General features: G+C 38.0%; 6 protein-coding genes across 10 annotated transcripts; all 6 read right to left on the minus strand.

Moving 5' to 3' along the window:
• Positions 1-3,621: 3,621 nt before the first annotated feature.
• On the minus strand, positions 3,622-25,699 carry LOC110501924 (homeobox protein Hox-D3a). 5 transcript variants are annotated; one of them, XM_021579801.2, is made up of 4 exons: positions 25,393-25,699; positions 9,576-9,638; positions 5,638-6,196; positions 3,622-5,447 (listed from the first exon to the last, which is right to left on the minus strand). In XM_021579801.2, exons 3-4 carry the CDS (start codon positions 6,092-6,094, stop codon positions 4,708-4,710), a joined length of 1,197 nt encoding a protein of 398 aa, XP_021435476.1. In that variant the 5' UTR covers positions 6,095-6,196; positions 9,576-9,638; positions 25,393-25,699; the 3' UTR covers positions 3,622-4,707. The 5 variants fall into 5 exon arrangements, with proteins under 5 accessions (XP_021435476.1, XP_021435474.1, XP_036815300.1 ...); XM_021579799.2 differs by lacking the exon at positions 25,393-25,699 and adding an exon at positions 21,919-22,063; XM_036959405.1 differs by lacking the exon at positions 25,393-25,699 and adding an exon at positions 14,021-14,213.
• Positions 14,679-19,344, minus strand: LOC110501925 (homeobox protein Hox-D4a-like). Its single transcript, XM_021579803.2, has 2 exons — positions 17,855-19,344; positions 14,679-17,437 (listed from the first exon to the last, which is right to left on the minus strand). Exons 1-2 carry the CDS (start codon positions 18,261-18,263, stop codon positions 17,136-17,138), a joined length of 711 nt encoding a protein of 236 aa, XP_021435478.1. The 5' UTR covers positions 18,264-19,344; the 3' UTR covers positions 14,679-17,135.
• A 3,655-nt stretch (positions 25,700-29,354) lies between the features above and the next one.
• Positions 29,355-31,430, minus strand: LOC110501927 (homeobox protein Hox-D9a). Its single transcript, XM_021579805.2, has 2 exons — positions 30,765-31,430; positions 29,355-30,438 (listed from the first exon to the last, which is right to left on the minus strand). Exons 1-2 carry the CDS (start codon positions 31,321-31,323, stop codon positions 30,173-30,175), a joined length of 825 nt encoding a protein of 274 aa, XP_021435480.2. The 5' UTR covers positions 31,324-31,430; the 3' UTR covers positions 29,355-30,172.
• Positions 31,431-33,804: 2,374 nt separating this feature from the next.
• On the minus strand, positions 33,805-36,513 carry LOC110501926 (homeobox protein Hox-D10a). Its single transcript, XM_021579804.2, has 2 exons — positions 35,641-36,513; positions 33,805-34,990 (listed from the first exon to the last, which is right to left on the minus strand). Exons 1-2 carry the CDS (start codon positions 36,377-36,379, stop codon positions 34,716-34,718), a joined length of 1,014 nt encoding a protein of 337 aa, XP_021435479.2. The 5' UTR covers positions 36,380-36,513; the 3' UTR covers positions 33,805-34,715.
• A 3,929-nt stretch (positions 36,514-40,442) lies between these two features.
• On the minus strand, positions 40,443-42,208 carry LOC110501928 (homeobox protein Hox-D11a-like). Its single transcript, XM_036959406.1, has 2 exons — positions 41,599-42,208; positions 40,443-40,956 (listed from the first exon to the last, which is right to left on the minus strand). Exons 1-2 carry the CDS (start codon positions 42,191-42,193, stop codon positions 40,724-40,726), a joined length of 828 nt encoding a protein of 275 aa, XP_036815301.1. The 5' UTR covers positions 42,194-42,208; the 3' UTR covers positions 40,443-40,723.
• Positions 42,209-45,899: 3,691 nt separating this feature from the next.
• On the minus strand, positions 45,900-49,022 carry LOC110501930 (homeobox protein Hox-D12a). Its single transcript, XM_021579806.2, has 2 exons — positions 48,328-49,022; positions 45,900-48,103 (listed from the first exon to the last, which is right to left on the minus strand). The coding sequence occupies exons 1-2, from the start codon at positions 48,893-48,895 to the stop codon at positions 47,865-47,867; spliced, it is 807 nt and encodes a 268-aa protein (XP_021435481.2). The 5' UTR covers positions 48,896-49,022; the 3' UTR covers positions 45,900-47,864.
• Positions 49,023-51,057: the final 2,035 nt, after the last annotated feature.

Here is a 51,057-nt window from a genome sequence, read left to right on the forward strand (position 1 = left end):
TCGTCTGAGATCCCCAAGGATTGGAAAGCTGCCGCAGTCATCCCCCTCTTCAAAGGGGGCGACACCCTGGACCCAAACTGTTACAGACCTATATCCATCCTGCCCTGCCTATCTAAGGTCTTCGAAAGCCAAGTCAACAAACAGGTCACTGACCATCTTGAATCCCACCGTACCTTCTCCGCTGTGCAATCTGGTTTCCGAGCCGGTCACGGGTGTACCTCAGCCACGCTCAAGGTACTAAACGATATCATAACCGCCATCGATAAAAGACAGTACTGTGCAGCCGTCTTCATAGACCTTGCCAAGGCTTTCGACTCTGTCAATCACCGTATTCTTATCGGCAGACTCAGTAGCCTCGGTTTTTCGGATGACTGCCTTGCCTGGTTCACCAATTACTTTGCAGACAGAGTTCAGTGTGTCAAATCGGAGGGCATGCTGTCCGGTCCCCTGGCAGTCTCTATGGGGGTGCCACAGGGTTCAATTCTCGGGCCGACTCTTTTCTCTGTATATATCAATGATGTTTCTCATGCTGCGGGCGATTCCCTGATCCACCTCTACGCAGACGACACCATTCTATATACTTCCGGCCCGTCCTTGGACACTGTGCTATCTAACCTCCAAACGAGCATTCAATGCCATACAGCACTCCTTCCGTGGCCTCCAACTGCTCTTAAACGCTAGTAAAACCAAATGCATGCTTTTCAACCGTTCGCTGCCTGCACCCGCACGCCTGACCAGCATCACCACCCTGGATGGTTCCGACCTTGAATATGTGGACATCTATAAGTACCTAGGTGTCTGGCTAGACTCTAAACTCTCCTTCCAGACCCATATCAAACATCTCCAATCGAAAATCAAATCAAGAGTCGGCTTTCTATTCCGCAACAAAGCCTCCTTCACTCACGCCGCCAAACTTACCCTAGTAAAACTGACTATACTACCGATCCTCGACTTCGGCGACGTCATCTACAAAATTGCTTCCAACACTCTACTCAGCAAACTGGATGCAGTTTATCACAGTGCCATCCGTTTTGTCACTAAAGCACCTTATACCACCCACCACTGCGACTTGTATGCTCTAGTCGGCTGGCCCTCGCTACATATTCGTCGCCAGACCCACTGGCTCCAGGTCATCTACAAGTCCATGCTAGGTAAAGCTCCGCCTTATCTCAGCTCACTGGTTACGATGGCAACACCCATCCGTAGCACGCGCTCCAGCAGGTGTATCTCACTGATCATCCCTAAAGCCAACACCTCATTTGGCCGCCTTTCGTTCCAGTTCTCTGCTGCCTGTGACTGGAACGAATTGCAAAAATCGCTGAAGTTGGAGACTTTTATCTCCCTCACCAACTTCAAACATCTGCTATCCGAGCAGCTAACCGATCGCTGCAGCTGTACATAGTCTATTGGTAAATAGCCCACCCATTTTCACCTACCTCATCCCCATACTGTTTTTATTTATTTATTTTTATTTTTCTGCTCTTTTGCACACCAATCTCTACCTGTACATAACCATCTGATCATTTATCACTCCAGTGTTAATCTGCATAATTGTAATTATTTGCCTACCTTCTCATGCCTTTTGCACACAATGTATATATAGACTCCCCTTTTTTTCTACTGTGTTATTGACTTGTTAATAGTTTACTCCATGTGTAACTCTGTGTTGTCTGTTCACACTGCTATGCCTTATCTTGGCCAGGTCGCAGTTGCAAATGAGAACTTGTTCTCAACTAGCCTACCTGGTTAAATAAAGGTGAAATAAAAAAAAAATAAAAAAAATATATAGGTGATACCACTCAGATAGTCACTATTCTGACAGCCTAGCACTCCAAGGCCTCCTGGATAGTATACCGTTTCTGTCATCCAATAATAGAGAAAAGTGCATCCTTGGGTGTCAAAACTGTTGTTGACCAAATAAATAGCAATGTGGGGAAAGCCATCCCAGGCCATATAAACATGTTAATGTGAAGGCACTTGGTCAATCAAGATTCACCTTTTGTTCGTGTCCCCATGTCACATTCAAAACGAACGTATTGCTGAAATAATCAGGTGTCCTATCCTTTATGCAAGGAACAAACATACAGGTCAGTTTAATAATTCATTACCTCTTGAATTTGCTTCCTTTGGATTGGATGGGTTGCTTCAGGGTTTTAACCATTATAATAGCTCCAGCGTTGTTTGCGAGCTGTACACACAGTCCATTATATCAAGGTATCAAAGTAATCATTATCTGGAGGGAAAAAATGTATAGATGAAAGATGAAAGGACAACCCCCCGAGGGTTAAAATGGCCGCCATCCACTGTGCGTCAAACAAGATGGTATTGCAGGGGGGACAGCCTTCAGTGCCTCTGATGTACACTATGAAATCAAAGCAAATAAAGGCAAATATATTTTATACTTTTTTGAAACGGGACAATTATTGGTAATCGTGTGCTATAAACAGCTTTCGCAAATTATTTTGGTTTAATTTCATTCAGACGTTTGAATCAGGCTTTATCTCTTTTCATAGCTGATGAACTGAATGCATTAAAACACATTTTCAGACACACTTACTTTCTCTCGACGCCTGTAATGGTACCTTCCTTCGATGGCTCAGATTCGTTGCCTCAGCACACTCTTGTCTCTCTCTCTCTCTCACGTGTGGGTATTCTTTAAGCCAGGGCTCAGTGTGCTCTTTAGACATCTACCAAAGTTTGGCCTCTCAGTTTGAAATGTGTTTCTAGAATTTGGAATGCAAATGCTTTGTTCACAAGGAGGGGAAATCAGTGCGGAGTCTAAAAGCAACGAGTTTTTGATTAATGAGCTTTGAAATGTCTCTCGGGAGGAAGAAAGGATATGCGGCACTCTGCTAGATGTGGCTATAGCTAAACACTACCTCTGCCTGCATCAACCTTTTGTCACTCACTAATGTTTCAAATAATATTGTAGAATATTAGGCCTATATGTATTTGTGCAATTTGCCCAAAATTATTTTTTTTAAATATTTTTTATGTAAAGGAACATAAACAGTTATAATAGGTTAACATATTTTGTTAAATGCAAATCCTCAGTTACGTTGAATGTGGGATCTGCTTCACAATATAATGTGGTGATAAATTAAATATAGTCTACATTTTTCTAACAGAAAATAATTCGAAAAATGTAATTAATTAGACCTCCCAGACAAAAATGTAGCTTTAGCCTACATTGTGAAGAAAATGCTCTGCCTGCTCAATTTGACTTCAGGACTAATAGTCATGGAACATTTGAATTTCTTCAGCACCAAGAGACTTCCTAGGTCTCTGGTTTCTCTTTCGATTAAATTTCAATCTCTACCTCATATGCATGCTTTGAAAAAGACATTATTTTCGATATGTGTCTTTGATCTGCTTGCCTTTAGGCAAAGTTTGTACTGTGCACGCTCTCAACTGGACATGCGTGAATAGAGAGAGACATGCCGTTTCTTTGTTTAGGCTGTAAGCCTTCTTTCTATTTGACATTACTTCAAAATGGCGACGAGGCAAATTCATACCTAGTCCCAACCTGCGGCTGAGTGCTTAACCATTTTCTCACTGTTTTCACATTTTTATACGTGTGTTAAATGTATGGAAAATAACGGTGCTTTTTAACCCACTGTGTAAATTTAAGCACTTTATTTACAAAATGTTAAACACTTTAAAATATAACAATTTCATATCATTAGCGTTTCATAAATGTATGCATGGACAGTCCAACTGATGAAATGACAATGACCTGATATGAAAATTGGCAATGACAACAAATGACATACTAGTGTGATACATTTCTGTCATATTCGGTATTTTGATAGGGCTACATGTAGCCTAACTTTGTTTTTCATAGAGACACGTAAAAAATTCCCCAATATTCCCAGATTTACACGTAGGAGTTCCTTCTACAACAACCTAAGACCACCAGCCTCTGAAGGCATAATTTAAAACAAGCATTCACCAAAAACCCGTGTACCTATTGAAGGGCCATGATGTCAAAGTCTGTCCAACGATGTTGCATAAATTCTAGATGTCCATATAAATAGTCATACATGTACATTATAAATAATGTGTAATACAAAAAACTTAAATAATACATACAGAAAATTAGATAAATGCAATACAATCTTGGAAAAATAAATAAGACGCTTCAAATATAGCAAACAGAGACCTTAGAGCTTTTTTTTTCATTTTTATAAAAACCCATCCCTATAAAGATGGGTAACTACTGTCAGATCTACAGGACTTACCTTCAAGTAATGTTAATGACGTTTTCCGTCCCCAATACTGCGCATTGCACTTCAGAAAACGAACGACAGACAAACGGTCTCTCCTGCGCATCCTCAACAGACAAACGGTCTCTCCTGCGCATCCTCAACAGACAAACGGTCTCTCCTGCGCATCCTCAACAGACAAACGGTCTCTCCTGCGCATCCTCAACAGACAAACGGTCTCTCCTGCGCATCCTCAACAGCCAAAGGTCTCTCCTGCGCATCCTCAACAGACAAACGGTCTCTCCTGCGCATCCTCAACAGTCAAGAAAAATGGCCCAGACATATTCTTAGAAAGAAAATATTACACAATAGCATTAATAGTAATATCGATAATAACACTGGTAATACATGGCTCACTTTTAGTGTAATCATATAAATGACTTGACTACTGAGATAATAAAAGAGCCTAACAGAATTTGGGCACAGACAAAATCCTCAAATTTTACAAATGCGTTAGTTTAGGCGCTTCCTGAATCCTTCCCTGAGACGCATGGTGAGAGCTGAGGTCTGTATATGTGGGATGGGGATCACAGGGTCCATGGTGGTGGTTGCCTGGAATCTGAGCGGCACAACTGTAGTCCACGCTGGCGGATGAGGGATGGGGTAAATGGCCGAGGTTGAACATGGGACCCGAGGCTGGCATGGAATCAACGAAATTTCCCCCAACGTACACCGGACTGCCTTGCAAATTAGCGTTGGCAAAGCCACCATTGCCTTGCATGCTGTGGTGCTCGTATTCGGAGCCCGGATACCTTTTCTGTTGCGGTATACAGCCACCTAATGGTGCCGTGTAAGCTGCCAAGCCGTACATGTTTTGCTGGGGTTTGGCGAATGAAGGGGGCGACGGTGCGTCATAGCTGAGACAGTTTACGTTGACAGAATATCCGATGTGATTTGGGCCACTTAATGGTGGGCTTCTGTCCGGGGAGTGTCCGATGGGAGAGTGCATTATCCCCTTAGCCTTCTGATCCTTTTTGTACTTCATCCTTCTGTTTTGAAACCAGATCTTTATTTGGCGCTCAGTGAGATTCAATAAATTAGCCATCTCCACTCTTCGGGGACGACACAGGTACCGGTTGAAATGGAACTCCTTCTCAAGTTCTACAAGTTGTGCACTGGTGTAAGCAGTTCGAACCCGTTTAGAGGCTGGACCAGGTGGGCTTTTTTCATCGCAGGACTCACCTGAAAATACATAGTAAACACCATAAGTCTCTTTGTGTATTATGAATGATTTATCATAGGCCGTCTCAGCTGCCTAAAATGATCAGTAGAATAATCCCCCTTTTACGCACGCATACGCACCACCATGTCCAGACAAATCGTGCTTTTTAACACACACACACACACACACACACACACACACACACTGTACCTTCTGCGGTTGAGCAATTGTTGTTGCTGCTGTTGCTTTTCAGTTTGGCGTTCGATCGCGTCTCCTTCATCCATGGGAATATTTGTTTGTTAGTGACTGGGGTGGCAGTATTAGAATCATTGTTTGAGGGAGATTTCTTCTTCTGGGATGAAGTGTTGCTGGAGTTAGGCGAAGAGGCCGACAATGGAGGCGCTTGCGGCTGTTCACGAATACTCGGCAGTTGGCTGTTTCCTTGGCTGCTACTGGATCTCGTGCAGTTTCCATTCATGGTATTGTCTTTGTGAGTTGGTGGCCGTACAGTTGGGGTTTGTATTGGACAAACTGGACCCTGATAATCACTCTCAAGGTTAGAAGTGGAGTATGGCTGGTGACTGGGGCCATAACTATATGACTCGGATTTGGGGTAAGAGTAGCTTCCAAAGACTCCAGAATTATCGTAGAAAGTAGCTTTCTGCATTGTGAGGATTCAAAACAAGAAGGCCAATGCAGCCCTATCCAATGGTATGGGCGTTCTTATATCACGTGATTGGAGTTTCCCACCGCCTCAGTATTCTTTCACCTAGGAAGAGAACAGTTGTTATGGTCATTATTTTTATTTATTTTTTTATTTCACCTTTATTTAACCAGGTAGGCTAGTTGAGAACAAGTTCTCATTTGCAACTGCGACCTGGCCAAGATAAAGCATAGCAGTATGAGCAGACAACACAGAGTTACACATGGAGTAAACAATTAACAAGTCAATAACACAGTAGAAAACAAAGGGGGAGTCTATATACAGTGTGTGCAAAAGGCATGAGGTAGGCGAATAATTACAATTTTGCAGATTAACACTGGAGTGATAACTGATCAGATGGTCATGTACAGGTAGAGATATTGGTGTGCAAAAGAGCAGAAAAATAAATAAATAAAAACAGTATGGGGATGAGGTAGGTGAAAATGGGTGGGCTATTTACCAATAATTATGCAGGCAATATGAATTGTACATGTGGTAAACCAATACACAATCATGATTGAGTATACACTATATTCATCAATAACCTATTGCTCATGTTCTTAATATTCCTGAAGTCTGGTATTTTCAGCATTTGTTTCAATATAACTCTGTGGAATATTACAAACAAATACACGTGCTCTTTTATGAAAATAAATACTACAAAAATGCAGTATCGTAATATTTATTTCTTCACTCTCCAAACTTTCCTTTCCTAAACTATCAAATCATCAATAGGCCCTCTCAACTTCTCACTTTCCATCCATTTGGCATGTTTGGCACAAACTAGTTAAAGTTTAACTTGTGCCAGGAGATCAAAAGATTTTCTTCTTGAATTACTTGAGACAAGGAGCTGAATCAGCATGGTGACTCACACAATATCCCTTTCTGTTCCTAATCACAATACCCCACAAACCACCATCAGCTCGTATTGTTTAACAGACTAACATGTTCCAGAACTCTTATTGTTTAACAGACTAACATGTTCCAGAACTCTTATTGTTTAACAGACTAACATGTTCCAGAACTCGTATTGTTTAACAGTCTAACATGTTCCAGAACTCTTATTGTTTAACAGACTAACATGTTCCAGAACTCTTATTGTTTAACAGACTAACATGTTCCAGAACTCGTATTGTTTAACAGACTAACATGTTCCAGAACTCTTATTGTTTAACAGACTAACATGTTCCAGAACTCTTATTGTTTAACAGACTAACATGTTCCAGAACTCTTATTGTTTAACAGACTAACATGTTCCAGAACTCTTATTGTTTAACAGACTAACATGTTCCAGAACTCTTATTGTTTAACAGACTAACATGTTCCAGAACTCTTATTGTTTAACAGACTAACATGTTCCAGAACTCTTATTGTTTAACAGACTAACATGTTCCAGAACTCTTATTGTTTAACAGACTAACATGTTCCAGAACTCTTATTGTTTAACAGACTAACATGTTCCAGAACTCTTATTGTTTAACAGACTAACATGTTCCAGAACTCTTATTGTTTAACAGACTAACATGTTCCAGAACTCTTATTGTTTAACAGACTAACATGTTCCAGAACTCTTATTGTTTAACAGACTAACATGTTCCAGAACTCTTATTGTTTAACAGACTAACATGTTCCAGAACTCTTATTGTTTAACAGACTAACATGTTCCAGAACTCTTATTGTTTAACAGACTAACATGTTCCAGAACTCTTATTGTTTAACAGACTAACATGTTCCAGAACTCTTATTGTTTAACAGACTAACATGTTCCAGAACTCTTATTGTTTAACAGACTAACATGTTCCAGAACTCTTATTGTTTAACAGACTAACATGTTCCAGAACTCTTATTGTTTAACAGACTAACATGTTCCAGAACTCTTATTGTTTAACAGACTAACATGTTCCAGAACTGCTCTCGATGTATAATTCATAATTTATTTCAAAATCACATTTATAAATCTCGTTCATATGTTGTGTTAATTCGTTGTTAACTTAAGTACAAAATGTCACACTAATATGATTTTTCTGTTTTTAATGCCACTTCAAAAGGTAACTTTATTCAAATAGCAATTATTAAACCATTAAATTATTTTAGAAAATATTATCACGATGTATGTGTACTAAAATAAGTGCCATCATCTCTCCCTGTTTTCTCACCAACATATCGGGGTGGTCGGAATGGGTGACTTCCCGAAATGCTAATGATGTGCGTGTATCCTATGACAAACGCTTCTATATTCAGGCAAACTGACATACTCTGTAATCAGTAAGCCTGTATTTATTTTATAGTTAGCAATCATCTACCAGAGCCTAGACTAGGATACCCACATATTGCATTCTGTCCAACATTTTCTAGCTACTTTTGGAAACAATTTCGCATTGTAGGCTTGAAATAAGTAACACACTGAATGGCCAAGGCATGAATGGAGACGAATTAATACAGTATGCAGACTGAAAGTCCGCGCCGTGCATATCAATGCACCTGTCATGGTGGACCGAAGCAAAAGGTTTAAGTGCAAATGTAATGGTCGTAAACGCCTTAGAGGGGACTGAAAAGGAAAACACTCACCAAGACTTGCCACCCACAGAAGTGTAAAACTGAAAGTGTGGGAGGAAGGCAAGCTAAAGAGTTCCATACTCCGTAAGTTCTGCAGCAATAATAGAGAGGCAGTTTGTATAAATCGAGCCCCTACAATCATTTTGCATTGCTGAAACTACGCACTCGCAAATGCTCGTTTTAAACCGCAGAAAAGGGAATCATTTGGTTTATAAAGTGGACCATCACCGTTGACGCAAAGGTGAACATATTCCTGTTTGAAATTCGCATTGAGGAGGTGATGGGGTGACCGGTATAATTCTGTTTTGATTTTAAATGTTAATTCTGAATGATGTGCCCACTGGGCACGCAGTCGTCAATTCAACGTCTATTTCACATTGGTTCAACGTAATTTAATTGACATGATGTGGAAATACGTTGATTCATCCTATGTGTGCCCAATGGGTAGCCTAGCTATCTTTACTAACCCACTACATAGTAGTGTAGGTGGATATGTTTCCTAATGAGGCTTATATGTTCTGCTTAAACAAAGCGATGATATTCTGTTGCATCTGATCTTACGCTACCTTCTGGCATGTCAACATGGTGAACCTTCTTCAATGGATAAAGGATTAAGAGCATGTCTTAAACGAGTCTCTGGTTGGCTAGGCGTTAGGCCTACAATTACAAGGGAAACTGAAAATGCGAATTGAGTTGAAAGTTTGCCATTCACAAATCTAGATGACCGGTTCGTCTTTACTTTATCTTTTTTTTTTTAAAGGACCTATTAAAAACAAATTTTGAGGGAAAAAAGGGATGTATAGGCCTATATGAGCGGACGTTATTGTTTGGTGCGTTCATTTGAAACCCTTATTATGTAATGGCAGTTCCTTAAATAAATGCTGCTCACCGTATTTTATGCAGATCAGTGTTGTGTTTTTCTTCACGTGCTCATCATTCCATCCACCATGACCTGAAAGAGAAAACAGTCCATGAGTTCTACTGCTTTAGTCCCACAATTCCCTCATTTCATTGGAAGAAAACAAATGGGATTACTGTAGGGTAATCATTTCATTGGAAGAAAACAAATGGGATTACTGCAGGGTAATCATTTCATATGAAGAAAACAAATGGGATTACTGCAGGGTAATCATTTCATATGAAGAAAACAAATGGGATTACTGCAGGGTAATCATTTCATATGAAGAAAACAAATGGGATTACTGCAGGGTAATCATTTCATATGAAGAAAACAAATGGGATTACTGCAGGGTAATCATTTCATATGAAGAAAACAAATGGGATTACTGCAGGGTAATCATTTCATACGAAGAAAACAAATTGGATTACTGCAGGGTAATCATTTCATATCACAAATGACTCCATGTATATAGATGTTCTGTTGAAATGATATTGTACTGATTTGCTTTTGTTTACAGTGAGATTTTTGATGATAACATAATCTGATATAGCACCATAATTCACTTCTACGTACAAGTATCTATTCTAATCGTTATAACAGGATATACGATTTTTTTTTTTAAATGGGACAATACACACGTATTCGAACACGTTATTATTTTTTTTTTACATTTAAATGCATTTAAACCGAACATTTAGTGCAGTGGTGGAGAGACAACAACTCTTACACTGAAGATTGTATAGAAAGATGAGCTGGCCAAAATATTTAGCAGGCATAGGCCTTTTGGCTGACCTTTGGCTCGTTCAGCAATAACTCATAGATTAATGAACAACGAGCAGAAGGGGTTGAAGAAAGTCACAATGAAATCCTTAAACCACAGAACTTTTCACCAGTGTTTTTAAAGCTGAAACACAAGTCTGACGACGGGATACATGGTCACATTTGTGGGAGATAAACGTCAGAATAAGAAACTAATCTGTAGGCTAGCCTACTTGATGTAAGTTTGAACTCTGCTTTTACTTATCTAGCCTAATGCTTTGAGGTTATTTTCTCTCGGCTAATAAGAGCTCATTTTCTCATTTGATTTATAGCCTAGCGTTTTTTAGGAATATTTAAAACTCCAAAATATTGCTGAAGTCGAAGTCGATATGTTTCGAGTAGATTTGAAAGTGTATTGTTAGGATATATTGTTACTACTCTGGCTAGACACGTTCCTCTTTTGATACAACAATGTTTCTCGCCAACGCATTGCTACGGTAAGTTTGGTATATACAATAGGCTGCTACAAGAATCGTCGTCGAAAATTGCACTTACATCTGCTCTCGTTTCATCCTTATAGTTTTGTGTCCATTGTGTGCTTTTGATATGAAGTTGACTTAAAAGTTCAATTCTTTAGAAATCGAAGGGACAAATTATATAACTTTTTGCGCATCGCTGGGCTGGGAAGCATGGGAGTAAATAATTCGTTAATTGTTCCTACTTAAACATTTTTATAAAGCTAAGGCCTATAGCTTTTAGGAGCTTGTTAATTTGGCTATTGTTTAAGACGAATTTTGGCATAAATCCTCCGAATTATTGGATGTGCTCGTCTTGTTATTCATTTGATTCATATCGCTAGATTGGCAGCTTCTTAAAGCTTCCATGAAGAAGAAAACATCGTCAAGAGACGCACATCCTAAACGAGGCTTAATTTACAAATATTTACTTGGAATACATTTGCTTTAATTCAGTAGAGTCAGAAAATAATCTGTTAAAATCACTCATATATTACTTGAAAATATATTACAGTCAATAACATGAAAGGGAACAATAGCCTGTTGTTTAGACCTAATCCTAATTCATATTAGGCCTACAATACATATATATATATTTTTTTTTGAATTATCCAATAACTTCACAAAGGAATCATGTAGCCTAAGCAAAAATGAGTGCAGAACATCAATTCAAATAGTTTTAAATAGCCTTTATTTGATCTAAATCAAAATGGGTTTATATATTTTTGGTCTTATTTAAAATTAAAATGATTGAATCCATTATTATTCGTTTTTATCTGGTACATTTGCAGGTTAACAAACCACACAAATCACGTCTAACATCACTGTGGTGATAAGACAAATACATGTGATTTATGATCTAACAATCTAGAAGTCAGAATGAAAACTTCCTCCGCTTCTTTTTCCTTCAGTTTTCCTGTAACTGCAAAATCAGCTGAAAACCGGATCTCAAAATACATCCATCCAAACTAGCCTTCGAAAGTGGTCTCTCAAAATTGTGAACCTGTCTTAAAATCGTATCTCAGGTCCATAAGACGAAAGGCTATCTGCGTAGTTGGCGACAAGATCCCCTCTGAATGGAATAAATCATATTTATTCTCTCGTGTTGTGTAAAGCCATGGTTAAAAGGTTGCATTTTGTCATGCAATTGCTTACCTGTGAATCAGTGGGTCATATGCTCGTGCTTCTTAGTCTCAATTCCTTTCCCTGCAGTCTCTAGAATTTATCCTTCACTCTTTGTCTGTAGATAATACTGTCCTAAACCTGATCTTGCGGTTTTTCAGACATTTCCATATACCAATGCAGACAGTATTCCCGAAAGAATGGAAAGACTCACATTCAACTACCAATAAAAAAAAAACGAAGAAGGTATCCTTATTCCACCCCAAAAAAAATCTCGGCCAATCAATCTCCTATTGAAAAATACAGGTTTTCAGACACAGTCACAGATTTGAAGCTAACATTGGGATGTTGTTGTTGTTGTTTATGTGTGTTTCGGAAACCGTTATGATGACAAATAAAGGAACTGTCTTAAAATACAAGCATATTTGTTCACGTGATCGAGCTACCAGATTGTTGTGACTGGGGGTGCTTCTCCAACCAAGCCTTTGCTTCCCAAACCCATTTTGAAATGGGGACGCGTTTACGTTTCCTCATCTGACCTGTGTCCATGTTGAAAATACTTCACTTGCTGTTTGATTTCATTTTTGTCGATCATTTTCTTCTTCTGCTTCTTTCCTTTGCAATAAATATTATTGTGATTATTTCGTCATCTTTAACATATAATATTAAGCTATACATTTTGATTAAATGTATTTGTGTACCTGATTACAAAGCCTCTAACCCGATAATACATGTCGTTTTGAGAATCCTATTCAAATGTGGTTGTGAACAGAATTTCGTATACACATTGAACATGTGGACTTGTCCATAGATTCATTATTGGTATACTTGTAACTATAACCATATTGCTCTCACAATTATTTTTTTTTAATAAACGTTAATTGTATATCTACAGTGTGATACTTGGTTAAGTAAGATGTGCATTTTTATAATGTTAGGAAATCCATGAACCAATATTGATGTATGAGAAAAGGCGTCTGAAATTGTATTGAAATAAACCAATTTGTAAACCCTTTGTCTCCTGTGTGTCCGCTGCGCTATCATGGTGTTCAATAGTATTTTCTTTTTCAGACACTGTTTTCGATGTAAATAGAAAAATACCTTTAAATAACTATTTGTGAGCTCAAAAATCTATTTGAAGATGGAGATTTTAAAAGCCACAAAAGACAGCGGGGGAGCTGGCCGAGAGGTAACTTGCACTGAGGAAAGGATAGAGGACTACTAGCGTCGCAGCATATGTTCATGGGTAATAAAATGGAAAGATTTACAGTGTGGCCCGGGCCTCCAACAGCTTCGCACCATTTCAGGAATTATCGAGAATGATTTACAACGAGGCAGATAACTGTCCACCTGCTCAAACACAGCTTCTACTCCTCTCAGAGATACATTTCGAATTATCCCCCCATCAACAATAAAAAACAATGTTAGCAATGTGGCGTCATCTCAGTTGAATCTAAAGAGAGATATTCTTTCAACAATGTTTCCGATTTGTGTTATTGCTATAACGCATGTAGCTGGAGTGTTATCCAAATAAAATAGTAAGATGTTGTATTAACATATTGCACTTGTACCACTTTTAAATGTTTTTCAACTTAGCACTCTGTTTACATTTTGTAACAGGCAATTTGGTGTAAACCAATGACTGAATTGCTCTCTTTAAGAGTATTATAAATCACAGAGGCTCTAACATACAGCCCTCAAGAACGAAATAGAAGATCCCAACAGTGCTGCTTTCATTATGCTCGTGCATTCATCAATACAACCATTTCACACAGAATGTGACTGAAAATATTTAAAATGTTGTTTCTACCTGCTATGAAACATAACAAGGATGCTAGTTGTCAAACATCGCCACTTTATAATATTGACCTGGTTCTCTTGGTATATTTCTTCCCAAAAAGCAAAGCATTGAAGAATGCAGTTCAGCCTGTCCAAGGCACACGCATCAAAGGGCGCTATTTATCATATATCTGACAGATATGGTCATTTACCATCTTGCAAAAAAAAAAGAAAAAAAGAAGAAGCTAAAATATTTACCTACCAAGCTTCCATTGGTTCAGATGCTGTGTTAAAGTGCTGGCTTCAGATGCGTTGAGTATCGGAGCGTTTGGATATTATTTTCTTGGGATCTTTTCAGTTTTCAAGTCTGATAGAGTCCTCGCGATTAATGACGACGCCGTGTTTCTAGGGGACGTGCTGCATGAATTATTTAGACAATCACGTGGTCAGAAATAGAGCGAGGAGCGGTATATTCTTCGAATTATATCTTCGAATGCAGACAGCACAGTTTAATACATTTTATTAAGGGGCTGTCTCGCTTGGCGAAGACAGTTTCTGCGAACAGCTGGAAATCAAATATGGCCGTTTGAAAGCCATTGTGATCGCAGCAATGGTGCATTCCATATTCGATGTAGTCATTGAAAATGGCACTGCCTATGGCTCTCATTTATTGCTTTCAGACATGTAGGTCAATGCCCACTGCACATGGTAGGGCAGGTACTGACATACGATTGCTTTCCCAAACTCTATTACATGATAGGCCTTTTATCATTATTCCCATGGTCATTTCAGTGAACTATGGAAAGACCATTTACATGTTTACAAGCCTCATAGGTCCACTGTGGAAAATTAACATGGGAATGTGAGATTCAGCAATCCATGATGGTAGTCTTAAAAATGCACACGTATAACAACATGGTTTGCATGTAGAACTGTTATTTATTATTGCATCATTTGGTACAGTTTTCTTTCATTTGCTATGACATGCGCACATTGCTTGTACACTGACATCTATGTAGTGGAAAACGGAAGATGAATAGGTATCAGTGTAAAGGCCTGATGAGAGTGACACGAAGCTTATAAAGGAGCGGGCGCAAATGTGAAGACACATGCACTCACACAAACACACGCACACACACAAACACACGCACACACACACACAAAGAAACAAAACACACACACAGAAACACACACAGAGAGAAGCAGACAGGCATTCAAGTTATACAGGTTTTAATCCAAGCATGGTCACAAATATAATCACACTGAGCCTACGATTTTGCTAACAGTTCCTTGACTGGTTTGGATAGGACCACATTCAAATTCCCGAAATCTATGGCACTGACTAACATTGGTGTGGTTAAGGGGACATTTGATGATTCTTGCTATAAAACTGAACTTAGTCACATTGTCATCCAACAATGCCACATATATATTTTTTTATCTCAAACAAGCACAATAAGGGTAAAAATAAATAGCTCAATCTGTGAGATGTGTCAACCTTTGTGTAAATCAAGCATTGATGGCTATGACAAACATTTTTGTAAAGCATGAACCTCAGAATACTTGATACAGAAATATATTGACAAATGTGAGTGCTCTGTGCCACCACAATGCATATCATGGAACAATCTCTATTTTCCCATTAAAAAGTTTCGCATGTATATACAGACAACAAAAAAAAGCCGATACACAAAAAAGGTCAGCCAGGATTGCATATTAACACAGCGTGACATGCAACCAACCAATCTGGCAGAATAAATATAGGCTTTACAACGTGGCATGTTTAACCAGGTTATATAAGCGTTCCATATTCTAATACTAAAAGTACAACATGTATCTAATGAAAAACTCCATGCGAATAGCGCCAGTGAGAGAAGTAGACTATAGGTCCAACGGGTTAAGGGTTCAGAGGTCACTCCTCGCGGCTGAAATGTGTCTAAGGCTATAGAAGCACTGTCCTCTGGGTGAACCTGCCTCTGGAGCTTTTGTCGAACTTCAGTTGAAATACCTTTTCAACTTCTCGTCGTGAAGACTCTTCAGAGGGAAGACGTCTTCGCAATGCAAGCCGTCTTCGCTTTTTGTCACGAGGACAATGATAGGAACAATAAGAATATCTGTCTTGAGACATGACATGAATGCCCGTGTGGCTAGGTTTGGTTTAAATCAATGCCAGAGTAAAAAAAAATGTAATACTGCATAAGAAAACGTGAGATAATTGCTAATAATCCATAACAGTTGTAAGCAGATTGCATACAATAAAACGTTCGTTGCTCAAATATGTTTGGAACTGTTGTGGGTTTTAATAAGGAAATGTACAAATATTTAATTAAATAAATAATCATAAAGAAATGTAAACACTCTATATTACAAATTGTCGTTGAATAAGAATAAGGGAAAACATCGGTTGTTACACGTATTTATGTCCCTCTACGTGCTTAACATTGAATATATACTATTAATAATGTTCTGTTCGATTTTGATCAAAATAGAAAATAGTGAAGCATCTAAATAAATATACATTCGATGCAAAGAACAAGACAAAGTCATGATAGAGTTTCAGATGCCATGTGTGAGACCCGCTTTAAATGTACACTGTTTACAAAGATGTCCAGAGAGATTTAGAACTGAATACGGGCCCTGGGAAGAGTCTGCACACTGGAATGTCTTGTTTCTCAATAGAATTTAACGCCATTTTAAAAGCTTTATTGTATACAAGTTTTAAAAAAAAAACGTTAAACAAAAAAATTCAACCAGTTAGCGCACATAAATACGAGTTCAATAGTTTCTTTAAGCTAGCCTATATTAAAGTAACAAATATTGTCACTTGTCTGAAAATAATGTATAGATCAACTGATGCAGCAATTACCTTTTCTTTTTTTTAGCAATCATATGAATCAAATATTATTTGTCTTAATAGTTCGATTTCATCACAACACAATTTCTAATTAAGGTGTGTACAAAAGCTTCACATCATTTTACGTATTTTTAATTTTTTTTAAAAATAAATATATACATGTTCATGCCTTACTCTGACTTTTGTGGTGCACGTGGGAAGAGTGACGTTATAGAATCAGCGAGAAGAGTATAATCAGAAAACATCTCTAACAAAATGTATTTCGATCTGCAATACCTCTTCGAAGCATGTTAATAAGCATGTAGTGATGAAACGCTTCTCAGTTCAGTTACAATGTTGGAAATTGACTCAATTCAATGAGCCAACACAACGAGGGTCCTTCTGACTGTAACTGACATTATATAACTATTGTACGTTAAATCACAATGACCAAAATGTCATGTTTTGAGACCATGCAAAGTCAATTGTATAATATAGTATGTGATATACAATTCATTGAACGGTCAAAGTTTTCACATCTTAGAAAGTTGTTTCATCAGTCTGGTTATCCTTCTGGATACTTGGTAACTGTTGGCCGGAAGCAGAAGCAGCTCTTCCCTTTGTGTTCGGTAGTTTGTGGTCTTTTTTCCATTTCATTCTTCTGTTTTGAAACCAGATTTTGATCTGACGCTCGGAGAGAACGAGTATATGGGCAATCTCTATGCGACGCCGCCTGGTCAGATACCTGTTAAAATGAAATTCTTTTTCCAGTTCCAAAACCTGCTGTCTTGTATAAGCTGTCCGAGACCGTTTGGGTTCAGGTCCTGTGTAATCCGGGTTTACTGTGAGAAACAAAATACCAATGTGAGCCAATTAAGTCCCAGTTAAATCAAAACATAAAGCCCTTCACGGGACGCTCCAAACTTCTAGCTAAAACAAAACAATGAACACTCGATCCAGAAATGAAATTGAACGAAACTATGACCAAACTTTGATCCAATTAGGTCTAATTTCAACCCCTTCATTCAAATATTGTCACAATAAAATGTACCATAGTCATAGGCCAGTGGACGTAAGGAGCTCTGAGACCGCCAGATAGCCAGCGGCCTATTTCCTGAGCAATAAACATTTACGGCTGGTGTAACTGACAGCCCCTTCAAAGCAGACCATAAATATTTCACGCAATGATTTTAGAGTGACTAAAATCCTGGACCTCAACTTGTCCCAAAGCGACGTTGAGAGGGAAAAGTGAATCTTACCCGTAGTTACGTGGACTTTCTTCATCCAGGGGTAAACTACTGCAGGCTGCTTGGCTTGTATCCCGTTTTGATTCTTTGTGTTTTGTTGCTGACCACAAGTCCGGGGTCCAGTCACTTGGACCGGGGTGCACGGTTCGGTCTGTGCGGTAAAAGTGCTAGGGTGACTGTCTCGCCCCTGCACATGACCCCGTAGCTCTACTGTAGGACCATGCACAGTGGTACAACTGAAGGGCTGCTCGGGGTAGTTTGACCGTGGATAGATTCCTGGATGCTGCAAATCTGGGTCCTGCGATGGACGGTAGTAGCCTCTTCCCTGCTCATGTAGATAGCTATTTTGCGTATATTCCTCACAAGGGGGAAATTGTGGGTCCACATACTTAGAGTTCAGCATATACGAACTCATGGCCATTAATTTATGAAGGTAGAAATTACAATGTTTTCTCGAGTTGTCTTTTTTCCACCACCATAAAGCCCTCCTATTTGCTGTCAACTGAATAAAGTTAGAGAACCATGTGACCAGATAGGGCCAATGGAGGTAAAGCTATTTCATTAACGGGTAGGGCCTACATATAAACACCAATAGCAGCAATTTCCACTAACTCCAAAACATCTAAATTATGTTGAATAAAACCAAATATTTAACCAATTTCAATGAAGGATTGACAATGTGAGCCCTGTATTGAAAAATAAGATGTTATATGTAACATTTTAAATAGTTAATGTCAATATCTAAATATCAATCATGATCATCTAACCGTCAATGGGAAACAATCTGAATGGAATAAATACAACGTCTGTGTATATACGGACATTTAGATGGTTTTGTGCAATACTATGGTTAACATGCTTCAACTTCTACAATACTAAATCAAACTAAAGCCAGTGAGTCTGACAGATAAACAAACAAAAGATACAAAACGTCTCCCGGGCTCAAAAAGAGGGGGGATAAAGCCTGGGGACAATTGATGGGGACTGTCTTTGTCAAGAAAGGGTCATCCAAAAGTTACAAGAATCTCATCATTTCATCTACCCTATCCCTTTCATAACTCCTGAAAGAGCCTCGTGGCAACGAACCGATGCCAAACAATCAATAATTAAATGATTGAAATGTAAATGTTAAAAAAGTAAGCCATGTTCGAAATTGTTTAGATTTCAGTCTGGTATGATAGCTTTTTTAATATGTTCACTATCAAAATGAGAAGGATTGTTTGGCTTTGGTGATAGGTGTACTGGCCAAAAAGCTACACCTGCAAAGGTTTCTTATATTATCAAATCAAATCAACCAATTAAATGACACGTGACACTGTAAGTGCATATTACTAAAAACATGTACTCGCACACAATGGTAATACAATATAATATATCATTTTAAATCACCCTAAAATGACACAATGCAGCAATTAAACGAAGAGCTTTCCATCCATCCAGATTTGTAAATTGTTATGAAGAATGATTCAAAACATCTGTAAAAGTAGATAAGTAATTCGACGTTTTTGCATCGACCATATACTCCCCTAGAATCGAATCTGTGACTGTTGTTTTATCACACAAATTCGGTTCTACAGGGTATATATAGACGACGGAATAGAGGGGTCCCATAATTTCTTTCAATTCAAAAAAGTCCAGCCATAAGATTCTCAAAAAGACCAATAAAGAGCCTATTCCTACGCCATACACTTACTATTGTACACAATGAAAGCGTATGAAGATTCTAAATAAGTTTGAATTATTTCCATCAAATCATAGCCCCTGAGGAATCAGATACTGGTCCTGACTAATCAGATATTAGTCCTGATTAATCAGATATTGTTATAGGCTAGTGCATCATGAAGCTGAACAATTCTGTTCCATTTTATTCTGAATCAAGTTCGCAGCCACCAAAGTATGTATTACTTTTAATACACGTTATGTATTGGTTAGAGGTACAGGTAAACAACATAGGTAATTCACAACTGATAGACTACCGATACCTGCCAGCCTGTGCTCGATACACCGTCCGACGTTTGAATATCGAGTGGACCCATAAGGCAAAAGGCTAAAGGCCACGAGGTTAAACTAAATCACTTACAAACCTATCAAAAAGCGTAATTATTTTTTCTTTGCCAACCGCTCAAAGAGTACAAAAGTTCACGAATCCCAAATGACCCTTCATTTGACCGCCTTGGTTACCTCATGGTCTAAATTCTTGGGAGTATGCCACTGTGGGAATGTCCTACAATGACATACATTTTCAATGATATATAAATGATTTAAATAAAATGAAAACATTCGTTTAAGAAAAAATGATTTGCCAAATGCCTTCTAAATTGGACTGAATACTCACATAGTCCTTAAATAGACAGAAGCCGAAGACGCATTCCTATACTCTCCTAATTATAGGCCGAGGTTTTGTTACTGGACAATTTCGGTAGTCTAATTTCTGTACTACAATTTTGGTACTTTAAGAATAACGGCTATAGGTCAAAGGCTATAGGCCTGACGTTTTACAACAAACTGGCCACTTTACAAGCCTAAATAACGTTAAGACGGTTAAAGTTTGAATCAAATATGAATCACACACACTTGTAATTGTGTCACAATTTTTTAAAATATTTGTTAGACAGCTTGACCTTCACCTTACCCTGAGACTTGTTCAGACGGGTCAAAGCCGAGATAGGCTAGGCTACTGAGGAACAAAAGAGTGACAATGTCAGTACTTGTCTTTAATCCTTCGTACGAACCAAGAATGAACCCACTTGCTATGTTTTCTGTATTATACAACTGTTAATAGGTAATAGTTCTGATTTCAAGTACCTATGTCATTAAAGCCAGATTGTGTGCCAAATAGTCATTGACAGCATGTATAATTTATGGATTTAAGAAACATGAAACATCTATATTACTTCTGAAATCAAATTCGTGGGGTATTTATTATAAATAATGAGACAATAATGCTTCCCTCTTAAACATGCAATCCTAGACTAGTGAAATTATTTCAGCAGTGCAATTCTCAACGTAATACAAATACAACCTCAATACGATATAGCCTGTCAGTTGTAGGCCTATAAATCGTTGTCAGTACATTTAACAGCGAAATACACTAACCGTCACAGTGGTAGAGAATTCCGAAAAAATTGACAAAGTTTTCTTTACAACTGGTTAAAAAAATAAAAAAATAAAAATAAAAGGCCTACTGTGGAGGCCTTTATAACACCATTCTGATTCGTGCATGTTGTCATTGCCCAATGTTGCGTCATGAAAATGTGTTTGTATATTGGATAACAAACTAAATAATCTACATTCCTTCCAATGTCATCACTTCACTTCATGACATAACATCACAATGTAAGCCTATACAAACACCCTGATATGGGTCAAATGAAGATATTACAAGGAACTATGATTCGATAATATTCTGTACTAGGGGGCGCGATAGAGCATGGCAATTAAAAAATATATATTGTCGGGGTATTAAGATTCAAAAGGCCTGATGTGTATTTAACGTAATTAATATATTGTTATAACAAGGCATATGTTCCAAAAACGTCATTTAACGAAATGCTAATAGCTGTAAACGCCATTGAGTCTGTGACAACAACAGGTTGATATTTTTCCCTCCCAACTCTAAACTCGCCAGCCAACAGCTTATAGACTTCAGATCCCCACAAGCCTGTTCGCCATTGTCATTCAAATAAGTGTGCGCATTGCAGGCAAATGAAAATGTAACAGGTTTTAATAATCCATCACGCAATATTAGCCTAGGCTATATGAAGCAAAAACGAATATACCTAGGCATGTAGGCTACCAGCCATTTTCCAAAACGCATTGTTTCTCGAACGAGTGATTTGAACGACTGTAAAAACGACTGTCATATCCGCAATAAATAAACAGCAAAGTAATTGACATATTCAAACACATTATGTTTTCCGTACATCCTGGCCCATGCAAAATACACATCCACTAACGTGGTTAAAGTTCTGTATTTCGAAGCAGGCAAACAAAACTACAGGCGACAGACATGTATACCTGATGACATCAGCATGCGCACTAGATTTAGTAGCCTATCAAATGATAAAACAGCTTACCGCAAAGTCCACCGCAATGCATCGAATAGGAAAACATATCCATGTTCAGACAAGGTTTAATACTTGCTTCCACCAATTCAAAGCTCTATTCCAAGCCATCGGCACGGCTTTACTAATACACAATGAGAAATATACTTTGGCTTGTCAACTCCCAGGCCATAAAACAAAGTTTAATGGCATCACGTGCTCCCCCACAGCCATTCACAGACACAGCACTGGTTCCATAAATAACCGTCAACAGTTGTACTTATTCAACAACGACGATTACTCTGATGCCATATAAAATATGCAACATAAAAACACCCCACAAAAAACGTGTTATTTCTAGTTCACCATGATATGAAATGCCGTGTGCTTCTTTTCCTACATATATGTATTTTTAGGTCATTATAAGACATAACAAAAGTCTGAGAAACTAATCTGTTACAGGTCAACATCTACAGATAGCTTTTTGCTCTTCTTGGCTTTTTGCCCATAAACACCTTTCCGATGACCCTCTGTGATGTATGACGCAGTAATCAGAAACACACGTGTTAACTTTCCACTGTGCATAAACTGGTTGAATCAACATGTCCACGTGATTTCAAAGAAATTAGTTGAACCAACGTGGAATATACTGCTCAAATTCTGCTCCCATATTAAGTTGTCTCTCTCTAGGTACTTATATCGCCAAAATATAACGATAGAGAGATGTATCAACAATGCTTCAATAAAACGTTATAGCCATCAAATGCATCACATGCATTGATGTAGACCCGAATCATGAATCCTCCCACTGGACACAGACGTCAGTCAGTTCAACGTCTAGTTTACATTTGGTTGAGTTGTCAACTAAAGTGAATCCACGTCAAATCAACCAAAAATGCCACCCTGACATTAGATGTAGGTAAGAAGTTGGGTAAAAAAAAATACAAAATTCCATGTTGATTCAATGTCATCACATTACATTTTGTTGTTGTTCAAATAACCCCCAAACAACGTTTTGCCTAGTGGGCTCAGTCTCTTTAAAAACGATACACGCTCTAAAAAAAATAGTTTGGTTATACTCCACCTACATCTTGATACTTCAGTTCAGAAACCACTTATTTTCAATGTCGAAAGCATAATACGGATCAGTTGGTCATATTGCGTATAGACCGATCATATATTCAAATTCAGTGACGTGTAAGGTAAACGATTCTGGAAAAGAATCATGGGACTGTTGGGCAACAGCGCCTCTTGCTGGAACATCCTAATCATTTCCCATTTTCAACGTGTTCAGTTTTTAACCCAATTCCTGAAACGCATAGCCAATTTGTTGCCGCTGGATTTTAGCATTCATTTGCATGTCATGATATTGTGTACATGTATAAATTGTAGGCTCTGTATGCAGTTCAATCTAGAAAGAATCCCTAGATGATCTAGGATTATTAAGAATTAATTCCTAATACAACAGATAGGCTATATGGATTAAAATGTTGCCATGGTTTTCAGTAATTGTATACTATAGGCCAAACTACCCGGACACTTAAAAATATAATTCGTATGACAGTTAACTGCTACAAATGAAAAAAAATCTAAACACTGTACTATGAACACAGACCAAACATAATAATTAAGTAACCCGTTTTCTTTGTCTGTTTATGTCTATATGAATGATCTATACGTTGATATACAGTGTAATATTTTATTTAACTTATGGGCGATATGGTAAGAACGAACGAAGGATGAAATAACAGCTCTATATCCATATGTTGGGACGTGAGTTGATTTCCAATCCAGAGCATAGTCTAGAAGTTAATCGAGTAATTTAAATGCTCAGGGTTTTCTCATCCTCATTCGCAGGCCCCACTTTTATAGGCTTCCCTCGTTCCAGGCTTTCTCTCTTTTGCCGCATTGCAGTAAGGCTGTAAATACATTCGCAGCTGCCTGTCAGGCAACAGTGAAATACTGTCTTTGTTCCGTTGCCCTCATCTCAGGCAGCTGAAAAAAGCTATGAAAACTGCTTCTCTGATGGGAAAGTACAACCTTTCTATTTCAGAAAGGTTCACATTAGACTATATGTTGCATTTTTCCCACACTCCTTTGTTTTGTAAAAAACAAAAACGTTTTTTTTTTCACACGACAAATTCACATTTTCTCAACATCTAAAGCTGAAAAGACTACATGTATATTGTTATTCTCTTCAGTTCACCCATGTACGACACTGTGTGGGTATATTAGGCTGCTAATATTAACCTATGTAAAGAAAAATAACTTTTATTAAATGCAATGATATATTCACACGTCCACAAAGTCCCTAATAGAAAGTGACATTAAACCCAAGACAATATCAGTAAAAACTCCGTCATGCTGTTGTTACCTCACACAACAGTGATGACATCGAATTCATGCCCCCAAAAGAGGACTAATGAACAGACTTCCCTTAGGAAATCTAACATCCTCAAATCTTCTGGCAGCCAGCTCCTCAAAACTCAGCTAGGCTGCTTGTTACTTCAGAGACGTTACGCAATCATATATATCATTATGTATATATATATATGATAATAATGATGATCATAGGCATACATAACAGGCAGAGAAACACAGATAGACACAGAGAGAGACACAGAGAGACAGACAGAGAGACACGGAGAGACACAGAGAGATACAGAGAGACAGAGAGATAAAGAGAGAGACACAGAGAGACACGGAAAGAGACACAGAGAGAGACACAGAGAGAGACACGGAGAGAGACACAGAGAGACACGGAGAGAGACACAGAGAGAGACACAGAGAGAGACACAGAGAGACACGGAGAGAGACACAGAGAGAGACACACAGAGAGACACAGAGAGAGACACAGAGAGACAAAGAGAGACACAGAGAGAGAGACACAGAGAGACAGAGAGAGAGAGACAAAGAGAGACACAGAGAGACAAAGAGAGACAGACTCAGACACACTGCCAGACACTGCTCATACCCACAAACATCGAAAGAACCCAACCCTGCACTTCAAAGAGAGTAAAAAAAAAAGTTACACTGAAGTCAAGATAAATATGTGTATTATATATTATACATTAATAATTTTGGTCGAACTACAATGAACACAACATCATTCTCACAGCAAATGACAATTCAAAGTATAGGTAAAATACCATTCACAGTTTGATGCGTTCAGATTTACATGTAATGTGAATGTAATCGTTGAGGTGTTGCCCCACAGTGCATACACACCAGCAGTGTTGCTCATGTTAAACATGTATGTTTTGGCTATAGTCTATACATGGAATCTCGACTGCGGTTCTGATTAGCCTACTGCCCTGGTGCAACGAGACAGGGAGTAGATACAGTCAAATAAACAAACATTGTATTATAATGTATATTAATTTTGTTTGTTTATTTCACTTTTGTATATTATCTACTTCACATGCTTTGGCAATGTTAACACGTGTTTCCCATGCCAATAAAGCCCCTTGAATTGAATTGAATTGTATAATAACATAAAATGCTTACCTAATGCAGGTGGGTAATCCATGCATTTTCTTGTGGTGACTCTGTATAAATAATACATGATGTTACAGTGAAACTATACAGATTATGAACAGCAGAGGCTCCTCTGTCGATGTGGAGTTCGGGTATGCACAGAGAAGAGAAAGCTAGCCCTGATACGTCAAGTAAATATGAAATAAAGTTATCGAGGACTCGGTATGTTTCTTTCATGCAATATTAAAAGGCTAATGTTGAGAGTGTAGGCTGAGCGCTTTGGTTGGGACGCTACAGTAGCAGAATGCAGTGAAAACATCGCTTGGGAAAATCAGGGAAAGGTCCATGAAGACGTTTGTCTCTTGCACATGACCAGTGGCATCCAATGACAGGCGATAGAGGCACATAAAAAGGTCTATTACCAAGTTGTAAATTCTCCTCTCACAAAAAAAAGAATTTCGACTGCAGCAATTCCCCCTGTTTTTTGCGCATAATGGCGGGGGCTATTCCCCCATTTCTTCAAAAAAATTGCCTGAACATCTCCTTTGGAAAGAGAAAGAACAGCCCCTGCATTTGTAATAAAGTTAGATTTTAACCGTAGACAAACCAAATCTGCTATTTTTTTGAATCAGAAGATATGTGCATACTTGAGAATATATAGTTTCCTATGCTAATAATGTTGCCTTTTGCCATGTTGAATAGCCTAACGAACGTGTTTCTAAACGTGTTGAGCAAACGTCGAGCCTGAACATTCCATACAGCTAATAATGAATTAAATGGGGTGTTGTAGAACACCAGGAAACGGAAACGAAGAGGGCAAAATAGTTTTTTTTTTTTGTGCAAAAACAAGAAGATAAAAAATAATCATGAAAAGATTTATTGCAAAAATATAGCGGCACTATGCAAAATTTTAACCAGAAATCAGAGACAATCCATGACAAGAAACATGTAGTCTTGCGTCGGTCAAAATATTACATTAAAAAAATGGAACCATATAGATATTTGAAACGAAACATGTTCAAAAGTTGCGACGAAGGTTAGGTTAATACCCATTCGAAAATGTTAATATTGAATTATTGACATGACTTACATTCAAATTCGATCAGTCCTAACACCGTTTTGAAAATGCAACAAATAACTACACATAATCAGCCTCAAAATAGAGAAATAGTTATGTAATGAAAATAAAATATGACTTGCTGTAATATTGGAATTGTTTGTAGTATTATTTATACATGTTTTGTTGTTGTATTGTTTGTACATTGTTGTGTTTAAAATGTGTGTGACTGTCCTTGTCTATCTTTGTTTCAGTGTTTTGTACGTGTTGTGAGTTTTTTGTGGACAACCGGAATGAGCGCTTAAAGCCTCTGAAAAAGCTAATGGAGATCCTAATACACAAACAAACAAGACAATTGTCATGTTGTGAGTAGGGTGCTCTGTCCGCTGTTCTAGTCCACACCGTTTGGACAGATTGTCATAGCCTACAGAAAATGCAACGTAAACGTATTTGTAAAGCAAAGCACACAACTCTGTAGTCCATGAAATCCAGGACTATGATTTATCAGACTATTGTGCAACATGTCATAAGATCAACAAAAAAATATATATATAATTTATGTATTTTGGCGTGCTCAATATTTTCTTGGGAAAACTAGGCTACGAAGAAATATGAAATTACATTACAGAAGTCTAATAGCCACATTGTAACAGACTCTCGTTCATGATAGTTACACGTTGCTTTGGGTCTGTAAAGACAGAAGACAGTGTCCACAAATAGGCGTTAGAATATTTTATCGTGTACATTTCAGCGTGATTCGTCTGGGGATTGTATTCTGGTGCATTCTATTGTAGTGTTTCAGTTACTGTGCCAGGACCTGTGCTTGGACCATATGACGTGGACACATCGAACATTCTCTCCTCGGTCATATGGCGTGGACATTCTCTCCTCGGTCATATGGCGTGGACATTCTCTCCTCGGTCATATGGCGTGGACATTCTCTCCCTGGTCATATGGCGTGGACATTCTCTCCCTGGTCATATGGCGTGGACATTCTCTCCCTGGTCATATGGCGTGGACATTCTCTCCCTGGTCAAATGGGTTGAAGGGAAATTATCTCTCCTCTAGCTGGCCTACCGACTGTTTCTTCTCCTCCTCTAGTTAAAGGATAGATCCGTGTTATGCAATGTTCAATTCCAGTATTGTCTATTATCATCATCCTCAAAGAATGTTGCAATTGTACATCATAAACTAATAGGGAGATTTTGAAAACTGCAGGCCTACGAATTGGGCCTGTACGTGATTCGAAACCAACCAACCTTGAGGTCTTATCCAGAGGAGAGTGTGGAAGAGCCGAAGAATTCATTTAGGCGCTCTGCTAATACCGGGTCGATTTATTGTCAGGGTATTGCAGCAGCTCGGTCTCTTGCGGTGTTGTAAAGTCCTGCTGTCTCTGTGAGTTATCGTATCTGTAAAATTTAGTAAAGTCCCTATGACACGTAATTCTACATGGATTCTGTTGATAACTTGCGCGCTGCGTTATACCATGATTATACAATTATTAGACTTGAGCAGAGTGCTGCTATAGACCCAGCAGACAGGCTTGTGTAATGGTTGAATTGTAAGCTACACGAAATGCCTTTTCTGTTTGTAGACCTAATGACAATAGAAAGGCTCGAAATAAGAACTAATTTCTGCCTAATGTTTAGGACTATTCCAACGGTTTAGTGGTGACTGGGGTATGTTTTGTCATCCAGCAGTCTTATGGTTGGCGTAATGTTCAGTAAACAGTCGACTGCTGAACATTGATCAACACACCTAGACACATTTGCCATTTATTTTGATGACGAAGATCATGAAAGGAACGCTGACAGATAAAAAAAACTAGCAACAGTATATACATAATAATATGAATAATAACCATCAGAATAATTATATTGATGATGATGATAATAATAATTATTATTATAGTAATAATAATAAATATTACACCCAATTGCTCTAATGTAAAAGCCTATTTTTAACTGTTTTCTGTTATCAACAGGTAATTACTTTGTTAGTCATTATATTTACGCGTAAAATACAAATCTACAGTCAACAATAGACTGAAGGATAATTTTTTAGCAGAATCTGAAATAGCTGCAATAGGTCAAAATATTCCATATATCGATAAAAGCGATGCACCAAAGCCCCTCGTCAATGTTTCCCAAAAATATTTTTCATGAATTCATTGAACATCGTCGCTAAAAAATCTTTATGGCCCCTCGCCCTCAACCCATCGTCATCGATAGAGATGCGGTCTTCTGTCGAACAACGTCGCCCTCTAGCGCTTCTGATTTACAACTAAATGATTTCCTAGTGACCTATAGAATAAGTTGTCTCTTCATTAGTAAATACTATCTAGTAGGATACTTTACCAATGCTTGGAGAATATACCATTACTATGTGTCAATTATCATAATTTATTTTTTTACCAAACTAACCAAAATTATCATACGCATACATTCAAATCCAGACGTTTTTTTTTTCGTTTTTAAAATGTTTCTTACACAGAATCGACATTACTTGACATATTTCAATGTATTTCAGAAACAGGGTTTAAATCCACCCTTGCAGTACCAATAGAATCACCACTGTAAACGGCCTTTTACACAGCAGTCAAAGTGAAGTTTTTGCCCTCTCAGTAGGACATGTAGATAGATGGTGAATAAACATGACTTTCTTTACATTAGGGGGGCTGATTTCCTCTCAGTCGCGAAGAAAAACAATTTATCGACCAGACACCCTGTAGAAAGTGTCTGCATTTGTGTTTGTCAGCAAAAGACTCAAACACCCAAGTAAGAGGGTTTGAAGGGAGAGAGGTACCCTGGCTCATAAAGTAATTTAGACCAGACGTCTAGCCATCTATATATCTTTATGGGACCACTGTTCTTCCTGCTTTAAAGCAATTATACGTACAGGTTGGACAATAAATTGGAGATCAGTGCAACACCTCTCCCAATCATAAATACTTTATTACCTCTTTAAACAATGCAACATTCTCCTATTCAAGTGAAATCCAACCACATTGTAAGCCAAATTCATATTATGAAAAAAATGTTTCTAAAATGTGAGTTCAGTATACCAAATGACACTTTACGTTGTTTAATTCTGATGACCTTAAAAAAAGAGAAAGAAACCTTCTCATTAGTCCTACTTTCCTAGTCACCAAATAGTTCTAATTTCAGTTTTGCAATAAGGCATTATTCGTCCTATCTCTCAATCCTGCAAACTACTGCATTAGTGCAAATAAATGAAATACAGCCTTAAATACAGCCTTAAATACAGCCTGAATTGGATTCGGAAAATGCAGGAATATGCTAAGATTAAGGCTACGCCCAATCATGTTTCATTTCAAAACTAACCTAAAAAAACACCATGAAACTAATATAAATACTAAAAAAGAGTATAATTTCATTTTAAATTCTAGTCCCAGCCTTACAAACATAATCAGTCAGCCTCTACCTTTTAAGTAAGTTATATCATTTCCAATTTGCGTGATGGATCTTTCACTGAATTAGGCCTACAATATTCACTGAAAATATTAGCACAAATATATCCTCTGAAAACATGACATTGTTCAAATACACCACGAAGAAAACGATACGCAAGCACATTCCCATGGGCTCATACTGGGCATAAATACTCGAGTTCTGGAGTAATTCGTTTAAGACTCAACATTAACTTTGATTTCCCCCCCCCCCCCCCAAAAAAAAAGCAAGAACGTTATATTCCAAGTATTCAGAACAATATGGTACATCAAAAGGCGAGGGATTACACATCCACTCTAGCATGGGCTATGTGATCCTTAGTGCCCCTCTCTCTGTTCATCTTTTTCATTTTCATTCTTCTGTTCTGGAACCAGATTTTGACCTGTCTTTCAGTTAAATTGAGATTTCGAGCCATTTCGTTTCGTCGATCTCGTGTCAAATACACGTTGTAAAGGAATTCTTTTTCCAGTTCTAGTGTCTGATATTTTGTATATGGACATCGCTTCTTCCTTGTTGAACGTGCATGAATCCAGTTTGCTGCAGGGTTGTCTGGAGAACAGAGGACAAAGTTGAAACTCACACGAGAAATAGCAGGAAAACGAAATAAACAAACCATGAATATGGTAAATACAAGCATCAGAATGAATAATTGTATATTTGTAAAAAAATAAAATAAAAAATAATAATAATACTGAATTTGTTGACGCAATTATTATCACACGCTTGTGTTAAATAACCACTACATCCGTAGGCAGTGTTTTGCGGTCCGTGGTACAAGATAGACACTTTTATAGGTTAGTAAAACCTCCAATTTTACACACCTAGCTCGTACAGTTCTTAAGGTTGTAAATCAGGGGGAGATTTCGTTTACTTACTTGGGTCAAGTTGTTTTTTCTCTTCTTTAGGCTCGCTGTGATTCGAAGTATCACTGCCAACGCTCTCTTTGGCCACATTTTTCGGGCATTCGGACAATCCACAAGCATAACCAGGGCCACGGACAACCACCTGAGTTTCTGTCTCAGAAGTGGCACTCTCAGTCCTTTTCAGTGGTAAACTTTCGGGCTTGGTTCCATTTGTTCCATAATGCCGGCTGTTATAGTGAAAGCCGGAGAAAGAAACGTTGTTAGAAATTGGGTCTATCCACGACCGAACATATCTGCTGTCTGCTGCGGAGAGGTGGGACTGGACGTAAGGATGGTAAATCCCTGATACTGCGGCGGTGGACTGCGTGTGGACCGAGGACCAAGACCCTGGGAAAACGGCTGATTTGGGTGCAAAACTGCAGGAGGAAAAATCTGCATTGTCCCCAACACCTGGTGGCATTGAGGTCGTACTGTGCGGAGACTGGACAAAGCGTGGCCTGTACACATCCTCTGCTTCATGCCCCATTATAGAGTCCACATAATAGTTACTTAGAGTGCTACTGGTCGACATGTTTGAATCCCTTCGTAGTCATATAAGAGGTTACACTGTTATGGAAACCTTTCCTCTGAACAATCACAGTATTTTTGCTGGCTTCATTCTTCAGGGATTGGTTACATGAATCACGTGATCATATTTACCAACGCAGTGAGTAAATCAGTCCGCTGTAATGGTATGGGCCTATGTTTAATTTGCCTTTTTATTTAAAGAATGCCATAGAAACCGAATGGTTACGGAGAAAGAATGTCAAACTTTAAGTAATGATGTGTTAGTGGACGTGTTGAATGTGCATACGGTTTAGGGTGGTGCAGGTCTATTTTGTTTTACGTATAGATTAGCCTAATACACACATTTATTTCACAGCCACCACTCAACATTGACGCCACACCATATTATGTGTGAAAACTCTCACAAGATATCGTCATAAAGTATATCATACACTCAATGCTTGTAAAACATTTTCATAGACTACTAGTTGTAAGTCCTCGTTAAATAAATGTTATAACATGCTATAAAATAAGGATCATTTTTGCACCGACTCTGTATTAAACTAGTCACTTTCACTAGTTTGGTTGGTCTTGTAAGTTTGAACCAGCTAGTGTTATTTGTATAGTGACTGTATTTATCTAGAGGAGAGACATAATTATTTTATGTGTATCAATAAAATATTTACGAGGTGCGTTTGATTATGCATCCGTGTGCCCACAATAAAACGGACTATTGGCGCAACAAAGTGTTTCTGTGCAGAGTGATGTCTAAAAGTCTGGATTTAAGAGGATCTTTTTAGGTTTACAGAACACATGACTTGTTGATTAGGCAACTTTTGTAAACTCTCATCAAGAGATGAATACAAACGTAAATAAAATCTGTCAACTGATTTATTTCAAATACATTATGCCACGATGGAACAAAAACAACGAGGAAGAAGAAAGAACAGAACTGATTATCACATAAATGTTCACATGAGGACAAAACAACATGGCGGCGACGTGCCAATGAATTTGTGCTTGAACATCATAAGGCCCAGACAGGCACTAGGGACCCGCTTCTTCAGCAGAACATTGCATTAGCTTGAGCTACGCAAAATATTATAAGCCTTGTTAGAAGACATTATAAAGGCTCACACGTGTTTATAACACGTCATAGAGCATTATAACTTAATGCTTTAACTAGTGTTGTAAAAAATAATGATGTGGCCAAGCAGGCCATTGATAAATAAAACCATGTAATCTGTTGTTGGGCTGTGTGTGTGTTTTTCAGCGTTCATTCGTCTGGACATGGGGGTGTGCAATTCGTGTGTAAAAGAGAGGCAGGAAAGAGGAAAATAGTGTGTACCGAATTCAAATAGTCTACCCGGATAGAGTTATAAACTTGGCTTGGACTTCTATACACAGGGGCAGCAGATACGTCTACTACTGGGCAAAGCGATCTGCCAGTATAAGCTTACAACACAAGCCATATCATGACATTTAACCACATCAACATAAATAACAACTTAATTTCTGATATTTTGAATCATGACAGAATGTTTGGCCAATATGTTATCAATTAAATGTATTTTAATGATTACGGTTTTAACCCGAAGTAAAACATTATTGTAGTCCTTATATATATGACAAGAGGTTGCTGTTTAGGTGATAGCCTATTGGATGTATCAATGTTGTGATAAGAAAAGCATTTTATATATTCTTCTATGCCTATTCCTTGCTCTTTTTATTTTGTATAATTTGTTGTATTTAACCTTTATTTAACTAGGCAAGTCAGTTAAGAACAAATTATTATTTACAATGACAGCCTACGCTATTAGAATATATGGTTATGTAACCTATTTTGGAAACCTAATGAACTCGTTTTTCTAAGAAGTTCCTATATCCGGACCCCAATGGCTGTTTTTGTAGGTTGTTGGGAACCTTCCCAGATCCGTGTAAATATAATAAAATGTTTAGGTACATGGCATGAATAGGATACGATGCTTGTTTTTGTGTGTTTGAATAGAAATATTCATGTGTATTTTGTATATTTTAATTGATGTATTAGTGTGTATTTTGAGTATTTAAATAAGTATCCTACGTGTCTGAACGCTCCAAGTAGCTCCTTCAACAAAGCCTGACATCAAAGTTGAGGGAATTAAACATGTAGTAGGACAGGGGTATTCAACTCCTACCCACGAAGCTTGGCTCGCTGGTTTTCTGTTCCACCTGATAATTCACTGCACACACCTGGTAACCCACGTCTAAATCAGTCCCTGATTAGAGATTAGAGGGGAACAATGAAAAAAAGTTGTGGCACTGGCTTCGAGATCCTGAGTTGAGGTTGTAGGCTATATATACGTACGTGTGTGTGTTTGTGTGTGTGTGTGTGTGTGTGTGTGTGTGTGTGTGTGTGTGTGTGTGTGTGTGTGTGTGTGTGTGTGTGTGTGTGTGTGTGTGTACACCACATATAGTCCTTAGAAACCAATTGGATAGCATATTCACAAAACAACTCAACTTCACAAGCTAACGTTTATTTTCAAATACAGGCATGTTTCTGAATGCTAATTGACAATAGGTCTAGCAATGAATTAATAATAAGAGCCATAATTAATTAATTGGTCAATAGATAGACTAGGCCTGATAGTCTTTGAATAGCTAAACCGCAATCATGTTGAGCATAGGCCAACGCTCAAATAGAGATGTTTGTGAATATTAGTTTTCTTAATTTGATTGGTTCACATAACAATGTGAAACTACGGCCAGTCATTAATAATTCTAGCGGAACTAAAATAACCTTATTGCGGGCTCCTACAAATAGTTCTCTGTTTTGTTACATTTATTTATACATCTGATATACATGAATGCATTATTGTAAGTGCTCTTGATAGGATAATTTGCTAAGTGCCTAAAATGTAATGGAAAATCTGTCTTCATGAAAAAGCCTATGTCTACTTGCAAGACGAAGCACTGAAATAAGAAATTACATTTGACTATACATTTATTGCAGGATACATGCCACAAACATGCGTAAGATTTACACTCATTAACATTGCTCACCACATTTATGCTATATAAACGTTTATATGATTACGATTCAGCTAAGAGTTAGAGCTTAATTCTAAACGAATGTATAACTTTTCATCCACTATCGATTTAATGTGTTTTCATGTCCGAAAAATGAGCTTCCAAACAAGTCAGAATCAATCAAACCAAAACGTTTAATAATGCATACATAGTACGTTTTAATAATTTAAGACGTTATTAATGTACCCTGTGAAAAAATATATTCAAAATACACAATGCGTCACCATGTAAACATGAAAATAAAATAGCAGTCAGTCGCAGTTTCGGTGAAAAAACCCCAAAAGTCCGATGCTCCCACACCACCGCTTAGAGGAAAAATACAATAAATCAAGCTTTCCGTAAGCAAACTCACGAAAAGGTGAGATTTGAAGTAAGTCCCCGAATTCGGTTTTCACTGTTCATTTTCTTAAGCTTCATCCTACGGTTTTGGAACCAGATCTTGACTTGCCTGTCGGTGAGGTTGACGCCTTTACTGATCTCTAGACGGCGCTCTCGGGTCAGGTACATGTTGAATAAAAACTCCTTTTCCAATTCAAGCGTCTGGTGCTTTGTGTAGGGGCATCTTTTCTTCCTGCCGCTTGTTGCAGTCATCCAATTGCTCGTTGGAGGGTCCGTTTTGCTGTCTGAAATGTAATCAAATCAACAAATGGTTTAACATGACAAAATATGAATATATCACTCAGATTTTTTAATTCATGAAAATATGTTTTCACTAGTCACACAGCTCTGGTCAGAATTATATAATGTATAAATTATATTGATATCGTGTTATATGAGTAATATTAGTTGGTAGTCGTGGGTCAAACGTGTTGAGAATAGTACAGGCATAAATAACAACACATTCTCTAAATTACACGACTAAGTTTTTTGACCAAATTAATATTTTAAACGAACTAAAATACACATTTGTGAGAGACGGTTTCTGTATCATCACAACACTGAGGATGAACATACAAAACAAACTACAGACATTATTTCTCCTAGGTGTTAATATACACATAAAATATATATATATGTATATATATATATTTCCCAAAAAATAAAAAAGAACGTTCTATTACTATCAACAAAGAAACAAATAAATTAAGAAAACCTAAATATAAAATACTAATTGATGCAGACATGTCTGGTCCGCGGTTGAACCGTTTCCTGTAAAAGCCTTTTACTGCAACCTGAGTAAGGCTCTCATTAAACATTACGACTTTAGGGCTGTTTGTGTTTTATATTGGGTTTTATGGTACCGCCATACGAGTCATCCTTTTACTGTACCTACCTTTAGATTCTCTTTGTGTCAACTCTGGGCTGGAGACTGAAGATTCAGTGGAGCAGTTCTCCTCCCGTTGCGCGGTGGATGTAGGATTCGGGATTTCCGCGGGGATGGGTGTCTTGCTGGTCTCCCGGTTATGCGGTATCTCGGCCGTTTTCTTTTCCAGTTCGACAAAAAAGGAAGACAACTGCGGTTTTGGAGTGACTCTGTTGAGCTGCACGAATGTGATGTTTGGACTTGTCTTCTCCTGGCCATAGTCCTGGTCTTTCCCAGTCGAGTAGGTTTGGTTTAATCTGAAATACCCTGGGACAGGGATCTCGGGGCAGTCAACTGAACACGATTCGGGGATTATATTAGCATATACAGGGACATCGGACGAGTTGACCTTTGCTCTCTTGTCGGAATACATGCAGAAATTCCTCTCCTCCTTAATGTTTTGTGAAAATGTGCAATTGGGCATTTGGTTGGATGGTTGCTCTATTCCGCAAGGTCTACTGGGATCTGTCCAGTTATCAATTTGAGGTATGTAAGGGTGGAAATTCATGCCCATATTTTGGTGGTTGACATCCCCTCGTTTACTGAGAGACGGCAAGAGTCCACAGGTTTGCATTCCGTAAATTCCCATTTCTGCACCGGACGGCATGTACATGTTGCTGCTGGAGTAAAAACGGTCAGTCCTGCAAGCGCCAATCAACGAATCAACTACAAAACTATTAGTAACAGGAGAGCTGTTGGGAAAGGACATTTTGGATAAGTTTTTAAAGGAGAGAGATGTCGTTTGTAGGCTGACATATCTAGAAAAACAACGTCCGCGTTGCTTAGGATGCCTCTCTGCCACACGACAACCTCACCAATGAAATGTGAAAATGGCCTTGAGACGCAGACTCTTTTCCCATCACATGGAAACATTGACTCATAACTAGGAAGCAGACGTGGTCAACAGCGACACCTAGAACACAGACTTGAAATTGATTCAAACTGACTGACGAAGGACATCTTAAACATTTAGCCTGTCTTCTTTGCTTGATATGAAGAAAAAAAAAATCTAAACTAAGGATGAACATGGACTTAACGTTGAGATAATTAACCGTTACATCAAGCTCCAATCCCCTTACTTTGGCACATTTAAATACATTGAAGACCATTTTAATTCACACGAATAATCTACTCAGTCATACAAGTCAAAGCTTTGACATGAACTAAAATAACGATTTCTAATCACACGGTGTAGTGATGGAAATATAATCCTAACCGAAAAAAATCTATGTACATTAGGTGGTCTTTTTCAATAATTTCAACCAAAACTTCAACCAAATCTGGCTATTATCTGGCTATTATAGGCCTATATCTTTTATTTTGTAATTTAATTCTTAAATAAACCGTGTCTGGTTTAGGATATTATCCTCTAAAAAACTAAATTACAAGGAAAGGTGATATCGATTGCCCGGTTCTACATTTTTGTAACCTTTGAATGCCTGCTCAGGGTACGGCACACTGTATTTGTGACCTATATGACGGACTGGGAAAGTAGGTGGACGCATTTAATAATAAAACCCTACGGAGCTAAACACTCTCCCCATAGTAGCCTATTCTCAACTCAGCATCTCATACATATAACAGCTCCAGGTTTGCAAATAGGTAGACAATGTTGATTTTTTTTTTACACAGAGAAATCAACAAGCATACAAAAATAGATACCCCGATTGTTTTGCTGAACAAAACGAAGAATGTTATTAGAAGCACGTTGAACAGGCCAACCTCAATTGGTTGGTGCATGTCGATTACTAAACACAAGAAGGATATACTTGACTGCGCAAATATCAAGATCATTGTAAATTACATTTAAAGAAAATCCGGCATAGGCCGACGATATGCTTATATTAAAGCCAGAAAATGTGTTAAGAATACGTTTGTCTGCAGCGTATTGTTAAATAACTGCAGGAACACAGCATTTAACGAAATCATCCAGGTATTCAGACGGGTATCATAAGGGATTTAATAACTAAGCAAATAATTTAGTTAAATGCGTGAACCAGGAAAAATATGCATGCTTTTGAAGGTACTCTTCGGGTTCCGTTTAAATTAAGGTATCAAACCAACCCTGGTCTACTCAACGTCTACTCAACATTTTAGGGTTTACACTTTTAGAGATCACATTTTTTTGTAAATAATTTTACACTATCAGAGAATATGGATTGAAAGTAAAACAACATGTTTATTAGACAAGGTCTAATGCTCGTCCAAATCAAAATAACTAGTCAAATGCATCCGCGCGACAAGTAGCCAAGTGGTTAGAGCGTTGGACTAGTAACTGAAAGGTTGCAAGATCGAATCCCCGAGCTGACAAGGCAGTTAGCCCACTGTTCTTAGGCCTGTTCTTAGGCCGTAATTGAAAGAGAGTATGAATATGTTCTTAACCTGACTTGCCTAAAATAAAAACATGCACACGACAATTGAGGAATCCAGATAGGCCTTATGACTTATCTTTTTTTTTTTTTTTTATTTCGTCAGGCTTTCAATTTAAGTTTAACCCAGTAATATTTCAAGTAATTTCAAGTCATGTCCATAACAACAAATTACCAAAGATCATGCAAATCTATCGGTTAAACTTGGGCTTGGTGTCTCCATTGGAGGCTGGTGGGAGGAGCTATAGGAGGACGAGCTCATTGTAATGTTTGGAATGGAATGAATGGAATAAGTTGAACATGTGTTTGATACCAGCCTGTCCTCCTACAGCTCCTCCCACCACGGCTGTATATATATATGCCTATGATATACATATCCACATAGTTAAAGCTAATGCTTAATCCACTTTAAAATGGTGGTGTTAGGCTACTACTTCTTAGAAACAGTGATGGTGTCCCTTTGATTGCAATGCATGGAATGCATCAACTGAACACAGTCTGCTTGGGCTATTATGTAAAAAAACATATATATAAATATAAATAAGCTATTTCCCAACATTTACTAGGCTATATTCTCTCATCAAACCCCGGACAGAAACATTAGCAGCTTTTCAATAGTTTTCTAGATCACAGTTGTAGTCACACATACGTGTGTTTTCGTGAACAAACTCTAATCGAAATTTGCTACACGTCTGCCCTCGTGTGGTTAGAATGGGAACGAGGAGTCAACTGGCAATGTCTGTACAATATTTTCCGACACAACAATTTCCTAAACCAAAAACCTAATAAAATATGCCAACCATCACAAGACTGACTGACATGTGTGTTTGTGATTGATTTCCAAACATATATTTTATTACTGATTTCCTACGGCTTCATTTCGAATGATCAGATGCGCTGACATTATCTCAGCGAAAGGAATAACCAAAACCTACTACCGGTATGGTAAAAGTGGTCATTCCCCTGCCTCGAAAAATACAATATTTAAGTTTATTCAGGATTATATTAATTAACTGTTTCGCTTTTAGTTTACTGACTGCCAATTTTTTGTTCATGTCTGCTATAAAACACGAGGGACTCACACGCTGCTTGGAATTAAACCATTGATTAAACCAAATATTTAGGGTTTCCATGTTGGTACAAAAGCTAAACTATAATATAGTATTGTTGTATGACTATAATGTCATGCGTAATGCTGCCACATCAGAAGCTTGCGCGTGATTTGACGTATATTGCATTACATTTAATGAAACATCTCAATTGGTTAGTATAGGAGACAGGTATATCAACTTCAAACACGAAACTGTATCGCTGGATCTGATTGCTTTTCAAACAAGAAAAATCACTGCTTCGCAGCCATATTGGAATCCTGCTGCAGTGCAGATATTATTCAGGCGTCGGTTGTCAAGGAGAACAGCCAAAAGGCGCCTCTACATATTCAAAGGTGAGAGGTGACGACCTTGACATTATACTAGAAGTTCAAAGGCATCAAATAACGTTTGTATGTGAAATGAACAATATTTCATCGTTAGTAGGCTACTGACAACATTACAAATAAAAACACAACTATTTTTTTAAGCTGCCAAATCAAACATAGGCATTTTACGCACGGGAGTCATTCCCTTTTAATAATGGCATGCCATTTCAAGTTAAATATAAAAAAATATATACTAAACATATATACACAATTGGTCATAGCCTATGCATTTAGATTTTCTACATGTATAACTCAATAGCTTGACAAGTAAGAAAGGACTGCATCTGTCTCGACTATTTGGGAGTAGGGCCGCATTTGGAGTGGCCAGAGGGTCCAATAGCCTCCGATTTACACATTTACAGCTAGTTTTTATTATGCTGTCTAGACGGTTCAAGGTTTAGTAAACAGCCTTAGTGTAAGACAACATAAAAGGATAAAAGGTCTAGTCTAAACTTTGAAGTTGAAGAAAATAAAAGGCGCTTCTGCTTGGATGCAAAAGACTATTAAGAGGATATTCGCTCTATGGTCTATTCACATAACCACCAGCTTCAGTGCCATTAGTACTTTATAAAATATTCAATATCAGATTGCTTATATACATTGCAATATACATCATTTTATCCCTATGCAACATGTGGATCCTGACCAAAGCCGAAAGGAGTTCGTGATTGCAATAAATTGAGGTAACGCATAACTACATTTGCCATGTGTACTTTATTTGATACCACAATATACATAACATGCGTCTATTAAATGCATACACAATTCTACTATTGTAAATGACTTATTACACTCGTTAATTACTGTAATCAAAGTACGCGTTGCTTACTGCAATGTTTGTGAATCCACCAAAGCACATACCGTGTAAACTTAAAACTTATATACGTACAAAAGTAAGGTACAGGCCTACATAGCCTAGATAGTACAATGAATTACCGTAATAATATGCAAAGGAACATTATGTCGAGGTCTCCTGGATGATTTCGACACTGGATTGAATCTTATCTTCAATAACAGGATTCATGTGTTCATTGAGGTATGTATTCAAGTGGAAGATGCAAAAAGAGTTGCATAGATAGATTCAGCCTGTTTTACAATGTTCAGTTTTGTTGTGCGGTGTTTCACCTGTTGTTTGTATAGATTGTGCGATGTACCAACAAAAAAAAAAGAGTTGTGAAGCACTTATGGCTCCTCTAAATGCAAAAGATCAATATAAAGGATTCCCAGTGAAATACCGAAACCGGTCCCGGTTTAGCTTTTTCTCTTTCATTCTTCTGTTCTGGAACCAAATCTTCACTTGTCGATCTGTCAGGTTTAACTTCCTTGTCAACTGGAGCCGCTTCTCCTTGTTTATGTACACATTGAAGAAGAATTCTCGTTCAAGTTCTCGGATCTGGAATTTTGAGTAGGGGCATCTCTTTTTTCTGGACTTTGACGAACCTAAACGGGACAAACAATTGTTTTACCACACAGATGTAGAACAATGCAGTTCAGATCAAAGTTGGTACAATGCAAATGTTAGTACAGAACATATAATTAACAAGTTAGCTGAGTAAACAAAATTATCTTCCCGCGCGCAGTCGCTAACACACACAGGCAGATATGCGAGAGCGAGTGAGCGCGCACATACACACGTAGGAACTCACACGGATATTATATTTGACTCTATGTCTGTCCTAGACGGTTCGTTTCGACGTTATAGGTAAAATATTTTTTTGCAGCTAAAGATAACCCCTTCACATGTATGTGTCATGTATCTCGAACAATAGCATATCATACCTCCCTGGTTATATCATTGCTTTGTTACTTTGTACACTCACTATCGTAAACAAATAAGACTGATAAACATGGCTGCATTGTAATTTACACAGTGCAAGAGAGTCAGATGACTTCTAATCAGATATGCATCAGAAGTATTGCAGCATGGCTCACCTAAACTGGTTTCCCATCGTAAATATTTTTACAACAGTAAACTCAATCTTATTGGGGTATATAAAACCGTTGTGTGCTTATAAAGGGGCACATAAAATCGGAACGACTACGTTGTGGACTTACTATAACCCATTTAATGCTTGTACCTACTTGGGCTGTTGTTCTTGTCCCCGGGGCAGTTTGATATAGAATAATCATGTTCGTCTATGTCCTCAGTTGGGTCTGAAGTCTGTTTATTACATGCAGCATCTCCGGGGAGACTGGAGTCTGCCTTCTGTTTTGAGTGTTCGGGCCCAGAGTTGGGCTTTTCAGAGTTAACAGTCTGGAAGAACTGATCGAACCCTTGTGGAAGAACCCCATTTCGGCCGACATTGGTGAATAAATTGCATGGCGAGTTCATACCGCTGTGATGCCCGTACAATGAATCATGTTTTAAAATCATTTCCGCCCTGTTCGATGACGGGATTAAGTCTCCGTGCATTATCTCGTCCGTTGAGTAGTAAGAAGCGTAATTGCCCCTGTAATGCCATTTGCTTGGGTGATCCAGTCCATAGTCTCTGAAAGCCACTCCTCGAACAGGTCGGACTTGAGCTATGTTGGAAGAATAAGGACAATTATTTTGACACGAAGTAGTCTTGGGTAAAAACGAGGAGATTGATGAAAAATCAGGCGCCGAAACATAATATGTACAACTTGGTAAATACATATTTGACACACAGTTGTTACGCTCATCGTACTCCGACATATATCCTCTTCTCTCTTTTGCTATAGCGAAAGGAATTTGTAGCTCGAGTGCGTTAAACTTTGTCCATCTATTGCACCATAGGCGTGTGGAAAGGATCCGCGAGGGAGAAAAAAATCGGAAACGTAGGCTGACGTGCAATTCATCTTGATCGATTCCTGAGGTATTTTTCTCATGTGATCCAGTAAAGGAATTACTATATACCAATATCAGTCATTATTAATAACTAGAGCAACTCATTTGACCGCAAATAACAGTTAGTTCATTGGTTTCCTGGGTTTAGAAACAACTCCTTTGTAAATATGTGCTTGCCCTTGTGATATAGACATTAGTAAACAATCCCTGAGAGATTTCATCAATGCAACAGAATTCGAGTTATATAATGGCAAACCCACAACTTTGTCGGTATTTATTTCGTGCACTATATGTGCGCGCTATTAGGGAAGTAGGCAATTTACGCATCATGATAGTTCAATATATATTACACCAGACATTACATGACCAAAAGTATGTGGACACTTGCTCGTCGTACGTCTCATTTCAAAATCATGGGCATTAATATGGAGTTGGTCCCCCCTTTGCTGCTATAACAGCCTCCACTCTTCTTTGAAGGCTTTCCACTAGATGTTGGAACATTACTGCGGGGACTAGCTTCCATTCAGCCACAAGAGCATTAGTGACGTCGGGCACTGATGTTGGGTGAAAAGGTGTTTGATGGGGTTGAGGTCAGGGCTCTGTGCAGGCCAGTCAAGTTCTTCCACACCGATCTCGACAAACCATTTCTGTAAGGACCTTGTTTTGTGCACGGGGCATTGTCATGCTATAACAGGAAAGGGCCTTCCCCAACCTCTGCCACAAAGTTGGAAGCACAGAATCGTCTAGAATGTCATTGTATACTGTAGCGAACCTCTTAAGGATCTGCCCCTTTTTTCAATTTTCGCCTAAAATGATGTACCCAAATCTATCTGACTGTAGCTCAGGCCCTGAAGAAAGGATATGCATATTCTTGGTACCAATTGAAGGAAACACTTCGAACTTCGTGGAAATGTGAAAGGAATGTAGGAGAATATAACAGAATAGATCTGGTAAAAGATAATACAAAAGAAAAAAACAACCGTTCTCATGTATTTTTTTGTACCATCATCTTTGAAACGCAAGACAAAGGCCATAATGTATTATTCCAGCGTAGGTTCAATTTAGATTTTGTCCACTAGATGGCAGCAGTGTATGTGCAAAGTTTTAGACTGATCCAATGAATCATTGCATTTCTGTTGAAGCTGTTGCATCAAGACTGCCCAAATGTGCCTAATATGTTTATTAATAACTTTTCATGTTCAAAATTATGCACTCCCCTCAAACAATAACATGGTATTATTTCACTGTATAGCTACTGTAAATTGGACAGTGCAGTTAGATTTAAAGAATTTAAGCTTTCTGCCAATATCACGTGTCTATGTCCTGGGAAATTTTCTTGTTACTTACAACCTCATGCTAACCGCATTAGCCTACGTTAGCTCAACCGTTCCCAATTAATATTTCCCTTCACTGGAACTAAGGGGCCTAACCTGAACCATGAAAAACAGCCCCATACCATTCTTCCTCCTCCACCAAACTGTACAGTTGGCACTATGCATTGGGGCATGCAGCGTTCTCCCAGCACCTGCCAAACACAGATTTGTCCGTCGGCCTGCCAGATGGTGAAGCATGATTCATCACTCCACGCATTGTGATGTTAGGATTGTGTGAAGGCTATTCGGCCATGGAAACCCATTTCATGAAGCTCCTGACAAACAGGACAGACAAACTTTATGCGCTACGTGCTTCTGCACTTGGCAATCCCATTCTGGGAGCTTGTGTGGCCTACCATTTCGGGGCTGAGCCGTTGTTGCTCCTAGATGTTTCCACTTTAGCACTTAAAGTTGACAGAGGCAGCTCTAGCAGGGCAGACATTTGACAAACCTACTTCTTGGAAAGGTGGCATCCTATGAAATTGCACGTTGAAAGCCACTGAGCTCTTCAGTTAGGCCATTCTACTGCCAATATTTGTCTATGGAGATTGCATGGCTGTGTGCTCAGTTTTATACACTGTCAGCAACGGGTGTGGCTGAAATAGCTGAATCCCTTAATTTGAAGGGGTGTCCACATACTTTTGTATATATAGTGTACTTGTTACAATGGCAACATTGTAGTTGACATACTCTTAGAGTTCAAGTTAAAGGGCAAAGAATGTTCCCCCATGCACAATACACTTCGAATCCAAATCTATACACACAAGTTATATGATTAATAATTTGGACAGATAAGACAAAACAAACGTACCTTTCTTTTCAATGCTCGTGCCTCAATAATACAAACAAATGCACAAGATGCACCAAACATCCACAAAAAAAAAAAAAAAAATGTATAATCCACATCTGCTACCAAAAAAAGAGGAAAAAGGTGAAAGGTAGAAAATAAATAGAAGGAAGAGAACAAAAACAAGAGAGAGAGACAACATGATGACCATTGTTGATTATAGTTCATTAGAGAGGAGGATTATGCCCAGCGTCGTCCGGTTTGGCCGGTGTAGGCCTTCATTGTAAATAAGAATTTGTTCATAACTGAGGTGCCTAGTTAAATAAAGGTTATATAATGTTTTAAAAATAAAATAATTGTAATAAATCATCCTAAATGTAAATTTAAAAAACAACGCAAGCGTCATCAGCATGATTGGTTGAAAAAAGGCTTGGCACTGCCAAGTACAACAGATCTCTGCTGGCTTTGACCATCTGTGGTCTGAGACCATGCGTAACCAATAGTTTTATTGCACAGACAAAATGACGGGTTCTAGTTTAAGTGTATATTTTAGCTGGTGGAGGAGAAACCCTTTGGTGGGGGACGATTACTTAGTAACCTATAATAACCTATAGTCTATCCTATCCTATACTTTCAACAGCATTTCAGACAATAGGCCTGTACTACTTTTCATTTTCAAGTTACTTCCTTTGCACTTTACGGATAGAAATATTGGCCTATTATTAAATAACATGAAACATGAAAGGGAAGTAAATAGTATAACATTCACCATAGTGAATTCCTAACATATTACGCCTATAATTGTGGGCCCTTACTGTTACTTTCCATAGTATTATTGCACTGATTAGGCTATGCCCGTTTAATGCTAAATCTACATAAATGTCCCAGATGAGGCACTTTCATTCCACACGACTATGCGTTGTTTTTTCGTAGAACAGGAACACAATAGGGTTACTAAATAATTTTTTGGCGACACCTTTGGTAACAAGTTAGAGAACGCTTTGTGTGTGTGTGTGTGTGTGTGTGTGTGTGTGTGCGTGTGTGTGTGTGTGTGTGTGTGTGTTCCAGACCCTCAAACATAGACCATTGTTTCATATAATTGTATATAACCTCAGTTGGGTCTGAAATGTTTGAGCGTAGCTAATTGGACAAAATAACTAGAACTAAATTAAAATGTTAATCTCAGTTTTCCCGAAATGCGTTGAGCCCGTGTTGTTTTTCTATATAGTGTACCACAATGAAATATTCCCAATCTTAACAACACAGTAAATGTAAAAAAAAATCCATTATACTATCATTATACTAACATTGCAGTAGAAAATCGTGAAACACACATGGACAACTACAATGTTAAAACGTCATTACGCACAAAACATGGCCAAAACGAAAAGTAAACGGCAAACAGACGGCATAGTAGAGGGGAAAAAATATATGTTTTATTGCAACCCATGTACTAAAACAACAATATCTAGTCCTATACTACCAATAATATCGTATGCAAAATAATTACTATTGGCAATGAACACAGATTGACACCGAAAAGATGAGTAAACCGCAAAACAGTTGTTGTTGACCAAATGGACGAGTTGGGCCTTGATTTCAGGCCTTGTTTTCAGGCCCGGATGCGTCATGAAATAGTCCTTGCAAATACCACACAAAAAAATAAAACAATTTGAATGATGAGAAGGCAGTTTACTATCTGCTTAAAGTTTGTGTAGGTATTTTTTGTTGTTGTAAGATACTAACTTGACCTTAACTTTGTTTTGGCGCCCCCATATCTGAAGAGCACGAGCATACGTATTCTAGCAGAGTTCTCATAAAAAAGACCTTGGGAGAACACACCGTTCCCCTTTGATCCTGTCAGATAATGAGATTGTAAAACTAGAAAATATAATTTCAGAATTATGAGCTAAATAACGGACCATTACAAAGTTCGAGCTAGAACACTTCGAATAAAGCATTTTATTAAGTACGTGTGTGCTTATTTTGGTAATAATTATATATATTTTTAAAACACGTATAGCCTATACATTTTAGTCATTTAGCAGACAGCTCTTCTCCACAGCGATTTACAGGATAAATTATGGCTATGTGCCTTGCTCAAGGGCACATCAACAGACCTGTCGGTTACTGGCACAACGCTCCTAACCGGTCGCCCCAAACACCAAAGATTAAAATATATCCTACAAACTACTCCCTCGAAAACCATATAACCATTTCTAAACGTAACAATAAATCAATTAAATGGTTTACTAGCAAACAAAACCATGAAGATCGTATAGGCTAAGGAGTTAGAGCTATATTCAGTAAGTAGTAAATTCATGTAGGTCTATTTATAGGAATAGCCTATCTGTGGTTGATGTGCCACTTGATCAAATAGCCCTCGTGTACGTGCTAGACAGATATTTAAATAGCATGGACCACTTGTGTTAGCGTGGAATTTTGAGCAGTTCATGTAGCCTCAAATGTCTACACGAATGTATACATGTGCATAATACACACACTAGTCGGCATGGAATTGTATGAATTGATGAAAATGTTTTTTGCTTTTCTAGATAAGTATATATATATATATATATATATATATATTTAGCCGATATCACACATGATACTAACATTGAGCCAGTAAACAGCTCAAATGAGGTCTACTCATTAACTGGACCCCCAAGGCAGTTTTACTTTAATATAGAGAGAACGCTATAGCTTACCCAAGAGCTCTCATTCGATAGCAGCGCCAACAGCGGAAGGCATTATATAGCCTATGATTACGCATACATAAAAAAATAAGACAAAAATACATTTACACACAATTATTATAGCCATGCGATAGACATACAAACACTTACAAAATATATAATCCAAAAAACTATTTTTCATGGTTCATTAAACCACCGACAAATACGAACTTGAGCTTGGACGAGCAATTCCTGTAGGCCCAGTTTGATTTCAGGCAGGACTGACCCGTCCAATCAGATATGTGCAATATCCATTTCTAACCATATCATCAATTTTTATTCGTCAATACAATACGACATATCCTACATAATTTATACATGTAGGCTACAGAGATTAAATTATAAATAAACGTTCATTTTGATACTGCAGAAATACAAAAATAAACTATTGCATAGCTATATTAAAAGTTCTATATAAAAACACAATAAACCCCTTTTTTTCTAAGAGCGTTATACGAGATATACGCTCAGAAATACTAAGTGTGGTCATTGAACAAAATAATTAGATGTATCCAATTAACCTAAATCGCATGCTTTACAAAACACAAGTTTAATTATGTGCCTTTCTGAAAATAAATAGAGTTTGAGGTTTGAAGCTTGTCTGAACAGAATCCGCACGAGGTCACTTTCAGGGCCCAAGGCTCTCAGTTCATGGAGAACGCATGCCCGCGCATCACTAGTCTCTTCTTTTTCATTCTGCGGTTCTGAAACCATATTTTAACTTGTTGATCACTCAACTCCAGTCTGTCAGATAGTTCCTTCCGTTTTTGCCTGTTTACGAATTCGTTCATCATGAATTCGTTCTCAAGTTCAACAAGCTGTGGCTTTGTGTATGGTTTTCTCTTCTTTCTCAGTTTCGCTTGTGAAGAGCACCAGGGTGCGCCTGGAGAATGGAAAAACTGTCCTTAGCAACTTGTGGATCTCTTGGTATTAAAACCCAACATGACATGCTGAAGAATCCAAAAGCAGGCATGGTCTGCAATTATCATCGCGTAAACATCAAATATAACAATAACTTGTAGGTGACGTTACTAAATTAAGAAATAAATAGTCTAGACATACAGAGCAGTTTAATTTTTAAAATAACAAAAATCGTTAGATGCTTACCATCAGAAAAAGCAGTTCTGGCACATGCATTACTTGCAGATGGTTGACGTCGGGCAATTGAATTGGCCGACTGCTTGATGCCGGAGGCAATTGCCTGGTTGGTGTAATTCAGTTCGTGTTGTGCACCGGAATCATGTGACCGCCTGTCCAAGTTCGAAAATGCATATTTCGAGCTATCGGAACGGATAACTCCATCTTCACCATAAAAGGTATGCGAGTGTCTAGCATGTTCTTCTGGTTTGTGGTTTACATCCTGAAAGTAGTATTTACTGGACTCGTCAAATGGTCCCTTGTTGTGGTCGTTGGGATGAGTATTTACAGGCACTGAATTGTGTAGAAACGGCGGAGAGTAGCCACTACAGGCGCGGCTCTGAGGCGGAGATGTGCACGAATTTGGGGAAGTCCACGGGAGCGAGCACACCTCTCGCCTGTTGTAGGAAATCTGATGCAGCTGGGGGAGATGAGCTCCATTGCTCCGCAAGTTGGAAAAATATAACGACTCCGGAATAGGGAAATTCAGAGAACCAACATAGCCAGAATTCAGAAGATTTTGCTCACACATTTCCATGAAGCTCTCTCAAACGCTTCTTACAACCCTTTTAGCGACTGCTAAATAATAAAGGAAAATGAATTGTTGATTTGTTAATGCAGTGTCACGTGATATGCAAAACATGTTGTTCAGTCCCACCATTGGCCTTAATACCGCAAGGAAATACATTCCATAAGGTAATGTGATGTTAAGAGAAAAATACCAATACATATATAGGCCTATATAAAAAATACAAATGGGATTTTTTTTTTTTTTTAACTAAAAGGTGTTTGTTAGAAGAATAAATTGAAATCGAAGAGACGATTTTCGATGCCAAGAGATTATTCGTATTAGTATAAGGCGTTGTTGCTAGTTAGCTATAGCCTACGATTTATTGTTATAATTTAAACAAAATATATGTTCAGTGCAAGACAATGTAATTTACACAAAATATGCTCAAGTTAAGAAAGAATGTAGCTAGTTTTACTTAGGTCTATCATATGCCAAGCTACTAAGATTTAGCTAAAATTATAAGGCAGCAGTGTAAAAACAAACATTTCGATAATGAAACCAACATTAAGATGGATGATGGTTTGCTACGAAGACTATTCCTAAAACGTAATAACACTGGGTATGGTTGCCACAGAGGCAGAACGAAAGATATCAGTTTGTCAGTTCGGGGATTCGATTTTTACAACCTTTCAGTTACTAGTCCAACGCTCTTCCCACTGGGCTACCTGCCGCCCCGTTAATGCTATGCTTGATTACTGTTCATACAATTTCAACGCAATAATACTAGCTAATCCTACTGACAAATGTTGAGTATTACATACATCCTAAAATTGAATTCTTCCTCTATTCACAGCTCATGGACATCGCCTTACATATACCTCAAACGACTGAACATCGTTTTCTTATTCTTATTGTTACATTATTGGATTAAGTATATAGAAAAATAAGCCTGCAATGGTCAAACAAACAACACCGTAGCCTTGCATCACTTCAAATGAATTGCTTCTCTCAGTAAGACCACAATATGATAACTAATGAATAACCATATGGGAAGAAAATAGATATTATACGCCTACTGCTGTTCATCCTACCTTTTGTGCCATTTGAAAAATACCAATCCCGTTCAGGCCTATGGCTATGGTTAATTTGTTATTCAAATATACATCAACGTATTTTTTCCTTCACACTTTTAAATAGTACTATCTCTTGACATATATAGTAAAGAAATGTCCTCTTTTGATACGTTTCTTTAGCAAACCTAGTTATACATATATTAGCAACTGGATTAGACTTCATAAATATATATATTTAAATCTATTTCACAACATAAATTGCTAGGTTCTGGATTTCTATAATATCGATATTAGAATAGCCTACTCTCAACACTTTTTTTCATACTGACCCCTTGACATATCTCGATTAGTCATTTTACGTTCTCCTTAAGTTTCCCCAGCAAATCTAGACTGGATCCTCGGACGAGAGAAAATGACAATTGTAAACCCTCCGTCTCCGGAAAGAAAGGCGACAGCCTAGCCTCCCATCTTTTACGAGTCTAGTAAACTTAAGAATAGATTAAAACGACATTATTTGAGCCATTGATACACAGGAAACGACGCTCCAAAATGTGTTATATGAATATTACAATATGTTATATGGATATTACAATATGTTATATGAATATTACAATATGTTATATGAATATTACAATATGTTACATGAATATTACAATATGTTATATGAATATTACAATATGTTATATGAATATTACAAAATGTTACAAAAGCCAACGTTTTGCTTACTGAAAGCGTGTAATATCGGTATAGTTCAACGTCAAAGTCCAGAGAGCTTAGATTAATCAAAAACAGGTCCAAGTAGACTCGCTACATGTTCAGTGTGGTTTCTTTGTACAGTCGACTGTTCGCTTGTTAGAACAAATAAATTGCCTCTGGTCGCCTTTCTACAAAATATCATGCATACAACTTTTGATGTGGGTTGATCACTAGTAAGATAATTGCCATCACCCTGACAATTTAAACCCAGGCGTGTGTTTCATATGAACTCTTGTTGTTTTCTGTGCCTGGGTGGGTGTTGTAATGAAACAGGCACATCTCGAAGCCTTAACCTTCTGACCCGAAGTCCAGCGCGCTATCGACTTTGCCCCAAAAGCATGCTCGAGTGCCAGAGTCGAT

The sequence above is a fragment of the Oncorhynchus mykiss genome, chromosome 22, assembly GCF_013265735.2.
Source record: "Oncorhynchus mykiss isolate Arlee chromosome 22, USDA_OmykA_1.1, whole genome shotgun sequence".
Classification (NCBI taxonomy): domain Eukaryota; kingdom Metazoa; phylum Chordata; class Actinopteri; order Salmoniformes; family Salmonidae; genus Oncorhynchus; species Oncorhynchus mykiss.

What these genes read in the sequence shown, in the direction of transcription:
- LOC110501924 (XM_021579801.2), bottom strand. Translation starts at nt 6,094, where the DNA reads ATGCAGAAAGCTACTTTCTACGATAATTCTGGAGTCTTTGGAAGCTAC. An exon ending in CAATTGCTCAACCGCAGAAG is followed by an intron (nt 5,448 to 5,637) that starts GTACAGTGTGTG and finishes ATGTATTTTCAG; the next exon opens with GTGAGTCCTGCGATGAAAAA.
- LOC110501925 (XM_021579803.2), bottom strand. Translation starts at nt 18,263, where the DNA reads ATGGCCATGAGTTCGTATATGCTGAACTCTAAGTATGTGGACCCACAA. An exon ending in GAAAGTCCACGTAACTACGG is followed by an intron (nt 17,438 to 17,854) that starts GTAAGATTCACT and finishes TGTTTCTCACAG; the next exon opens with TAAACCCGGATTACACAGGA.
- LOC110501927 (XM_021579805.2), bottom strand. Translation starts at nt 31,323, where the DNA reads ATGTCGACCAGTAGCACTCTAAGTAACTATTATGTGGACTCTATAATG. An exon ending in GAAAAAACAACTTGACCCAA is followed by an intron (nt 30,439 to 30,764) that starts GTAAGTAAACGA and finishes TCTGTTCTCCAG; the next exon opens with ACAACCCTGCAGCAAACTGG.
- LOC110501926 (XM_021579804.2), bottom strand. Translation starts at nt 36,379, where the DNA reads ATGTCCTTTCCCAACAGCTCTCCTGTTACTAATAGTTTTGTAGTTGAT. An exon ending in GACACAAAGAGAATCTAAAG is followed by an intron (nt 34,991 to 35,640) that starts GTAGGTACAGTA and finishes ATTACATTTCAG; the next exon opens with ACAGCAAAACGGACCCTCCA.
- LOC110501928 (XM_036959406.1), bottom strand. Translation starts at nt 42,193, where the DNA reads ATGTCGGAGTACGATGAGCGTAACAACTGTGTGTCAAATATGTATTTA. An exon ending in GGACAAGAACAACAGCCCAA is followed by an intron (nt 40,957 to 41,598) that starts GTAGGTACAAGC and finishes TGTCCCGTTTAG; the next exon opens with GTTCGTCAAAGTCCAGAAAA.
- LOC110501930 (XM_021579806.2), bottom strand. Translation starts at nt 48,895, where the DNA reads ATGGAAATGTGTGAGCAAAATCTTCTGAATTCTGGCTATGTTGGTTCT. An exon ending in CAGAACTGCTTTTTCTGATG is followed by an intron (nt 48,104 to 48,327) that starts GTAAGCATCTAA and finishes TCCATTCTCCAG; the next exon opens with GCGCACCCTGGTGCTCTTCA.